This window comes from Amphiura filiformis, chromosome 2, assembly GCF_039555335.1.
Source record: "Amphiura filiformis chromosome 2, Afil_fr2py, whole genome shotgun sequence".
NCBI classification, from domain to species: Eukaryota; Metazoa; Echinodermata; class Ophiuroidea; order Amphilepidida; family Amphiuridae; genus Amphiura; species Amphiura filiformis.
In genome coordinates this window covers 41853734-41921428 of record NC_092629.1, presented here as the reverse complement: position 1 = coordinate 41921428, position 67695 = coordinate 41853734, and the positions used below count along the sequence as shown (strand labels likewise).

The following is a 67695-nucleotide window of genomic DNA, read 5'->3' as shown; positions in this document are numbered from 1 at the left end:
ATTTGACTCAAGCTGTACTTGAAATGTCCTGCCACGTAAATGCTGAAATTGGAGTCTATTCTTCATGGCTCTGAAAAGAGAAAGAAAAGATATTAATCAGTAAAAAGAATTGTTTTAGAAGCATGGATTTGAGGCCAAAAATGTCCACCGCGCGCATTTGATTTATGCTGTGCGTTTGCTTGAGCAAAATGGCAGAAGTTGAATTTGATTTTGTATTTGATTTTACATTTTAAAGAAATTTGGCCGAAAAACAGCTATAAAATCATCGTTCAATTTCAATTTTGTTTCTGATCACCGCAACTCCAAAATTGTAATGCTAGATGTAGCCCGTTTTCCAGCTAAACATAGCCTGAATACTTCCAAGGTCAGAATACCCTAAATTGGCGTTGTTCAATTTACAAAAAATAAAATTAAAAAAACGCATACCGCATTAGATTTCAAACTCCCATGGGACATGAGACAATGGGACATGGTGACCCACTGACCCTACATAAAAGTTCAGGTTGAGGATATATCCCGGGGATATTGGCAATCATGTTAGGGGGATGTCATTTTCTACGGAAGGAGGGTCATGAATATGTCGGTGACCGGAGTCAATTTTTTATGACCTCCTCTATCTTTACTTGAAAATTTAACAACTCCCCCCAATTTGACTCAAGACAAATTATTTAATACTGTGTGAAGAAAGTGCGCAGAGCATATTAAAATTCTAGGTTGACCTGCTTAACATGACATGACATGGTCAAAAGAAAATGCAGTGTATGATATAAGGGGTAGGGTATGAACCTTTGGACAGTATTTATTGTGGGACATTAGAGCACATCAGACATATCGAATTGCATTCTGAATACGAAGAATACAATTAATACACATTTTATGGCAAATGATTACAAATTGATATTTTTGATATTTAACAGTACTCCAAGTAAACTTTATAAATCTGATATGTACTTACAGTGTATGTAGTTGGGATAAAGCCGACGATCAATTGAAAATTTTGACCTTTCGTATTGAAGATATGGATTTTTCCCCCAAAACACACAAAAAAATTAGGTCTTTTTGGGAAAAAAATCCATATTTCAATATGAAAGGTCAAAACTTTCAATTGATCGCCGGCTTTCCCTCCCAGCTACATACACTTTAAGAATACATGTATATTTATAAAATTTACTTCGAGGACTTCTATATATCAAAAATGTGAAAAATATCAAATTTTAATAATTTGTCATAAAATTTGTATTATATTGTGAATTTAGAAAAATGAACATTATTTGATACCAGAAAGACATTCTTTGTATTCAGAATGCAATTCAATATGTGTAGATACTCTGTACTACTATACTGCTCCAAGAAAGTATCCTTACACTTGCAAAAAAATTCACAATATAAAAACTGAACCATATTGGGGTAACTTTGTTTTTTTAATAGATGCACTATTTAATCCGGAACATTTTGACACCCCATTGAATCTAATGTGACTTCAAGAAGCAAAGTTAGAAGCATTTGATTAAACGAAGGTTCAGTTTTAAAGTGACACACTGGCCTATTCAAAACTCCATGGACTAGACACCTGGTTTGAGAGTGGTAAATGGCTAATTTGTGTGTGCCTTTAATTTAAAACAAACGGAATAAAAGAAAACTAAAGCAAAAGTTATGAAAAGTACAGAAAATTAAAAACCGAAGTAAATACTGCTTTAAATAAAGCTTCATTAAAGAAACTGTGTAGTCTCTTTGTTGCGCTTGTTGGAATCTTTTTGCACCTTGCATAGGCCAATTTGTCACTTTTAAAACTGGACCTTCGTCTATTCAATTGCTTGTAACTTTACTTCTTGAGGTCACATTGGATTCAATGTGGTGTCATAATGTGCAGGATTAGATAGTGCATCTGTTACAAAAACAAAGTTACTCCAATATGGTTCAGTTTTGAAATTGTGATTATTTTTCCAAATGTAAGGATACTTTCTTGGCGCAGTATATGTAACAACATGATATGTATTCTGTCAGACCTGGTAGTCAAGCCTACAACACTTGTCAAGCCTACAACACTTGGAATGTACCATGTGAATGTTCACCGGAAATTGACAAACTAGAAATCAAATTCTGCTGAATAGTAAGTAAAATATTGGGGATCATATTTCTCAAATATGAAATTAGGGTTTATTAATTCAATTAACCACTTGTAAAACCATAGGAGTGTGTGAATTACTGAATTTTCACAATCGGTGCTGTTATCATGTTCTGAAATAGCTGAATTACAACTATTAGATTGATGTATTCCTATAGTCCACTTGACATCATTGTTTATCAACAAAGGCAAGGGACTGGTCAATCGATATGCTTGAACGACACAGGGGTGCAAATTGTGATTTCTTCCTCAGGAGCAAGGGTTTTTGGCTCAAGATTTTTTCAATCATACCAGACATAAAAATAGCTTTATTCTGCACTTTGAAAGATGAGAATGGTAACAAAGCATATATTTTTAGACAGACTCTACATGTAAACTCTGTGAACTCTCTTTTGTGACAATGTGCGCGCATATCGCGCAATTGGTATTTTACACTTTTGGGGTGAATTTTGGTGGGACACAGGCTCCTGTTTTTCTGTTGGGGGAGGGGAGCACTATACCCCTTTACAGGGCATTGCTCCATTCCCCCAAGCACCCTTTGAAACTTTGAAGTTTGATAGACTTGTTGACAAAGTCATGGTAGTATTGTGTTTTGTCACCACTCTTTAGTCCAGCATAGCAGAATTCTTTTTCAGCCAGTTGCATAAACGGTGAGCAAGATCATGTGTAAGTAGATTGAATGAATCAGAGAAAATGAAAATACAGGGGAAAATACTGTCCATCAAAGCCTCCTGAGTCCTGCAGCTAGCTCGTCTGATAACTGTTTTTTTGGCATTTGCTCTTTCTTCTTCTGAGTGTTCTTTAACAATATCATTTGAAAGGTACGAATAATGAATTATTTACTTCTAATCATCTGTATATCCCACCTGCATGCAGCATGCCCTTAGTTTTAACTTCCCCAATTTTTCATAGTTCATCATATTTGCATATCAAGTTCAATTATTTTTTATTGATTTGGTCTTTCCTTTTAATTTTCTCAAATCGTGGTGGTCAGTATCTCCATTTCTGTTTACCATGGTTGGTTACTGCTTTCCTCAAGATTTTCCAGCTCGTCCTCTCCTCACTGGCATTAGTATTGTATCAATACACTGAATTCCTTTATGACCCCCCATAAAATCAGCATTGGTGTCTCTGTATAAATTTCCTCAGATATGTGCCATGTTTCCACCTGCCTTCACACAACTTCTTTTTTTCTTGTTTAAATTACATTGAATACCTCCTCTGCTGATGAATTATGCATTTTATCCCCATTTCCACATTCCTCTTTTAAGGCTCGTATTTCAAGAACAATCATGTAAATCCTCAAACTTTTGCACAACCATTGTCTTGAGATTTCCTCTCTTCTTTTCAGTAGCTTCACTGCATCATTCACGGCTCCACCTCGGGCCCCACCTATTAACTTGTTATCTTTGCTGAGATATGTTTCCTTCTACGTCATATTCTACCTCTCTCCTCCTCCTCTTCTTTTTATTTGCTCTTTTTCATTTTCCCTCTTGCTCTCAGATTTTCTTTTTCTTATCCCTCCCTCATTATTTCCTCAATTTTAACTGTCATTTCCTAGGAGCGGTGCTCCCCGCTCCCACGCAATTTGCATCCCTGGAACAAGCCGCTACACTTTTCAATGGTTTTCTTGTACTATATGAAATGTGTTGAGCAATTTAAAAGGCAAATGCCCTGAGCAAATTACGATGCATACGCACACTGAACAATGGAAGGGCAAAGAACAATGGTTGTTGCCTTAATTTGTGCGCATACTGTCTGGAAATGACGCCACATGTCAAGTGGTCTATTGGCACATACTTTTACGCCTAACAGAGCACGAAAACTCAGAAAATGATGGTTGTGAATGTGTTTCCGGTTAATAGTATATAAGCAAAGATTGTAGCTAATCTAGTATAATCATGGGAAATCCTAATCATGTCCATGATGACTACAAATAAAGTTATAGCACAAATTGTAAACTAAATTGGATCGATTGAGCCCATATTTATTGATTGAACTATGAGTTTTAAAATATTTTAAAACTCATGTAGTGAGACCAATAAATATTGGGTGTAAAGCATCTAATTTATCATTATTTTGTTTTGTAAATTAATGTAAAAAGCAAAATTGGACATGCGATGCATTTGAAAATTGATGTTGCAGGTGCTCCTCAGTCGGAAGTGGATATAGTTCTTTGGTAATGTGCCTTTTTGCAGGTTTGGAAATTTATTAGAGATTTCAAAATGATTTTTTGAATTTTTTTACAGGCTAAGGAAGAGATATGTCTCAAGTATAGGAAACGACATTTGGCTCGATTATTATCAGCACACAGCGTCATCATCCCTACATCTTCGTGTCAAAAATGGCTGTGATATTAGTTTGAATCACTTGTTCTTCAACAGCTACGCATGGCAATTTTGTTCGAGATATGCCGAGCGACTTAGGCTAAACACATTACCTGAAAGATATGAAATACTTTCCATTCATTATAGCTGAAATGACACGCTTTTACATGATGACACAATCTGCGCATGCTCATTACCTATTTGACGTTTCCAACACAAGAAAAATCAATTTGTTGTTAGTTTTTTGTTTTCAATTAACTCACTGGAAGTTCAATTAACTGAAATACGATTATCGTGTTCTTACAACACACACATTTAACTGCAATTCCACCGAAAGGGTTTTAAATTGACCGATAATAATGTGATGTATTCAACTGTTTGAGAATTTTATCATATCAAAAGAATCTACACCAGCTTAATACACCATAAGTCTATTTTCATTTATACAAGTAAAAATAAAATCAATTTGATCTCAATTATGAAAGATAGGAATGTGACCTAGTTTATTGTCCCTGATTTTACACACCATTGAAAGATTCGATCTCTACTCGACCGTCAACAATACAGCAACAATAGGAGGTAATAGGTTTAACCTGTATTTATTCATAGCTGCATCGCTACTCTATTAGCGAATAGCCAATGATTGGTTTTTATAACCAACATGAACAATCGCTCACCGAGCGCGTTGTACAAGTATAGCTTAGTTATATTGTAAAATTTAAGCTATGCTCGGTGGCCGGTGGGCAGTTTATAAAGACATGTGCTTTGATGGCTTTGGCACAATAAACTCACACAAAGTTTGATATACACATGTAATATAGGCTACACTCGACCAAATTTAGCTATTTTTAAGAACCTGTCATTATCTGTAATGCGACCCATACACAATCAAAATATTGATCAATATTGGGGACCCTTGATGCAAGAGTGGGAACAAAATCTACATGTAACTTCATTAATAAGAAATTGAAATCCTACTATTACCCGTTATTGAAAATTTTGTTTGATTTATGTCAACCAAAAGAACGCACAAGTCGATTTCAGTTGACCAAAATGGTAGCTCCTGGTCACCTCAGATTCATATCACGCATGGCGTAATGACGTCAAGATATCAAGTGGCTCATTAAATCCACATGGTCACAATCGGTGAATCGGAGTGCTTGGAATTAACGCGACATGCTTGACCTTACAGGGGTCAGAGATATGCATATTCATGTATGAATGGCTGCTGGCTAAACAGCGATGCGGATATAGTATTCATCACCGGGACTGAGAAATGCGACATTTTCGAGGGGAGCGTGGCCTAGCGGTTAAGGCGTTGGACTGTGAATCCGGGGGTCAAGGGTTCGAATCCCGGGTCCGCCTGAGCTCGGCTGGCTCTTGTGTCCTTGAGCAAGGCACTTCACTCTACTTGCTTAGTGCTTCATTTCAGAGGGCACTTTAAGCTGTCGGTCCCGTGTACATGCATATTTTCTCACATTAATGTAGTGTGCACATTAAAGAACGTCACAGGTAGGTATGTTCATAAAATTTTGAAGTTCAATATTTTTAGCTGAAAGTTCTTTCAGTTGAAAGAGAATCAAATTACCTAAACAATAAGGGGTCAATCATGTTTCTAGTGCATATACTTTTGAAGTTACAGGCAAAAATAGTGTCACCAAATTGTCCAAAATTTTGTGTGTGAAATTGTGACAGCAGGCACATGTACAATGTACACTACTGTATGTGACCCCAGATGACCTCCTATTCTTTACTGTAAGAAAGCTGTTTTGGATGGTCTTGATTTACACACAAATTGCTTTTGCGCTTTAGCGAGTGTCCACTTGGTGGAACATATAGATTGCACTATGTGATAGCTTATGAATCCATTATTATGCCAGTACCAACATAAGTCAACATCACTTAGGTTTTGGTGGTCAAAATTAATTTTTAGTAATTTTTTACATTGAGCACCACAGTAAAGCCATTTTTGGACCGTACAGGCACATTCCACTTCCATATGGACGAATAGCGCCACCTATAATGTGTGATATGAGCCTGACTATCACAGGATTTCGAAAAGAGCAGGGGATCATCCCGGTACTGTTGACTGTACTTCAAAAATACACTCATCTACTCTAGGTTCCAGAGTAAAAATAAGTACAGCTTGTCTGTACGTAGTGCGATAATACTCATACATACGACTACGAGGGAGGCACTTAAGAAAGAAGAATTTCAGACACGGAGACTTCTACAAATTCGTCCAAAGGTAACCAAAGGATTGGGGATCGCATTTTTAACTATCACTAAATGTTTCAGAATTGAGGTCGACTAAAAAGTAGACCATTTCGGGGACTGTAATCATGGTAATTGGTGTAATGTCACATTTTGAACAGTGAGTGATAAGTGACCAACCTGGCTTTCAGCACAAGTATTGGGCCTATTGAGGTCAACTAAAAAGTAGACCATTTCCGGGGCTGTTCGGTGTACATGTCACCTTTTGAATAGTGAGTGGAAAGTGAGCATATTCACAAAGTGTTTGGCGTTAGCACACAGCCCACCCCGGGCAGGCCACATGAAAAAATGATGGGCTGTAACGTTAAATTCGTGAATTTAAGCTTACCTGTTTGGCCAACTGAGAGATAGTGAGGCAGCGGTGTCAAATTGGATGCGGGTTCTGATAATAAATTTGCACTCAAGCAAGTGCAACTAGAAGGGCTGTTACTGTGTGTGAACCAAAATATAACCCATTTTAAAACAAACAAACAAGCACGACTTTTATACGATGTCACAAAATTTGTACTGAAATTCAACCCGATTCAACATAATTTTTAATTGGGTGACGAGCTCTGTGCAATGAAGTTGAAATTAAGGGCGCAAGCCACCAAATAATTTACGGTTGCGTGACTTCAGCTTTTTTTTTTTAAATTTCCGGTAGCTTCAGAAATACTAACAAATGACACTTTGGCAAATGAGATTTTAATTTGTCTTTTTGATTTTGAAATTAGTCAAGTTACATAAATTAGTGTAAAAAATGGGCTCGAATTTGATTGCAAAAATGGTTTCTAGAAAAGGGGTAAATTTTATTTAGTTGCAAAAGCCCTTCCACAAAAGGGGCAATATAAAAGAAATAATAAAATAAACAGGAAGACTTGAGAATTGTACGAAACCTATTCTTTTAGTTTTTATTCATGAACACTAGGCCTATATTCCAAATCATAATAAATCAAATCGAACGAGTAATAATTGCAGAATTAAAAAAAAAATGTTTTGGGCTTTTGCAACTAAACTCTTCATAATATGTCTACTAAAAATATTATTTCACCAACGAAGTACCATGTATGCCCACCTTCTTTTACGATATACTCTGTCAATCTCCTCACAAGCTAAAAATAACCAGTGTAGAAAAGCTTAGAAATAGAATTTCCGTCTGCGGGTCTCCAGGCCATTCTCTACGAAGCCTTGCAGACAATTCCTCAAAGGGTGCAGGTGGCACTAGACTATGCCATAGCCGAATTTTGATAAAAAATATATTATTTAATCATGATGAACGCATTCCGGTGTACTCAAAATTACACTGATGTTTATTAAACATGTTAAAATTAAAGTGTTCAATAATAGTAAAATGGTCATAAAGAGTTTATATAATTAGATGATCAGTGACAATAAAAGTTATTGAATGCAAAATATCTTGCATAATTATAATGGCTCACTTCAATACTAAACAATTCTGATTTTGGAATCTACCAGTTTATTGATGGTGAAAGCCCGAGTAACAAATCCGACTATGTACTTTGACTTCTAAGCAGAACTTTACCCCGGGACTTTGGTATCTAAAACACACTGTCAATCATACTTGTTTATCAATCCAATTAACCGCAAGTACTAAGCATGGTAGTATATGACGCGCTAAAATGTATGTCCATGCATTACCGAGAGTTTAACTTTCGCGCCACCACTCAACTTCCATAAATTGTTGTCGTACGATGTAGTTAATGGTAATGGCACATGCCCGGAGGATTTAAACAATAGCGTGATCTGGGCGATCAATCACAAGCCAGATCCATTTAAAGATGCATTACATCAATCTATCATGATCAATTGCACACAAATTGATACAAATCAGTGTTTTATGCTTAAATGTAATAGCCAGAGTACTGCAAAATGGGCAAGTGGACTACGGAGAAGTCTAAGGTAGCACTGGATAAAGTTCAGGCCCATGAGTGCCCAAATTATCCCACAGGTGCTCGACTGGAGAGAGGTGATATGGCTGGCCATGGAAGGCAGTTTATGACAGCGTTCAAGATTTGACTTACGTTTGGCGGACACGCGTGTGAAAAAAATATTTAGGGGTGAAAAGAACCAAAATTCTTGAATGTTTTTATGTTTCCAAGGGTAAAATGTCATCTAGTTTCAGATTTCGGCACTTAAAACTCCCTATTTTTGTTATAGATTTCGAGAAAAAAATCATTTTTTTGTCCGATTTTGGCCTAAAATGGTCATTTTGGGGTGACAAAAATTTTGACTTGCAGATTTCCTGTGAGTATATATGAACATGAAAAGTATCAAATAGTGCCTAATTTTCTATGCTAATCGTGTAACAAGGGTACAATTGTGAAATTAAAAGCATTGAATGCAGGCCCGTACGCAGGATTTCATTTGGGGGGGTGCTGATTTTGAAAAAGTGGACCTTTTTTCCAAATTTTGTGAAAAGTGGACTTTCTTCCTAAAATTTGGACCTTTTTTGTCCGAAAAAGCGTAAAAACCCTGATTTTTTGACTACTGTGCAGCTCATACTGTACGTATTGATGCAAAAAAATAGCATCAAAATATATATACAACCTCAATAAATGGTTTGACTGCAATTGTAATTAATGATACACAGGCCCGTAGCCAGCCCTCCGAGTTAGGGGGTTCTTTTTTTTGTATATTTCTGTGAACTATTATTAACTGATGAGTAATGGCCGCGTAGCGGTCATCGCGCCGCGCAAGCGCGGCGCAGGGGGGTGTCTGAGGGGGGATGTGGTCCCCTCAGGGAGAATTTTGAAAAATGAAGTCCCAATTGAAGGCATTTGGTGCACCATTTTTACATTATCATCAGAAATATATGGTTTCAATTTATTATTGCAAAGAGGCAAATTAGCACGGTTAAAACAAGAAAAAGTTGCAAATCAGACGCCGGGGGTGTCTGAGCTTTTTTAAGGGGATGTGCCCCCTCAGAATTTGATTTATTTAGAAAATTGTAGTCCTAATTAAAGGCGGTGCACCATTTTTACTTTATATATGGTTTCAGTATATTATAGCACTGGAGGCAAAGCGCGGTTAAAGCAAGAAAAAGTTGCAAATCTGGCGCAGGTGTCTGAGGGGGATGTGCCCCCTCAGAATTGGAAGAATTTTGAAAAATTAAGTCCCAATTGAAGGCCTTTGGTGCATCATTTTTACATTATCATCAGGAATATATGGATATTATAGCAAAGAGGCAAATTGGTGCGGTCAAAACAAGACAAAGTTGCAAATCAGGTGCGTTATTTCATCACAAATAATATCAATTATTTTCTTATTTTCCTATGTTATATCACTCCCTTCATCTCTGAACTAAGCTTTCTTGGTTATCGTTTTTTGGCGCACCAAATCATTTTAAATAAATCTTCAAATCTAGATGAGACATAGAGCCAAATAATTACTCTCAATACTCTGCTATATTTATAGCATTAAATTAAGTCATCACTTATATTTTCCACATAAAGGCCCACATAAACTGGGCGTCGGGGGGATTTTTCAAATCGTCCCGCTAATCTGATCCTAAAATTAATGGGAAAAATTTGCGCGAAGCGAGCGAAAAATACCACATTTCACATGTTCTCCTTCTTTGTGTCAAAATTTTAGGGGTTCGATCGAACCCCCCCTGGCTACGGGCCTGATACACATGTACTTATTATGATCCTTGCAATATTTCTTCAAATCTTTGAAATCTGTATTAAGTAGGGTTTCCATCAAACAAAAAGTTGTGGAAAAATGTTGTGAATGTCCCTAATAGTTTTGAACCGAAATCATGTATCACATAAATGTTGTGGGCCCTAATGGTGGGTATGTGACAAATGTGCACCTAAAATGTGATTCTGTACATTTGTTCTTGACTTTGTTTTTTTCTGGTCAACAAAGCGACATGTCTTCTTTTGTGTTGAGGTTAAGTGATATGAATATTATAACTCTTGAATAAATCTAAGTATGCCTAATTTATTATTTCCAATTTTTAAAAGTTCATCAAGATCAAGATATTCATCTAGACACCGAAACACTAGGATCCACAGCATGCTCATCTATCAGGACACAATTCTTTAACCCTAATACATTTGTACATTCATTGAATGGACCTTTGAAAATTTGGGTACAAAAACTTATACTCTGCAAATTGAGGTCAAAATTTGCACTTTGATTGTTTTATTAAGGTTATTGAACTATGCCATTGTGATGAGGCTATTGTGGTCCATAGTGAAACACAGTTTTACCAATGATATCTCAGAGATATGAGAAATTACTTTATTTATAAGATAATTTGAAAGAAATTTCATGACTTCATTTATAGATTTTAAAGAAATATCATACTATTATTAAGTTCATGTCAATTATATGAAGAAACACCGCTTATAATTCTTTTGTGTCAGGGTTAATACACGATTTAGTACATCTATGCGGTTCAAACTTGATATGCGCAAACATGGCAAAAGTGGCCCAACACGTTTTCTGGACGATTTTATAAATTGGACATAACCTTTGAACCCAAGCTAGTAAAGAAATCAACTAAACATCTTCTTTTAGCCAAGATATTACTTGCATATAACATTTGTGCCATATATCTTTTAGTTTTTTCCTGAGAAGTCAAAATGCAATTGTATAAATTTTATTGTTACACCCTGTATGTTTATTTCATAGTATGGATTCCAAGGTCATGACATACATTCACACCAAAATAAATCTGAATTGTATTTGTAGAATTGTTTTTCTTTTGAGTAAGCTGGGCCCAACACACTGCAGGTTTTATTGTTCTGTTGTGTCCGATTACAGCGCTGACATAATGGAAAATGTTGCCAATCAATATGTGACCAGCTCCAACAAAACTCGGAACAAGTTGCCAGGCATGTTTTTGAGTTATAAGCCTTTAAAGATGAAATTCCCATAAAATTAACAAAAAAAATATATCAGATTTTGGAATTCATAATTTCATGGTATTTGGCTGTGGAACTAAGTGGACTTCTAAATCCTTGAAAGTACTTATTAAAACGAGGTTTATTTAATAAATAATTAACAATAATTATTCAACTATGGTAATCCCTATTCAATCCTGTGTAAGGCAGGAAACTAATTAGCCCATTACTCAGAATAGCAATTTATCGGGAATGTAATTATTTTGATTTTCATTTTTTAGTAAATCAACCCCAAATTTTTGAAGATGAATCCATCCACCATGTATTTCCATAGAAATACTACCGGTATCATCTTTATTCACTCCGTACATCACATTGTGTTTCCAAACGATATTTTTTTTCATAAAGCCTCTCTTCCGCAGTGGTTTCAAAAGTTTTAGCAGATCAGCTTTTTTCAAGCAGTAGTATCCACGCAGACTGGTGTTTTTGGCGATGGAACGCAGCTCCTTATAATAACTGTAGGCATCTCTTTATTATCAGATATACCCGTCTTCAAAAATAAAAATCAATTTCCACCGATTCAGAATTTGTAGGCATCTCTTTTGGTTGACATCTCTTTATTTTTGTGATGTCAACCGGCTGTTTTTTTTTGTGGTAAATATCTCTATTTTGAGCGTGTGGGTTGTGTTGCAATGCATGCAAAATCATGCAAATCTAGATTCTTTTCACAAGTTTATAATTTTATGTCATTTTCAAAATGAGCTCCAGCTCTCACATACCTACTCCACACATTAACAGGTATGTATCATAATCATTATGGCAGAAGGCATATTGCGAAATGCAAAGGGGGAGAAAGAATTCATCATTCGGAAGTTAGTCTTATTTGGAGGGGGGAATCTAAAAGGGTTACATTTTTATCCAGAAATTTTTATTTTCCAAAGGAGCAGTGTATATGTGTAAATCCTTGGTAGTCTTGGAATACCTGCATTTCAGTCTTTTCACAGTATATACATTGGTATTTAAGGGTAGATGCGGTATTGTTGGTCGAAGCAGCCAAAAAATCGATTTTTATTGTCTAAATCAATATATTATTGAAAAATAACACTTTGATGTTTTGCAAAAGTTCATTCTACAAATCATATACTTTGAAAACCTGCTTAATTTATTGTTGTTAATGAGTTATGTACATTTTACAAAAGTGTTGTTGTTTCAGCCCTCTTTACAACATAACTCAAGAACCACAGGACCTACAAAAGTATTTCTGTGATATTTGAATTCTTCTACACGCTCGCAAGGAAATGAGCAATGCAATTTGTCCCAAAGCTCATTACCATTTGCAAGATGTTGTGAACTACCAAATCGCAACACTTTAAAATAGTGTATTACCTTAAGGGTTCTCTTTAGTGTAAATCCATTCATGTACAATCTTGTTATTAAACTGAATCCGAGAAACTCTTTTCACAAAATATACATTGCTATGGTTTTTCTTTGGTGTGACATTGCTATGGTTTCTCTTTGGTGTGAATACTTTCATGTACAGTCCTTTGACTTGAAGTTGAGAAACTCTTTTCACAATATTTACATTGGTATGTCTCTCTTTGGTGTGACTCCGCTCATGTACAGTCTTGTTACTTGAAGTTGAGAAAAACTTTTCACAATATTTACATTGGTATGGTTTCTCTTTGGTGTGAGTCCTTTCATGTCTATTCTTGTGACATGCCTGTGAGAAAGTCTTTTCACAATATTTACATTGGTATGGTCTCTCTTTGGTGTGACTCCGCTCATGTACAGTTTTGTGACCTGAAGTTGAGAAACTCTTTTCACAATATTTACATTGATATGGTTTCTCTTTGGTGTGAATCCTTTCTTTCATGTACAGTCTTGTTTCCGGCCCGTAAAAAACTCTTTTCACAATAGTTACATTGGTATGGTCTCTCTTTGGTGTGACTCATTTCATGTACAGTCCTTTGACTTGAAGTTGAGAAACTCTTTTCACAATATTTACATTGATAAGGTTTCTCTTTGGTATGAAACCTTTCATGTTACATTATACATTGGTATTTAAGGGTTCTCTTTAGTGCAAATCCATTCATGTACAATCTTGTTAACTGAATCCGAGAAACTCTTTTCACAAAATATACATTGCTATGGTTTTTCTTTGGTGTGACATTGCTATGGTTTCTCTTTGGTGTGAATACTTTCATGTACAGTCCTTTGACTTGAAGTTGAGAAACTCTTTTCACAATATTTACATTGGTATGGTCTCTTTGGTGTGACTCCGCTCATGTACAGTCTTGTTACTTGAAGTTGAGAAACACTTTTCACAATATTTACATTGGTATGGTTTCTCTTTGGTGTGAGTCCTTTCATGTCTATTCTTGTGACATGCCTGTGAGAAAGTCTTTTCACAATATTTACATTGGTATGGCTTCTCTTTTGTATGGATCCTTTCATGTGTAGTCTTGTGACATGCCTGTGAGAAACTTTGTTCACAATATTTACATTGGTATGGTCTCTCTTTGGTGTGACTCCTTTCATGTACAGTCTTGTGACTTGAAGTTAAGAAACTCTTTTCACAATAGTTACATTGGTATGGCTTCTCTTTGGTGTGAATCCTTTCATGTATAGTCTTTTTACCTGCCTGTGAGAAACTCTTTTCACAATAATATTTACATTGGTATGGTTTCTCTTTGGTGTGAATTCTTTCATGTACAGTCTTTTCTCCAGCCTGTGAGAAACTCTTTTCACAATATTTACATTTGTATGGTCTCTCTTTGGTGTGACTCCGCTCATGTACAGTCTTGTAACTTGAAGTTGAGAAACTCTTTTCACAATATTTACATTGGTATGGTGTCTCTTTGGTGTGACTCCGCTCATGTACAGTCTTGTAACTTGAAGTTGAGAAACTCTTTTCACAATATTTACATTGGTATGGTGTCTCTTTGGTGTGACTCCGCTCATGTACAGTCTTGGGACTTGAAGTTGAGAAACTCTTTTCACAATATTTACATTGATATGGTGTCTCTTTAGTGTGAATTCTTTCATGCACAGTCTTGTGACCTGCCTGTGAGAAAGTCTTTTCACAATATTTACATTGGTATGGTGTCTCTTTGGTGTGACTCCGCTCATGTACAGTCTTGGGACTTGAAGTTGAGAAACTCTTTTCACAATATTTACATTGATATGGTGTCTCTTTAGTGTGAATTCTTTCATGCACAGTCTTGTGACCTGCCTGTAAGAAACTCTTTTCACAATAGTTACATTGGTATGGTCTCTCTTTGGTGTGACTCATTTCATGTACAGTCCTTTGACTTGAAGTTGAGAAACTCTTTTCACAATATTTACATTGGTATGGTGTCTCTTTAGTGTGAATCCTCCTTTCATGTATAATCTGGTTACTTGCACGTGAGAAACTCTTTTCACAGTATTTACATTGGTATGGCTTCTCTTTGGTGTGAATCCTTTCATGTATAGTCTTTTGACCTGCCTGTGAGAAACTCTTTTCACAATATTTACATTGGTATGGCTTTTCTTTTGTATGGATCCTTTCATGCATAGTCTTGTTTCCGGTCTGTGAAAAACTCTTTTCACAATAGTTACATTGGTATGGTCTCTCTTTGCTGTGACTCCTTTCATGTGCAGTCTTGTTACTTGAAATCAAGAAACTCTTTTCACAATATTTACATTTGTATGGTCTCTCTTTGGTGTGACTCCGCTCATGTACAGTCTTGTGACTTGAAGTTGAGAAACTCTTTTCACAATATTTACATTGGTATGGTGTCTCTTTAGTGTGAATCCTTTCATGTACAATCTGGCTACTTGCCTGTGAGAAACTCTTTTTACAATATTTACATTGGTATGGCTTCTCTTTGGTATGGATCCTTTCATGTACAGTCTTGTCTCCAGCCCGTGAGAAACTCTTTTCACAATAGTTACATTGGTATGGCTTCTCTTTGGTGTGAATTCTTTCATGTATAGTTTGTGCACTTGGGTAGGAGAAACACCTGTTGCAATATTTACATTGGTATGGTTTCACTGAAGAAATCCTTTTATGTATAGTCTGTGCTCTGTACCAGTACCTGTTTAATCTTGCTCTATGTCTTATCCCATGTTTCACATAATATGTGAAATTACTGTAAAATCGTCCGCAGTAGATACATTTGTATGGTTGAAAACTGTTTGCATAATTTGACTCAATCTGTACTTGATATGTCCTGCCTCGTAAATGCTGAAATTGGAGTCCATTCTTCATGGCTCTGACAAGATAATGAAAAGATATTAATCAGTAAAAGGAATTGTTTTAGAAATAATTGCATGGATATGAAGCTACTTAAAAAGGGACATGGTGACCCACTAACCCTACATAAAAGTTAAGGTTGAGGTCGATATATCCCCAGGAAATATAATTTTCGCATGTTAGGGGGGATGTCATTTTCTTCGGAAGGGGGGTCATGAATATGTCGGTTACCGGAGTCAATTTTTTATGACCCCCTATCTTGGGTCTAAAATTTAATGACCCCCCTTGCGCCTATACAGAATCAAGACAAATTATTTAATGCGTATTAAAATGTTGATCGTAATATTCATGACCCACCATTCCAAAAAAAAATTGACAGCCCCCTTAAATGGATCTTGTTATCAATAATACCTTCAGACTCCTGCTGGGATTACAAGCACAACTAGATCTAGCTATAGATCTGAACCTAGCCGTAACCGTTAAGCAGATATGACCCCTTACTGACCTTTGACAAAATGACCCCTAAACTTTGACCTTCATGGTCATAAACATGTTTCCCATGTTTAGAATTTCATATAAAGGATCACCCCTATCCAATTTGAGCTCGATTGTACCAATTTTAAAATGTGACCTTTGACCCCTAAACTTTGTCCTTCGGGGTCATAAACATCTTTAACATGTTTAGAATGTCATATGGATCATTCCTTTCCAATTTGAGCTCAATTGGTCCAATATTAAAAATTTGACCTTTGACCCCTAAACTTTGACCTGTGGGGTCATAAATATTTTTAATATATTTAAGATGTCATAAGGATTATTTCTGTGCAAGTGGCATCAGCGTACTATGTTACATGTAGTAGATATGAATTTTTGAAGATTTTTAATAACCGGAAATGACCCCTTAATAACCGGAAATGACCCCTTAATGACCTTTGACCCCAAATCGGAGAAAAACTTTCATGCACCTGTTAAGGTCAATGCATGTGTAAGTACCAACTCTGTACTACATAATTTGTGCGATAAGTAGCATTTTGAAGGTATTTCATAAATGACCAGAAGTGACCCCTAAATGACATTTGATCCCAAATCGGAGAGCAAATTTTGTGTACCTACGAAGGGCAATGCATGTGTGCAAGTCCCAACTCTGAGCCATGAAATTTGTGGAAAGAGTAGCATTTTAAGCTGAAATCACCTTTTTGACCCTTGTGTGACCTTTGACCCGGATCTGGTCTTGTTACATCTTGGACAGTGGTGCTTGTGACCAAGTTTGATATAAAATTGGATCGACTGAGCCCATTTTATTGGTCAAGCTATGAGTTTTAGAATATTGGACGAGACGTAGTGAATGGACACTTGTTTATCCACTACGCAGGTGTCTGAGGGGGGATCCCCTCAGAAGTAAGAAACTTGTGCAAAATGAAGACCTAATTGAAGCGATTTGGTGCACCATACTGGCACTATATTGGTGTGAAAAATTTTAGTTTGAAAAAAAACCGAAAAATTGTAAGATAATTGGTCCACACGTACGAAGTTTTTCGTGGACAAGTTTTCCCTATTATTGTAGGCCTATAAATTGTGTTAAACATAGGGCCTAAATTGGCTAATGTCGAAAGCAGAAGGCCACGCATTTTAAACTCGCCACCCAAAAATGGTGGTTTTGTTACGCTTTTCCAAATCGAGACTTGTTCAAATTGTTATATCTCTGCTTAAACAAAAGATATTGAAGTGTGTTTGGTGTCATTTTGTAGCTAAATGAGTGCCCTAACAGACCTCCAAAGGAGAATTGTTTATCAGCTAAGATAGTGGAGTTAGAGTTGTTTGAGTTCAGAATGACCAAGGTGGTGGATGAGGCGGTGGCGGATGAGGCGGTGGCGGTATGTGCAAAGTCTATGGGAAATAAAGATTTTGTGTGTGCGCGTTGCCACTGATCATATCTTTGCATCCATATGGGCTACAGACATGGTTAAGAGCTCTTTTGAAAGATTATTAATTCTGCTAATTGTTTTTAATCATTTTTAACTCTTTATGATTGGTTTAGTCTATAAAATGCTAACTTTTATAACTGTAGTTTCATTGAAGTAAGACATGCTTATTTTGCTCTGAGCTTATCTTGTTTGCTACTGAGTTCTATTTGAACTTGGCTTCAGTTTTTGACTTGAATTTGTTTTTAAACTACAGCATGTAGTTTTCGTTGTTTGCTTTTATATTTTGTTGTCTGTCCCTGAAGAAGAGCAGTTTATCTGCTCGAAACGTCGGTTGCTTTTTGTCTGTTTGGTTTTGTTTGTCTGCTCCAGGTTATTTTGTACTGTTTTGCTCTGAAATTGGCAATTTTTGGCCATCGAACTTTGCCTGTTTTGGTACCTACATTGGTTGTTTGGTTTACCGAGTGTGCACAGTGATTTACATCATTGATCCTTGTTTGTTTTTGCAGGTTTAGCACTTTTGTGAGCCTTGGAACTGGTAATTTTTGGCTATCGAACTTTGCCTACTTCCCATGCCTACATTTGCTGGTTTTGCCCCCCCCTCTGCATATTGTCTAGTCTGTATTTTACATGTTTCCCCACATCAAGTTGGCGTACCTTGCTCGTTTTCTTTTCTGTTGTTCATATTCAAGGTATCCTCTTGTATCATTTATTAATCCTTGATGTGTTTTGTGTCCTGGTCCGTTGGATTCACCATTACCCACTTTATCCTATCATAGTCAAAGTTTACATTTTCTGAGAGGAAATTTGATGAGGACTCTAAATATGGACTTACTTTTTGTGTATGGGTTAGGGGTAAAATGTTTCAGTTCAAAATATGTTGAATTGTTATAAACTATTTGAACATATTTTGGGACACCCTGTATTCCGAGATTATCAAACAGCTGTGATTTTTTTCTTCCAAAGTCAGTAGGCTCCCCCTAACCTCTAACCAAATCAATGTTGTTTACTTTCAGTTTATAACTGCAAGTTAGTAATATCAGCAATGCATTAAGTGACCCATTTTTTATTTTGATTTTTTTTATTCCACCCTGTATAACTTCAAGGTCACCCTGTACAATGAGTTGAAATGTGTATATTTAAATTGCTTTTGCCTTCAGCTTTCCAAAAATGTATACTTTTGCTAGTTTAGGGTTGATAGTTGTGGAGATATTCTAATTTGAAACTTGATTGGTGTTAAAATTCATAATATTTTGTGATGTAACGCTAAGGGTGGCGAGTTCAAAACACATGGCCAGAAGCAAAAATGGCTAGCCACTTGTTTATCGACTACGCAGGGATGAACGTCCATTTGAAGCCATTTGGTGCATCATTTTTACACTATATTTAAATCATTGCTTTTAAAAAATAAAAGGGGGGCCCAAACTCAATTTGCAAAATTTTAAATGTCACACAGGTCCACTGACACTTTATATAAAAACTTGAGACTCGCATTAAAGCATGGATCAATGTGAGCACGGAGCCCAGGGGGCACTCCCACTTTGGAGGTGACGCGTATGTAGGGCTGTTAAGACCCCCTTTTTCAGCGTCGCTGTCACTCAAAGACCCCATATTTTTTACAAACACATGCTCTGTCACCCGAAGACCCCTTATTTTTCCATTTGATCTATCACCCAAATACCCTTATTTTTCAATTTGTACAGAAAATTTCATTTATCACTGATTTTGTTACTTATTTTGAAAAAACTAAGAAATTTGAAGCCATTTAGAACTAAAAATTTGATGTTCAAGGTTTTTTGGGCACTGTTTCGGCTCTCACCCAAAGGGTTCCATTAAAAAAAAAGGTCATGTTCTCACCCAATGACCCCATATTTTTTACATTTTGCTCTCACTGAATGCCAAAAATCATGCTCTCACCCATTGACCCCATATTTTTTACATTTTGCTCTCACCGAAGCACCTTACTGCGAAAGTGCTAGCCCTACACCTATATCTATTTCATATTGAAGTCCAACCCCCCAACCCCAAGCCTCGAAATAAGCAGATCTGGACCAGGAGCCACACATTTGGGAAAAGCAGCTTCTGGTCCTGTGATTATCTAATGAACCAGGAGAAGAAAAATAGTTACATTTTTTTTTTTCAAATAGAGCCTGGTAGTTAAATCGGTTTTTGTATTTAACATATAATTAAAATTTAATTCAACAACTCCTCTTATACCTTTGTACAGGAGCCAACCAACGCTCTGCAGGGTCTATTGTTCTATTGTTTCCGATTAGAGCGCTGACATATTGGAAAATGTTGCCAATCAATATTCATGAGAGTGTACATTCAACGTCCAGTTTGCGAAATTGGGTGAGTTGTGTTTGGTAGGTGTGAAATACATCTGACTGGGCGTTTTAATTACGTAACGAATAAAGGCATTGACATAGTCGAATGGCTGCCCAGTGCTGTTATGTGTTTAGTTATTATTTAGGCCTAATAATTATTATTAAATGTATTCATCATTCCTTTCTTTTCCCTTCTCTGTACTTATTCTTTCCCAGGCCTACATTTTATCACTCCCTCGCTCTCATTGTCCCCTCTCACCCTCCCTCTCTCATTCCCATCATTTTCCTTATATTTCTATTTATCTACTTGTCTTTATTATATCTTTTTATTTCTCCTTCCTCCAGCCCTCTCTCATTCTCCATATCCCTCCTCCCCTCCAGAGGTGAATCTGCCCTCCCCAACCCCTCCCCTCTTTGGGTACGCCACTATTTCTATACCAATCTCCTTAAATAAAATTAAATGGAAATTTCTTAAAAACAACCTTTATAGGCCTATACTTATACTTACATGTATAGCGATTACCATTATAGTGTAATATAGATATATGGACTGGACATGGCAGCCTTCATACATTCTAATGTGTAATCGATCACCAAGAGGATTCGATTTATTTAAATGAAACACCTATCGTCAGGTGGGTGGTAAAGATGATTGCATCGACAGCTAAAGCCTCCTTATAGTCTTCAGACCCACACAAGCACACATTTGGGATACATGAGTACAATGGTACCACTTTACACATGACTGCCCTTACACATGACTGTAGTGTGGTCACTTATTGATACTCGCCTGTTGTGTAGAGCGTTAATATGATGCCGGATCAGTGACCAATTTAATGGCGGAACCCTTTATTCGAAACAATGGTACCACTTTTATGAATAGCCTGTCGCAACTTCTAATCGGCATCAAACGAACAAAAGATTATATAATCTATTGCGACTCTATTTCTATTTAAAAGCTCTTTGGAGCCAACCGTTGTTAATCCGTGATGAATTCACACTTTTACTATAGCGTATACGCGAACGCGAGCGAGACTACGTGTTACGCGAGAGTGCGTAAAATTCGTCATGTTTGGAAATCGTCGAAGTTTTTGTAAGGCTGAGTGGCAATGGTTAACTGACATTCCTCGTGAAATAATCTGTGAATTATACGATCTTTAGCTTCTTTTCGTTGTTGAAAGGGATTCAATCATGTTTCACCGTTGTTCATCACCGTTTAACAACATGTGTCCGGCGCGTCTGCGTGGTTTACTTCGTTCGGGCAGCTAAAGCTGTCCTCGCGAAGTAAACCTCGCAGACGACGAGGCCGCATCGTTGTTAAAAACGGTGATGAACAACGGTGAAACATGATTGAATCCCTAAATGACTCCTAGCTTTTTAAAAATGGGTGCAATGTAACTATTTCTCTGATCCTCTTCCCTCTTTTCTCTTCTCTCCTCTCATCATTTTTCTTTGTAAAAAAGTGGGGTGCCCATAGGTGCCCCAGGTGCCCCGCTTGCGACGCACCTGCTATGTACTTACTACGTAGCAACATGGTATGTACCTGGGGGTATATGTATGCCTATGGATTCAGTCAGACCTGGTATCATGCAAGCCTACAAAGATATTAAGATAAACACTTGGAATGTACAATGTGAATGTTCAGTTGAAATTGACATACTGGAAACCATACTCTGCTGAATAGTACATGTAAGTAAAATATTGGGGACCCGGGATTGGGGATCACATTTTTCAAATATGGAATTAGGGTTTATTAATTCAGTTAAGGGATCTGGAATGAGCATTTTAAGCATTTCAACAGTATTTTTTATGTGACATGGGAGCACATCAGACATATCGAATTACATTCTAAATACGAGGAATGTCTTTCCGATATCAAATAATTAAAATTTGATATTTGTCACATTTTTGATATATAACAGTCTTCGAAGTAAATTTTATAAATCTAAAGATATATTCTTAAAGTGTATGTAGCTGGGAAGAAAAGCCGATGATCAATTGAAAATTTTGACCTAATTTTTTTTTGGTGTTTTGGGAATACGAAAGTATCTTCAATACGAAAGGTCAAAATTTTCAATCGATTGTCGGCTTTTCATCCCACCTACATACACTTTAAGTACATATCATCAGATTTATAAAGTTTACTTCGAGTACTGTTAAATATCAAAATATCAATTTTAATCATTTGCCATAAAATGTGTATTACATTGCGAATTTCAAAATATCAAAATTATTTGATATCAGAAGGACATTCTTCGTATTCATAATGCAATTCGATATGTCTGATGTGCTTTTATGTCCCACAATAAATACTGTCCAAACGCTCGTACCCCATCCCTTAATCAATAACAAATTTAATTAAACATATTATTAATTACCAGCTATCAAAAATTTTGTTTGATTTCATGGTAACAAATAAATTTATATTTGTGACCCGGCAGCACGAATGAGCCGTAAATTCCCTAAATTGTATTCGGAGTTACGGTGTAAAATGTGTAAGAAGGTCGTATTCATCGGTAACTAAAGCGCGCTTCAGACTCCGAGTATTGTACGTACAATATTGTATGTACTGTATGTACGTTATTTAATCTATTGCCATTCTATTTCCAGTAATGTTTAAGTTCTAACGAATGTTTGATGACGAAAAATCGATAATATGTTACATACAATATCTAGCAGAAATATATTATCGATTTTACGTCATCAAACATTCGTTAGAACTTAAACATTACTGGAAATAGAATGGCAATAGATTAAATAACGTACATATTGTACATACAATATTGTACGTACAATAAAAAGTCTGTATACTGCTTTAAGCTGGCCCGACTTGTATCTCATTTTTATAGTCAAACACTAATCAATAATCCTATTGTTGAAGTGGATAATAAGCTTCTACCTTAGATGGCTATAGAACTTTTAATAGCTCTGGCCTTTGTTTGCTTTGGCTAAATCCTGTTCAAGTGGTGGGTTACCAGGCATTGTATTTTGTATAGGTATGCATAACCTATAGAGCTTTCAATAGTCGTAGAGTAGCAATAGATGATGTAATGCTTTGTTCCTTTGATGCCGATTAGAAATTGCCACAGGCTATTCATAAAAGTGGTACCATTGTTTCGAACAAAGGGGTTCCGCCATTAAATTGGTCACTGATCCGGCATAATATTAACGCAGTAACGCTTTACACAAAAGGCGAGTATAAATAAAGTGACCACAATACAGTCATGTGTAAGGGCAGTCATGTGTAAAGTGGTACCATTGTACCCACGTATCCCAAATGTGCGCTTGTGCGGGCCTGAAGTCTATAAAGGAGGCTTAAGTTGTCGATATAATCTTTTTTGAATGCTCCAGCTGATCGATTACATATCAGAATGTGAAGGCTGCCGGGTGCACATTCTTATAGTACTCTATAATGGTAATCACTGCGTACATGTATACAAGTATAAGTATAGGCCTATAAAGGTTTTTTTTCACAAATGTTTATTTTAAGGAGATTGGCATAGAAATATCGGCGTACCCAAAGGGGGTGGGGGAGGGGCAGCATCTCCCTGTGAGAAGTCTTGCGAGGGGATGAGGGAGGAAGAGGGTAGGAGGGATATGGAGAATGAGGGGGGGTCTACAGGAAGGGAGAAAGAGGAAAATGAAGAGAAAGAAATAACATAATAGAAAGATAAGGACATATTATTGGAATGACAGGAAGAGTGAGAGAGGACAAAAAGAAAGAAAGAGGGGGAAGAAGGGAAAAGGAGAGCGAGGGAGTGTAGGCCTAGTAAAGAATAAGTACAGAGAAAGAAAAGAAAGGAAAATAAATGTAATAATAATTATTATATATAACCTTAAAGGTCAGGTCTATAGCAAAAACAAGTTTATCTCTATTTGAAGAGAATAATTATTACATTACAAGTTGACACTTGTTGCAATTTTTTTGTGTGTATTTCTCCTGAAAAAGAAGAAATTGTGTGGGTAAAGCTCAGCCTCGTACATGTTCTTCCCCCGTTTGAAGCGTACATGTTCTCCCCCGTTTGACTGATGACGTAGATAAATGAAGCGGACACTTTATCGTGCTCTCATCATACAATCACAATCACTTTGACAAGTTTGACATTAGCAACAATGAGTTGTACTATAACTTACCATAACAATGCTACATAACAATATGCACGCTATTGTTCTCTTTCGGGAACAAAGCCCACACAGTAATATTGTTACTATACGTTTGCTTTGTAATATTTCATCCAACTGAAACTATAGCATTGCAATATACAGGGAATCAGATACATGAGTTTGTTGACTAACACGGTTTATATGCTAGTCTCAGATGAAATTCTAAGCTCAAATTATGTATTTATTTTGTAGGCCTAATATTTCTCATGATATTGATATACATATGAATTGTAATATCACAATTGTCTAATACCGGTATATAAAAAAGAAGCGGCTGATTTTATCCATATGTAATAAAAACCATGAAATTTGTAATACTTAATTTGGAATTTTTTCTGTGAACAGCAACAGTATACGTTCTGTCCATTGAGAGCGTTTATAGCCCCTTTTCTCACAGCGGGCACATCTCATTTCATGACGTCACCGGTTTTCTAGGCCAAATCTGTCTCGTTCGAAGGAACTCACCGCTTAAGTTGGTTTTTGCGGAATATCAATTTTAAACGTCTTATTTTCTCAAAAAAGGAGTCATTTTCATTGTCCTCATAATATTAGCTTGCCAATGATATGATGTTGTTTTTGCTATAGACCTGCCCTTTAACACATAACAGCACTAAGCAGCCATTCGATGACATCAATGCCGCTGTGCGTTACGTAATTAAAGAGCCCAGTCAGATGTATTTCGCACCTGCCAAGCACAAGTCACCCAATTTCGAAAACAGGATGTTAAATGTACACTCTCATGAATATTGATTGGCAACTTTTTCCAATATGTCAGTGCTCTAATAATTAGACACAATAGAACAAGGATGTTGCAGCCCGTTGTGCATAACCAACAATTAACAATGAGAGAACTTTCTTAAACCTTGTTGACTTGGGGATGATTTGAAATGACCGCCAATTATGACTGTTTGATATTTATTGCCAGCAATGTGGACAAGGCGGTTCTCGAACCACGAGTCTCGCCTGCTTTCGTGACCGCCTGCTTTTGCGATTACTTTTGGTAGAGGTAAATGAATTTGGCGGTTATCGGCTGGGCATGATTATCTGGTTGATGGTGACTGTACCCGCCAAGTTAAATGCCCATGCATTAGTTTTTACTAATTTGACCTCAGATGACCCCTGGTGGACTCGAAATGACCTTCCGAAAATTTGGCTTTAAATGTTGACTGTACCCACCAAGTGTCATGCCCATCCGACAGTTTTGACTAATTTGACCTCAGATGACCCCTTGTGACCTCGAAATGACCTTCCAAAATTTGGCTTTAAATGTTGACTGTACCTACCAAGTTTCATGCCCATCCAACAGTTTTTACTAATTTGCCCTCAGATGACCTCTGGTGACCTCGATTTGACCTTCCAAAAATTTGGCTTTAAATGTTGACTGTACCCACCAAGTTTCATGCCCATACGACAGTTTTACTAATTTGACCTCAGATGACCCCTGGTGACCTTGGAATGACCTTCCAAAAATTTGGCTTTAAATGTTGACTGTACCCACCAAGTTTCATGCCCATCCAACAGTTTTTACTAATTTGACCTCAGATGACCCTGGTGACCTCGAAATGACCTTCCAAAAATTTGGCTTTAAATGTTGACTGTACCCACCAAGTTTCATGCCCATACGACAGTTTTACTAATTTGACCTCAGATGACCCCTGGTGACCTTGAAATGACCTTCCAAAAATTTAGCTTTAAATGTTGACTGCACCCACCAAATTTCATGCCCATACGACAGTTTTTACTAATTTGGCCTCAGATGACCCCTAGATGACCTCAGTGACCTTGACCCACTAACCAATACAAACCGGTTCTGTCTCGGGTCAAGATGCACCCACCCACCAAGTTTGAGGAACGTGCGACTCCTAGTCTCCAAGAAAATAGGCGGAAGGCAAACTTTAACCAAAACTTTAACCAAATTCCTCACATACACACACACCCCCACACACCCCTACACACACACATACGGAAAAGTGATTATATAGTCTCCTGCCTTATCAGGCGAGACAAAAAAGAGACACACGTAGAAACGAAAAAAGCTATAATTTTGTTGAAGGAGCAAAGTTTAACAAACCATAAGGCTAATGAAAGTCAATTCCCAGTTTCCCGTTACATTATTTTTCATGACTGTGTAGGTGACCATTTCATTATTCATTATTCATTATTTTATACCATTTCATTATTGCATCTGTTACAGGTGTAAACCAATAACTACCCATGTATACATGTGATAAATCACAGTTTGTAGTTTACAGATGTAGTGTACAACCACATGAAGGTGATTCTACAACTATTATCAAAAGTTTCACAATATTTTTTACGGGATGAGATCAGAGCAGATAAAAAAGTGCGGGACAGACAATTGAGTAGGCATTCATTAATAATTCATTATTAACCATATACCATGCTCCTACTGCAAAGAAAATCCCTGAAAATCAACATAAATAGATTTATGATATATTTAAAACCACAATTATTTATTTGTATGTTAAAGTTTGTTAGAAATCAACATTTTATTCAAAATAATGAAATATTTGGCCAGCAAATTGTTTTGAGCGGAGTAGGGTAACGGGAAACTGGGAATCGACTTTCATTAGCCTAACCCCGCTTCTGGATATCGCTTGAAGTCAAATGATATACCATTTTTAAGGTTATGATGTTTATTTTTTAAACATGAAATAAAACAAAATTGACCGGTAGAGGAATTTACGGCTCATTCGCCGTGAACGGTCACATTTAATATTTAAACCACTATATCTAGCATTCAGAAGCAAGTGAGGACAACATCACAAAAAACCCCATCATGCATTGCATGCATATGAGCCAAGAAAAGGGGTCAATTTCATATTCATCATGCCTCATGGCTGGCTGATGGGAATTTGAGCTGAATTAGATGCGTTGTTCTGTGGTTTCCCAATAGTTCATTGCTGTGCTATGGGCTTTTAATAGCACTTTTACGTGTAAAATGTGGTACCCAGTTCAATTATAATTTCTATATTGGAATGCGTATGAAGCAGAATTCATTAACAGGACACAGCGTCATCATCCCTATATCTTTGTATCAAAAATTGCCGCGATAGTACGGCGAATCCTCTCGTTTTTCAATAGCTACGCATGGCGATTGTTCGAGATAGGACGAGCGACTCAGGCTAAGCATACCATTTACACCATACGACTATCATATGAGATACCACCAAGTTTCTATTCTACACATTAAAATTTGCGTATGCTCTACAGCTCTAGTACCCCATATGATGTTGCTATTACAAGAAAATTCGATTTGTTTTCAGGTAAAACCCAGGTTTTGTTTTTAATACACTACCTTGAAATTAAATACACTAATTAGCGGCCATTGCTGTTTGATGTGGATATATTTTACTGCATTTTATAAGTAACGATTTTTAAATCGTAAATAAAAATTGTGATATATTTAATTTTGAGAATTTACAATTATATAAAATGAACACATTTAGCCCATTCACCTAAGATCCAGGTGCTTAGAATATTCAATCATCATGGTCTATAACACAATGCATATACTTTCTTTGTCTGTGTCAATAATAGAGTATTGATTTCAATATAATTGAATACATTTTGAGTTTGTACTTTACCGCTGAGCGATCTAGCGATGATAAGCGATCGATTTCTAGCCAATTAGATAGGACTCCTTTTCTTGCGTTCGGTGAAATACCAATCGCCCGTCGCTCATCAACGGAGTATGGAGCTGTATGGAAAAAATAACCAATGAACCAATCATGCAGTAATTTCTATGTTCATATTGCACTTACAGCCCACATAGGACAACACCGTGACCCTTTAAGGCCTAATCATAGTTAACAGTCCTTAAACTAACATCAATCAATAACTGATATTGACAGACCCAACCATGACAACAGCGCTGACCAATCATCAGTGAAAAAATCAATAATTGGTTAAGTACTTCACTGCTAACTAGCTCTAACTGATGGTGAATATCTGTGCAGAAAGTGAAAAAGTAGCTTTCGGTAAAAGGGGGCCAGCAGCATATTGAAGGCAGTAGGCCTATCCAACGAAATTCAATTTTGGCCAGCAGAGAAAGGGATATAAAATACTGAAGACAACCATCAATGTTTGAAGTGTGTAGCTTCAACGGTTCACCTGTGGCGCTGTTTGAAAGAAGGCAACTCGCACAGTCAGAGGAGAGGAGAAAACTCCATTGAATTTTCATGCAAGTTTGGCAGCTTATAATCTGACATAGTCTCACAAAATCAGTAGCAGCACAATTTTTGGCAATATCGTGTTTCACCACCCGATGACGTCATCAATAAATTTGACCCCCTAAAAAAAAAAAAAAAAGTAATAACATAAAATCATCTTAAATGACCTCGAATGAATGTCAGAAATAAAATTCCTCTTAAAAAGGACAAGTAGGCCTAGCGACCAAAATGATTCATGACCTCGAATGAATGTCAGAAATAAAATTCCTCTTAAAACTGACAAGTACCGGTAGCGACCAAGATGATTCATTAGTCTCTTTAATACTAATCGTGTTTTACCACCCGTCGCCTATACTCGTTGTAGAAAACCTCTGTACAATGGTATAGGGACGGGTGGCCAAACACGATTAGTATATAAGCATCATGCTATCCAAGACACTAAATACTAATCGTGTTTGGCCACCCGTCCCTATACCTTTGTACAGAGGTTTTATACGAGGAGTATAGGCGACGGGTGGCGAAACACGATTAGTATATATAGTGTCTTGGAAAGTTTCAAGCTTCATACTAACCGAATTGTTTTATTTTTTAACGGATTAAAGTCAAAATATATCTATTTTGAAACTTAAACTAGATTAAAGCTGCATTGTGTAATATTTAGATTTATTCCGTTGCATATATTGTCTTGGATAGTATCAAGATTTATACAAAATATTTTTGATCAGATTTAAAACGGATTAAAAAGTCAGAAATTTATTTTAAAATGTATTTAAATGTTTTAATATTTTTAAAATAGGTATATGACATTTTGTCATATTGAGGTTTATTCCGTTATCGAAAATAGACACTTTTTAAATATTGTAAGTATTTAAAATGTTTTATTTCAAGCATGATAGGTCTATATGCCTAACTAAAACACAGGTAATTAAAAATCTGCGAAAAGGTGTAGAATTTTCCCCACCCGTAGATCACTCTTTCCTTCTTGCTTAACATTCTTTCCCAAAAAACTACAGAGCCCCTCTTTTGCTGGTATAAATATCCCCAAAAGAAATCCCCTTTTCTCACCCTCCGGGCGGTTACTAATTAAATTTGTTGATATCCAAGACACTATATACTAATCGTGTTTCACCACCCGTCGCATATACTTGCTGTATAAAACCTCTGTACAAAGGTATAGGGACGGGTGGCCAAACACGATTAGTATATAAGCATGATACTATCCACGGCCCTATTAATTAAAGATTGTTACTATTTCTGATCTTGGATAGTATCAAGCTTTATCCAAATTTCCGAATTTTATGAACGGAATAAACTGAAAACATTGTATTATATTTAGTTTGAAACTTAAAATAGATGAGCAATATTATGTCATGTTTTGGTTTATTCCATTATCGAAAATAGACACGTTTTAAACATTGTTAGTATTTAAAAATGTTTTATTTCAAGCATGATAGGTCTATTATGCCTAACTAAAACAAGGGTGATTAAAAATCTGCGAAAATGTGAAGAATTTTCACCACCCGTAGATCACTCTTTCCTTCTTTAACCTTCTTCCCCCCAAAACTACCGAGCCCCTCTTTTGCTGGTATAATATCCCCAAAGAAATCCCCTTTTCTCACCCTCCGGGCGGTTGCTAATTAAATTTGTTGATATCCAAGACACTATATACTAATCGTGTTTCACCACCCGTCGCCTATACTCGCTGTATAAAACCTCTGTACAAAGGTATAGGGACGGGTGGCCAAACACGATTAGTATATAGGGCCGTGGATAGTATCATGCTTATTATACTAATCGTGTTTGGCCACCCGTCCCTATACCTTTGTACAGGGGTTTTATACAGCGAGTATAGGCGACGGGTGGTGAAACACGATTAGTATATAGTGTCTTGGATATCAACAAATTTAATTAGCAACCGCCCGGAGGGTTAGAAAAGGGGATTTCTTTTGGGGGATATTTATACCAGCAAAAGAGGGGCTCGGTAGTTTTGGGGGGAAGAAGTTTAAGCAAGAAGAAAAGAGTGATCTACGGGTGGGGAAAATTTTACACATTTTCGCAGATATTTTAGCACCCGTAATATTTAATGGCAATGATCTATTGGGGAAAAGGGTATGGACGGAATTGCTGTATTATTAGTGTTTGTTTTTAAGTGTTTATCATTCAACGAATAAATATTGAATAATAATAGATTGAGATTGAACTGAAACTAAATTAAAGCATTTTTTTTATTGTGTGATATTTAGATTTATTCCGTTACATATATCTACTGTAGAAAAGACGTAATAATCCGATTAACTATCACAGCAATAGATTAATACAATTTTGGACTATATCGCCCTGTACTACGACCTTCACATGGTACCTATGCATTGAACCATGTTATGTTGATTACTCGCGCCGCACCTGTAAGATTAGTATCTTTGAAAAGAGTGGCATTGTATTTATTATATGATTAACATGCACAGGTGCAGTGCAATCTGCTTCTAGCGCAGACCGATACAGTTATTGTATTCATCTATAATTGCTATGGTAGTCAATCCGATTTATTATGTCACTTCTACAGCGAATTGTCTTGGATAGTATCTACATTTTGTACAAACTGTCCTTGATCAGATTTAAAACGGATTAAAGTCAGAATTTGATACCAACATTTTATTTTAAGGTTTTTCCCGATTAGTATAATAGCATGATACTATCCACGGCCCTATATACTAATCGTGTTTGGCCACCCGTCCCTATACCTTTGTACAGAGGTTTTATACAGCGAGTATAGGCGACGGGTGGTGAAACACGATTAGTATTAGTGTCTTGGATATCAACAAATTTAATTAGCAACCGCCCGGAGGGTGAGAAAAGGGGATTTCTTTTGGGGGATATTTATACCAGCAAAAGAGGGGCTCGGTAGTTTTGGGGGGAAGAAGGTTAAGCAAGAAGGAACGAGTGATCTACGGGTGGGGAAAATTATAAACATTTTCGCAGATTTTTAGTCACCCGTGTTAAGTTAGGTATATAATAGACCTATGATGCTCGACTTTTATGAACGGAAGAAACTGAAAACATTGTATTATATTTAGTTTGAAACTTAAAATAGATGAGCAATATTTTGTAATATTTTGGTTTATTCCGTTTTGTAAGACGGACATCAATTAAAGATTGTTACTATTTCTGATCTTGGATAGTATCAAGCTTTATACTAATCCATATTTTTGAATTCTATGAACGGAATAAACTGAAAACATTGTATTATATTTAGTTTAAAACTTAAAAGAGATAAGCAATATTTTGTCATATTTTGGTTTATTCCGTTATCGAAAATAGACACGTTTTAAACATTGTTAGTATTTGAAATGTTTTATTTCAAGCATGATAGGTGTATATGCCCAACTAAAACACAGGTGATTAGGTCTATTATTTGCCTAACTAAAAGCCGGGTGATAAAAAATCTGCGAAAATGTGTAGAATTTTCCCCACCCGTAGATCACTCTTTCCTTCTTGCTTAACCTTCTTCCCCCAAAACTATTGAGCCCCTCTTTGCTGGTATAAATATCCCCCAAAAGAAATCCCCTTTTCTCACCCTCCGGGCGGTTGCTAATTAAATTTGTTGATATCCAAGACACTATATACTAATCGTGTTTCACCACCCGTCGCCTATACTCGCTGTATAAAACCTCTGTACAAAGGTATAGGGACGGGTGGCCAAACACGATTAGTATATAGGGCCGTGGATAGTATCATGCTTATACTAATCTATTTTAAGTTTCAAACTAAATATGATACAATGTTTTCAGTTTATTCCGTTCAAAAAATTCGATTAGTATAAAGCTTGATACTATCCAAGATCAGAAATAGTAACAATATTTAATTGATGTCCATCTTACAAAACGGAATAAACCAAAATATGATAGAATATTGCTCAGCTATTTTAAGTTTCAAACTAAATATAATACAATGTTTTCAGTTTATTCCGTTCATAAAATTCGAAAAATTTGATTATTATAAAGCTTGATACTATCCAAAATCAGAAATAGTAACAATCTTTTAATTCATGTCCGTCTTAAAAACGGAATAAATATGACAAAATATTGCTCATCTATTTTTAGTTTCAAACTTGATATCCAAGACACAATTATACTAATCGTGTTTCACCACCCGTCGCCTATACTCGCTGTAGAAAACCTCGATGTACAAAGGTATAGGGTCGGGTGGCCAAACACGATTAGTATATAAGCATGATGCTATCCACGACACTATATTGTTTTGGCTTAAAATCCTTTTAATAATATTATGAAACATGACAAGTTTAGAGCTTGGTACTATCCCAAACACTATTATACTAATCGTGTTTCGCCACCCGTCCCTTATACTCTCTGTGTTAAACCTCTGTACAAAGGTATAGGGACGGGTGGCCAAACACGAGTAGTATATAGGGAGTATTGAATCATCTTTGTTGCCTCATGTCCCTTTTAAAAGGAATTTTATACTATTTATTTCTGTGTGCACCGGATGCGTTCACCCATATCAAATACTATCGATTGACCAAGCACGGAAGTGAAATAATAGAGAGCAGTATTTATTCAGTAAGCTAGGGGGTCAAATGTTTTTGATGACGTCACGGGTGGCGAAACACAATATTGCCCAATTTTTTTAATTACTTTTTTCAAAAAAGAAAATACGGTAGTTTTGGAATCTTTGATAAATTTGCTAGTCAACAGTCAACGTTCATTTTGGCTAGAAGCCTTTAACAAAGAAAATGTCCTACACCTTTAACACAGTGCTAGTACCAGTGGGCTAAATCGAAGCCAAAATGACTTTTTTGGTTATTTCAATTTCTAAACAGTTTTTTTTGTTCTATATAATCTATCTCAACATGAAATGACAAAATTTTTGGCCTGGTGTCCGAGAAAAAAGTGTGCAGCGCCCTCTTGTGTCACCTTACCTTATCATTGTGGAGGGAGTGGATTTGAGTACAAAATCCTTCAAAGTAGTCCTTTTCTGGCATGTTGCTATGATTTTGGTGTCTAAATATATGTAAATGAGCTCAAAGTACGGTACCTAATTTTGGAAGTTGCATGTGGCATTTTCTTAAAAATGGACATTTTGGGTCAAAATTGAGCATGAGGGCGCTTAAATGGCAATTTTAAAGAAAACGGAATGTCCGATTTTCATGAAACTTTCAAAATTGGGTATCTTTAGCTCATTTACATATATATTTAGACACCAAAATCATAGCAATATGCTAGAAAAGGAGTACTATGAAGGATTTTGAACTCAAATCCACTCCTCCACAAAGATAAGGTATGGTGACACAAGAGGGTGCTGCACACTTTTTTCTCAGACCCCAGGCGGTGATGGAAGCGATATCGCCAATTTTGAGGTCGCCATTGGATTAACACATAATCATGAAATAGTCACAAACAATTCTAAATTTGTTATGTGGTGTCAAAGCAAAATTATCTTACTCTAAAACCGTCGGGGTACGACAAAGTACCCCACTGCAAGTATGTTAATTTTCCATTTGCTATAAATGTATTTTGAATGGGGCTGTTAGCCCTGTATCATCGCCAGCCTCGTACGTCACATGTTGCGCTTCCTATGCCGCCTGTCAGACCCCCTGCCAAAAATTTTGTCATTTCATGCTGAGATAGGTTATATAGAACAAAAAAAAAAAAACTGTTTAGAAATTTAAACAAAGTATGAGCCATCTATAGCCCACTCCTAGTGCTAGTTAGTGAGGTCACGCTTCAATCAGAGCGGCTGTGTGTATGCAGTATAGGGAATGTTGCTGATAACTGCAATTGCCAATATGTTGTCCCGGGAATTTTCCGACACACAGTGTGAGTGGGAAGTGAGCATATTCACGACAGCGAAAGTGTTTGGCATTAGTACACAGCCCACATGAAATGGGCTGTACCGCCACGGTTTGCTCGAGAAGTCTAGCCAAGAATTTGCCCACCGATAGCTTCACATTCTAGGCTAGAGACCATTGCATTCAAAATCTAGTCGGATTCACTGAAGCATGACACCGTGTAAAGCAATGGAAGTTGACAAGTAAACACAGCCGATCACATCAAAAATGTTGCTAAAATTACACTTCAACAAAATTTTAGACTGCCCAAAATAGGCAAATCTTGCTCGAAAGATACAGTTGACTCAAGATCGAAATAAATTTCATCCAAATGTCAACATTATCAGAATAAATAACCTCCGGTGCAAAAAACTACACCGCTGTCCGACCGAAAAACCATAGCAAAGCACTCTAGCATTCTCTTGGTCGGGCTGACGTCACAAAGGGGAAATAGCCTTGTAAAACCAGTGTGCGCATGTGCAGCGCATGTGCAGTTCCCCTTTCTCGAGCTGGTTGCTATGCGCGCGCTTGTGCAAAGGGGACAATATTCCCGGATGTCCGACCGAGTGAATCGAATGCGTAACTATCGTGGGCAAATTCGAAGCTAGAGTAAAGCCTCCAGCATACTTTCCTGCCGCTTGCCGCTGCGGCAGGGCGTTTCAACCAATGACAAGCCTTGATTGTGTCCGTTTATCTGCAATACGTGTGCGCCACGCCGCTCAGCGGCAAGCGGCAGGGTAGTATGAAACCAGCATAAGCCACGGTATGATAAAGTTGTTTTCTTTAAACTTCCGTGGTCGTACCTATGCGTATCGCGTACACGAGAGTACACACAGACAAGATAAACAATCACGCTGATTGGCTGATCAACGCACTTGACAATAAGTCGGTTGGCCCATTGGTTGTCTGGTCGGCCCATTGGTTGTCTGGTCGGCGCGTATTAGGCGCCCTTGTCACTTTTACGCGATCGCAATTCACCAGCGCGTACCCCGACCACGGAAGTTTAAAGAAAACAACTTTAATTTATTTTAAATTCGTGAATTTAACATGTTTAAGCTTACCTGTTTACTGTTTGGCCAACTGAGAGATAGTGAGGCGGCAGTGTCAATGCGGTTTCTGACAATAAATAAGCACTCAAGCAAGTGCAACTAGAATGGCTGTTACTGTGTTACACTGTGTGTGAACCAAAATATAACCCATTTAAAACAAACAAACAAACAAGCACGATTAGTCGATTACACGTTGTACCACTCCGGGCAGCCCACATGAAATGGGCTGTAACGCCCCGGCATGATAATTTTTTTAAAATTCGTGAATTTAACATGTTTAAGCTTACCTGTTATTAGTGTTAACTGTTTGGCCAACTGAGAGATAGTGAGGCGGCAGTGTCAATGCGGTTTCTGACAATAAATATGCACTCAAGCAAGTGCAACTAGAATGGCTGTTACTGTGTTACACTGTGTGTGAACCAAAATATAACCCATTTAAAAACAAACAAACACACAAGCACGATTACACGATGTAAAATTTGTACTGCCGAAATTCAACACAATTTTTTTTTAATTGGGTGGCGAGCTCTCTGTGCAATGAAGTTGAAATTATGGGCGCAAGCCACCAAATAACTTACGGTTGCGTGACTTCAGTTTTTAAAAATTAATGATTAATGAAACTAGTAGCTTCGGAAATAAAACTAGAAGGCTATATATTTGTACACAAATACGGCTCTACCCGCATGTTATCGGTGTACCCAAACTTACAGTCCTTATTTGCTGAGGCCTTAAAATAAAGAAATTGTATGTGTAAAAAGTGAAAATCCAAGTCACAAGCTTTAATTGAATGTAGCTGCACTGTCGTAGCACTTAAAATAAATATATTGTAGAAAGTTCCCTCCCAGGGGAGTCGTCTCTCTTATTCTCCATAGGGTGCTGTTGTCAGTCTCTCTTACTCACAGTGAGGCTATGCAATATGATTCAGGGGAAACTATTCCAGAGGAAGTATGTAAATTAAATGGAACAGCCATTTCAGAGGGAGTATGTAAATTAAACGGAACAGCCTTTTTGGGGCCATTTCAGAGGGAGTATGTAAATTAAATGGAACAGCCAATGGGTATGTAATTTAACTGGAACAGCCTTAACGCATCACGCTGGTATTTCCAATTCTATTACCTCCAAGACCCATTATTCAAAATCGCGCACTGTGATTTGTTGAAACGCGTCACGTGAGAGCCCATTATTCTGCAATAATGGGTCGAGCGCCGTAACACATTCTACGCACAGCATCACGCTTGGTTACGCGTGCAATATTTCCGCGATACGCGCTGTCACTTACGCGTACGCGCTCCACCTTGAAGTAAACTTAAAATATTTGTGCCCAAAATCTTAATTATGATATCATACGATCTGTCTGTTTAGTCCTCCGTGTGTGGGGTGGATGGGTGTGTGGGTGTTAGTAACAATATAATTCTCAGGTGCTATCTGAGCCCGGAAGCTGCCTTATTTGATGAGAAACGGCCGCCCTTTGTTTTAACATTTGGGGCCCTGGGGCCCATAATTTTTGACTTATGAGGCCCATGTACATAATTATGTTGAAGTATAATTTCCTAGTGCTATCAGTAGACTCAAGCTGGCCACTGTAGCTACTTTATTTACTGAGTAACGGCCGGCCCTATGTTTTAGCGTTTGGGGCCCTGGGGCCAATATTAAATATGATATATGGGGCTCATATGTACATATAACAATGTAGTTCTCAGGTGCAAACTGTGTACCAACTCTGAGCCATAAAGCTGCTTTATATGATGAGAAACGACCGGCCCTTTGTTTTAACATTTGGGGCCCTGGGGCCCAATATATATGACTTATGGGGCTCATGTACATATGTTGAAGTATGATTCTCAAGTGCTATCAGTAGACTCAAGCTGGGCATTGTAGCTGCTTTATTTACTGAGTAACGACCGGCCCTATGTTTTAGCGTTTGGGGCCCTGGGCCCATATTATGTGACATACGGGGATTATATATATACATATGACAATATAATACTAAAGACCTATCTGTGTACCAAATCTGAACCCTGTTGCTACTTTATTTGTTGAGAAACGGCCGGCCCTTTGTTTATAAATTTGGGTCCCTGGGGCCCCCAGCCTTGTACATCTGGGGCCAAAATGGGCAAAAGGCACATCTCCAACTTAGGGCCCATACATATGCCAGATATGAGCCCTAGTGATCTTGTACTTTTAGAGCTAGGCTTGTCAATCTGTTGCACCATATTTTAACACTTGGGCCCCTGGGGCCCATAATATATAACATATGGGGCTCTTGTATATTTGTAAATATAGAGTACCCCTAGGGCTATCAGTGTACCAATTCAGGGCCCTGATGCTGCTTCATTTGATGAGAAATGGCGTGCTTTGTATTTTCACATTTGGGCCCCTGGGGCCCGTGACCTTTGACCTCTGGGGCCAAGATGGGCAAAAGGCACTTCTACGGGGTAAGGCCTATAAGTGTACCACATATGGGCCCCAGGGCCTTTGTAGTTTTAGCGCTAGCCTTGACAGAATGATGTGTTTGATGGAGAAGGAGGAAAAGGAGGAGGAGGAGGAGGAGGACTAGGAGGAGGAGGAGAACTAGAAGGCTATATATTTGTACACAAATACGGCTATACCCGCATGTTATCGGTGTACCCAAACTTACAGTCCTTTTTTGCTATCAACTTAAAATAAAGAAATTGTATAGGTAAAAAGTGAAAGTCCAAGTCACAAGCTTTAATTGAATGTAGGTTGCACTGTCGTAGCACTTTAAATAAAGAAATTGTAAAAAGTCCCCTCCCAGGGGAGTCGTCTCTCTTACTCTCCATAGGTTGCTGTTGTCAGTCTCTCTTACTCAGGTAGTATGTAAATTAAATGGAACAGCCATTTCAGAGGGAGTATGTAAATTAAATGGAACAGCCTTTTTGGGGCCATTTCAGAGGGAGTATGTAAATTAAATGGAACAGCCAATGGGTATTTAATTTAACTGGAACAGCCTTAACGCTTCACGCTGGTATTTCCAATTATGATATAATACGATCTGTCTGTTTAGTCCTACGTGTGTGGGGTGGAGGGTGCGTGCGTGGGTGTTAGTAACAATATAATTCTCAGGTGCTATCTGTGTACAAATTGCTGAGGACTTAAAATATAGAAATTGTAAAAAGTCGCCCAATTGGGTGGAAAATGTGTAAAAATTGAAAGTCCAAGTCACAAGCTTTAATTTAATGCAGGTTGCACTCTCGTAGCACTTTTAAAGAACTTGTAAAAAGTCCCCTGCCAGGGGGAGTTGTCTCTCCATAGATTGCTGTTGTCAGTTTCTCTTATTCACAGTGAGGCTATGCAATATGATTAGGGGAAAACTATTCCAGAGGGAGTATGTAAATTAAATGGAACAGCCATTTTAGAGGGAGTATGCAAATTAAACGGAACAGCCTATTTTGGGACCATTTCAGGGGAGTATGTAAATTAAATAGAACAGCCAATGGGTATGTAATTTAACTGGAACAGCCTTAACGCTTCACGCTGGTATTTCCAATTATTATATTAATAATTATAATACGGATATGTCTGTTTAGTCCAACGTGTGTACGGTGGGGAGGGGGTATGTGGGTGTTAATAACAATATAATTCTCAGGTGCTACTGTGTACAAATTCTGAGCCCGGAAGCTGCTTTATTTGATGAGAAACGGCCGGCCCTTTGTTTTAACATTTGGGGCCATGGGGCCCATAATATTTGACTTATGAGGCCCATGGACATATGTTGAAGTTTAATTCTCTAGTGCTATCAGTAGACTGAAGCTGGGCACTGTAGCTGCTTTATTTACTGAGTAACGGCCGGCCCTATGTTTTAGCGTTTGGGGCCATGGGGCCCATATAATGTAATATATGGGGCTCACATGTACATATATCAATGTGATTTTCAGGTGCAATCTGTGTACTAACTCTGAGCCCTAAAGCTGCTTTATTTACAGAGTAACGGCCGGCCTTATGTTTTAGCGTTTAGGGCCCTAGGGCCCATATAATGTAATATATGGGGCTCACATGTACATATAACAATATGATTTTCAGGTGCAATCTGTGTACTAACTATAAGCCCTGAAGCTGCTTTATTTACAGAGTAACGACCGGCCCTATGTTTTAGCGTTTGGGGCCCAGGGGCCCATATTATGTGACATATATGGGGTAAATATATACATATGACAATATAATACTGAAAACCTATCTGTGTACCAAATCTGAGCCCTGCAGCTACTTTATTTGCTGAGAAACGGCCGGCCCTTTGTTTTAACATTTGGGCCCCTGGGGCCTCTAGCCTTGTACATCTGGGGCCAAAATGGGCAAAAGGCACATCTACAATTTAGGGCTTATACATGTGCAACATATGAGCCCTAATGCCCTTGTAGCTTTAGAGCTAGGATTGTCAATCTGTTGCCCCATATTTTTAACATTTGGGGACCTAGGGCCCATAATATATAAGATATGGGGCTCATGTATACTTGTATTTATAGAGTACCCCTGGGGCTATCAGTGTACCAACTCAGGGCCCTGAGGCTGCTTCATCTGATGAGAAACGGCATGGTTTGTGTTTTTACATTTGGGCCCCTGGGGCCCGTGACCTTTGGCCTCTGGGGCTAAGATGGGCAAAAGGCACTTCTACGGGGTAGGGCCCATAAGTGTACCACATATGACCCCCAGGGCCTTTGTAGTTTTAGCGCTAGCCTTGACAGAATGATGTGTTTGATGGAGAAGGAGAAGGAGATGGAGAAGGAGAAGGAGACTAGAAGGCTATATATTTGTACACAAATACGGCTATACCCGCATGTACCCAAACTTACAGTCCTTATTTGCTGAGGACTTAAAATAAAGAAATTGTAAAAAGTCGCCCAATTGGGCAGAAAATGTGTAAAAAGTGAAAGTCCAAGTCACAAGCTTTAATTGAATGTAGGTTGCACTGTCGTAGCACTTAAAATAAAGAAATTGTAAAAAGTCCCCTCACAGGGGAGTCGTCTCTCTTATTCTCCATAGTGTGCTGTTGTCAGTCTCTCTTACTCACAGTGAGGCTATGCAATATGATTCAGGGAAACTATTCCAGAGGGAGTATGTAAATTAAATGGAACAGCCATTTCAGAGGGAGTATGTAAATTATACGGAACAGCCTTTTGGGGGCCATTTCAGAGGGAGTATGTAAATTAAATGGAACAGCCAATGGGTATGTAATTTAACTGGAACAGCCTTAACGCTTCACGCTGGTATTTCCAATTATGATAATACGATCTGTCTGTTTAGTCCTACGTGTGTGGGGTGGATGGGCGTGTGGGTGTTAGTAACAATATACTTCTCAGGTGCTATCTGTGTACATATTCTGAGCCCTGAAGCTGCTTTCTTTGATGAGAAACGGCCGGCCCTTTGTTTTAACATTTGGGGCCCTGGGGCCCAATATATATGACTTATGGGGCTCATGTACATATGTTAAAGTATGATTCTCAAGTGCTATCAGTAGACTCAAGCTGGGCATTGTAGCTGCTTTATATACTGAGTAACGGCCGGCCCTATGTTTTAGCGTTTGGGGCCCTGGGGCCCATATTATGTGACATATGGGGATTATATATACATATGACAATATAATACTAAAGACCTATCTGTGTACCAAATCTGAACCCTGTAGCTGCTTTATTTACTGAGTAATGGCTGGCCCTATGTTTTAGCATTTGGGGCCCTGGGGCCCATATTATGTGGTATATGGGGCTCATATGTACATATAACAATGAAATTCTCAGGTGCAATCTGTGTACAAACTCTGAGCCCTAAAGCTGCTTTAACTGATGAGAAACGGCCGGCCCTTTGTTTTAACATGTGGGGCCCTGGGGCCCATATTTTTTTACTTATGAGGCTCATGTACATATGTTGAAGTATAATTCTCAAGTGCTATCAGTAAACTCAAGCTGGGCATTGTAGCTGCTTTATATACTGAGTAACGGCCGGCCCTATGTTTTAGCGTTTGGGGCCCTGGGGCCCATATTATGTGACATATGGGGATTATATATACATATGACAATATAATACTAAAGACCTATCTGTGTACCAAATCTGAACCCTGTAGCTGCTTTATTTACTGAGTAATGGCTGGCCCTATGTTTTAGCATTTGGGGCCCTGGGGCCCATATTATGTGGTATATGGGGCTCATATGTACATATAACAATGAAATTCTCAGGTGCAATCTGTGTACAAACTCTGAGCCCTAAAGCTGCTTTAACTGATGAGAAACGGCCGGCCCTTTGTTTTTAACATGTGGGGCCCTGGGGCCCATATTTTTTTACTTATGAGGCTCATGTACATATGTTGAAGTATAATTCTCAAGTGCTATCAGTAAACTCAAGCTGGGCATTGTAGCTGCTTTATTTACTGAGTAACGGCCGGCCCTATGTTTTAGCGTTTGGGGCCTTGGGGCCCATATTATGTGACATATGGGGGTTATACATACATTTGACAATACAATACTAAAGACCTACCTGTGTACCAAATCTGAACCCTGTAGCTACTTTATTTGCTGAGAAACGGCCGGCCCTTTGTTTTAACATTTTGGCCCCTGGGGCCCCTAGCCTTGTAAATCTGGGGCCAAAACGGGCAAAAGGCACATCTACAACTTAGGGCCCATACATATGCCATGTATGAGCCCTAGTGATCTTGTACTTTTAGAGCTAGGCTTGTCAATCTGTTGCACCATATTGTAACATTTGGGCCCCTGGGGCCCATAATATATAACATATGGGGCTCTTGTATATTTGTAAATATAGAGTGCCCCTAGGGCTATCAGTGTACCAACTGAGGGCCCTGAGGCTGCTTCATTTGATGAGAAACGGCGTGCTTTGTATTTTCACATTTGGGCCCCTGGGGCCCGTGACCTTTGACCTTTGGGGCCAAGATGGGCAAAAGGCACTTCTACGGGGTAGGGCCCATAAGTGTACCACATATGGGCCCCAGGGCCTTTGTAGTTTTAGCGCTAGCCTTGACAGAATGATGTGTTTGATGGAGAAGGAGAAGGAGGAGAAGAAGGAGAACTAGAAGGCTATATATTTGTACACAAATACGGCTATACCCGCATGTACCCAAACTTACAGTCCTTATTTGCTGAGGACTTAAAATAAAGAAATTGTAAAAAGTCGCCCAATTGGGCAGAAAATGTGTAAAAAGTGAAAGTCCAAGTCACAAGCTTTAATTGAATGTAGGTTGCACTGTCGTAGCACTTAAAATAAAGAAATTATAAAAGTCCCCTCACAGGGGAGTCGTCTCTCTTATTCTCCATAGGGTGCTGTTGTCAGTCTCTCTTACTCACAGTGAGGCTTTGCAATATGATTCAGGGGAAACTATTCCAGAGGGAGTATGTAAATTAAATGGAACAGCCATTTCAGAGGGAGTATGTAAATTAAATGGAACAGCCATTTCAGAGGGAGTATGTAAATTATACGGAACAGCCTTTTGGGGGCCATTTCAGAGGGAGTATGTAAATTAAATGGAACAGCCAATGGGTATGTAATTTAACTGGAACAGCCTTAACGCTTCACGCTGGTATTTCCAATTATGATAATACGATCTGTCTGTTTAGTCCTACGTGTGTGGGGTGGATGGGTGTGTGGGTGTTAGTAACAATATACCTCTCAGGTGCTATCTGTGTACATATTCTGAGCCCGGAGCTGCTTTCTTTGATGAGAAACGGCCGGCCCTTTGTTTTAACATTTGGGGCCCTGGGGCCCAATATATATGACTTATGGGGCTCATGTACATATGTTAAAGTATGATTCTCAAGTGCTATCAGTAGACTCAAGCTGGGCATTGTAGCTGCTTTATTTACTGAGTAACGGCCGGCCCTATGTTTTAGCGTTTGGGGCCCTGGGGCCCATATTATGTGACATATGGGGATTATATATACATATGACAATATAATACTAAAGACCTATCTGTGTACCAAATCTGAACCCTGTAGCTGCTTTATTTACTGAGTAATGGCCGGCCCTATGTTTTAGCATTTGGGGCCCATGGGCCCATATTATGTGGTATATGGGGCTCATATGTACATATAACAATGTAATTCTCAGGTGCAATCTGTGTACAAACTCTGAGCCCTAAAGCTGCTTTAATTGATGAGAAACGGCCGGCCCTTTGTTTTAACATGTGGGGCCCTGATGCCCATATTTTTTTACTTATGAGGCTCATGTACATATGTTGAAGTATAATTCTCAAGTGCTATCAGTAAACTCAAGCTGGGTATTGTAGCTTCTTTATTTACTGAGTAACGGCCGGCCCTATGTTTTAGCGTTTGGGGCCTTGGGGCCCATATTATGTGACATATGGGGGTTATACATACATTTGACAATATAATACTAAAGACCTACCTGTGTACCAAATCTGAACCCTGTAGCTACTTTATTTGCTGAGAAACGGCCGGCCCTTTGTTTTAACATTTTGGCCCCTGGGGCCCCTAGCCTTGTAAATCTGGGGCCAAAACGGGCAAAAGGCACATCTACATCTTAGGGCCCATACATATGCCATGTATGAGCCCTAGTGATCTTGTACTTTTAGAGCTAGGCTTGTCAATCTGTTGCACCATATTGTAACATTTGGGCCCCTGGGGCCCATAATATATAACATATGGGGCTCTTGTATATTTGTAAATATAGAGTGCCGCTAGGGCTATCAGTGTACCAACTGAGGGCCCTGAGGCTGCTTCATTTGATGAGAAATGGCGTGCTTTGTATTTTCACATTTGGGCCCCTGGGGCCCGTGACCTTGACCTCTGGGGCCAAGATGGGCAAAAGGCACTTCTACATGGGGTAGGGCCCATAAGTGTACCACATATGGGCCCCAGGGCCTTTGTAGTTTTAGCGCTAGCCTTGTCAGAATGATGTGTTTGATGGAGGAGAAGGAGGAGAAGAAGATGAAACCCAAGGATGGCAATATACCCGTCCATGCTTCGCATGCGGGTATAACTAGAAGGCTATATATTTGTACACAAATACGGCTATACCCGCATGTTATCGGTCTACCCAAACTTACAGTCCTTATTTTGCTGAGGCCTTAAAATAAAGATATTGTAAAAAGTCGCCCAATTGGGCGGAAAATGTGTAAATATGAAAGTCCAAGTCACAAGTTTTAATTTAATGTAGGTTACACTCTCGTAGCACTTAAAATAAAGAAATTGTAAAAAGTCGGTCAACATGCTTTTCCCAGCACCTACCCATGTCCCAAATATTTTAGTAGTATAGATATGTCAAAGTATAATTTTATTTCTTAATATTTATGACTAAAAGAACATGATAGTGTTGTTTGTAACCATTTCCGAGCAATTTTGAACGAAAGTTACCTCATGAACGTTTTCATAAAAAGGGTGCTACATGAACGAATATTTTTTGAATACTGTGTTTTCACCAGATAGAAACAACTGAAAAGAAAATACTTCCAATTTGACAGATATAATTGACAACATTTATTGATCATTCATATATTGATTCATTATTATTAACAATTAAAAGAGAAATAAAACAATTTAAGATATAAAATATATAGTACAAATATTAAAATTAGGTATAATAAAGATCTCTAACAATCGCTTATTTGATCATTGAACGATTTTTCTTGATTTTGACTGACTAACCAAAGATATTTTGAACTAAAATATTATACATATTATATATTTATTTTGTATACAAATACACATTTTTATGAGATTAAGCTATTGTTTTATTGCCTTATATGGTCTAATATTGTTATCAAATAGTTAAATAACATTTAGTATATTATCAGAAAGGCTAACAACTACTTATTCTTATAGTCTTCTAATCTAATTTTTTTCTACTATGACCCATAAATAATTACATATATACTTCTCATCTTCTCTGTTTATACATATCTTTTCTTAAATGTCAAACATATTTATCATTTTTATACATATTATTGATATTGCATATATACGACACCAGATTTTTTGTTTGGGGACTAATTTGTGTAATGCGCACAACAATTTGCAATATTATTTTAATGCTACATGTAAATTAGATCAAAGTGGGATTAATTTTGGTCTAAAAGAAGCTAAAAAGGAAGATGCACATGAGGGTGGTTTTTATTTTTCAAAAGTCTGAAATACCATCCTGGATGAAAAAAATATTGAATATGATTTAGAGCTAGCTCAAGAGCCCTCAAAGTTTACAAAGGTGTATTTTCAAAATAAAGTGTTTCTTGATACTCAGTCTTTGTAATTGCATCAACAATAACTAGTTTAACATACAAATAGCAAAAGATGTCTTGGATTTACTTCCATAAAACAGACCAAAACTGGCAATTCGTGCCACACGTACTGCTAAATACTACTCGTCGGCCTTTTTGAGCAATTATGAGGGCCAGTAGTTTTAAAAAAGAGAATATCATGATGCTCAAACTTTGTAATTGCTTTAACATTAACTGCTTAAACATACAAATAACAAAAAAAATCTTGTATTGTCATTCATTATTGTTTTAAACTCAACCGAATATGGTACTTCGTGACATGAATACCCCTAAAATATTGTGTATCGGCCATTTCGGCCATTTTGACAAGGGTCTATTTTTAAATTACAGTGTCTCTTGGTACTAAATCTTTGTGATTGCATTAAACACATAATATAACACTAGGTGTCTTGTTATTACTTCCATTATTGTTTTATTTTGTTTGTGTTTTTTTTTAAATTTTGGCACTGTACATTAGAATCAATAATTACAATTGTCTTTATATTAATGCGGGTAATATCATCTCAGCTGACATTAATCAAATGTAAGCGAGCAACTTGGAACAAGATAATGAATGTGCCTGAAGATGCGGCTACAGATTCCAAATTCAGATGTAACAGCTGTCACATGAAACAGAAAATAAGCAACACAGAAATATCCATAAATGGAAGTATCACTGTAGAGTCGCGACAAATAGGCCAAAGAGATATTCCTATTTATAATGAGAAACGTTTTTTTGGGGGGAGGGAGGGGGTGCCTTATGATATAAGACTTCTCAATATTACATAACATATTTAGATGGTAAGGCTTTTTCCCATACATTGGCTAGATGTAAATGACTATAGCCTAATGTCATTTCCTAACAATTATATCATAATCTAGATGGTGTAATTGTTTTTGCACACATTGGTTAAGTTTGTTTTTTAATTACATATAATGACTAGCCTAATAGTATAAAAACTTTTCAAAAAATAATTACATAATACAATGTAGATGGTAGTTAAAGGTTGTTTTTCTACACATTGAATAATATTCTTTTAAATCAGATGTATATGACTAGCCTAATGGCATAAAAAAAAACTCCTTAAAATTACATAATGTACATAATATAGATAGTAAGGTTGTCTTTTCACACATTGGATAACCTTCTTAATCAGTACACAAATTGCTAGCCTAATGACATAAAATAGTTTCCAAGTTTACATATAACATAATTTACATGGTAAGTATGTATTTAACATTACAACACATATTTGTGATGGGGATGGTGATGGTCTTTTACCTTTTACACATTGGATAACTGTTAAGGTGACCAAAACAAAAATATACGGGCCAATCAGGTAGGGTCCGTTGCTTGGGCTTTTTTGTTTGTTAGCCAATGTGTTTACTTAATAAAGTAACTTGAAGGTATTTGATATAAAATATACACTATTATTAGTATTATAGTTTGGATGTTTGTATCATCAAAATTGATACAACCAGTAAACACCTAAAATTACAAAAATTTCTACTTTTTGTGGCAATTTTGAACTGAAATGAGTTTTAAAATTACATCTCGTCCAATATTTTAAAACTCACAGTATTGGGCGTAAAGCATCGAATTTTATCATTATGTTTTGGATTCAATATTTTCACACACTTGGATCCACCAAAACATAATAATGGTTGCAATAGCAAATTGTTGACGGACACACACAAACATAATGACACAGACACGACTAGTGATGCCATAAGGTCTTTTCCTTCGGACGATCTAAAAACCTTTTGAAATTGTGCCTGGTAAACTTGTAGTTTATTGGACAGAGAGGAAGATAGAAAAGAGGAACATACTTTTGTATTTATTTTGCTTTTGATGTATTTAATGGGGGTGGTCAGATATTTTTTAATGTCTTGAACTATTCAAGGCATTAACAGCTGTTATCAGTGCCATAGCGCTGATGGGTTGGCGCGCTTGAAGCTTAGTCGATTCTGGTTGGAGGTAATTGAACCAGGTAGAGCATTGCATAACTAAGCTGAGGATGGAAGGAATGATCTTTGGTGGCTGAACAGATTGGATCTTGGAATTCATATTGTGTTTTCTATCTTTATAGATGGATATCATTAAAACAATATGTTTTCAAGTTTTGACCTATATTGCTCGAGTGGTTTTAATATGAGAAGCAAACGTGCATATAACAATGACCCCTAATGATAGTACAGACTCTCAATATGAAAGATTGATGGTCAAGTGAGCTTCAGTCTGTATTACTGGCTTTGGTCAAAGCATTTGAGACAAATCAACAACAGAAATCAAAGGCCAAGGGTTAACCATGTTAACTTAACAATTGGGTAAACATTTTGGTTAAGGGCTCGGATAGCGACGTTTTCACATATTTTTTGTGGGAGCTGAGAGCACATCATAAACACCAATTTGCATTCTGAATACGAGGAATGTCCTTCCGATATCAAATAATTGTGATTTTTAATACAATTTTTATGGCAAATTGTTAAAAATTGACATTTTTGACATTTAACAGTCTTCGAAGTAAATTGTATAAATCTAATGATATGTATGTAGCTGGGAGGAAAAGCCGTATCATGTGAATATTTTTTCCTTTCATATTGATTATATACATTTTTCTCAAAACCTAAAAATATAAGTTTTAATAATTTGCCATAAAATTAGTACTATTATATTGCGAATTTCATAAAATCTGAATTATTTGATATCGTCCTCGTATTCAGAATGCAATTTTGTGTGTCTGATATACTCTCAGGCCTCAGAAAAATACTGTGCAAAGGGGATGAGGTATCAAAATAAACAGAACAAATTTTCTATATATCCACTGCTTTATTTTTTAAATTTAGCTTTAGTGTCTTTAAAAAATGCCTTTTGTTTTAAGTGTTTTTGGATACTTTTTCATGGAGTATAAAAATTTGGTGTTTGTGCAACTTTAAAACCCTTGTTTTTGTGGTACTGAAAATGTCACTAAACTGGCAGTCAAATTTTAACCCACAATGTACATGGTTCTCAGAATGGAAGTCAAAATGACAGCCAAACTGTTACTCATAATGATACTGAAATTTGAAGCCTATTCGCTGCTCAAAATAAGAATCAGGTTGTAGAAAGGTGGTTGTTCTGCATTGTCAAATGATGCAGAAAAATATAAAAGGAGACATTGAATTGAATTAGATAAGTGCGCAGGATATGAACTCGTCATAGGGCAATGATGCAAGATCTTCGTTATCCCTATTGTTGATTTATTCACTTTTTCATACCCATTTTTGATCTTGACCTTTGTTTATCCCTATTTTGATTTATTCATTTTTATACCTATTTGATTTAGAAACCTTTGTTATACCTATTTTTGATTTATTCACTTTTTTATACTTTTGATTTATTTTTGTTTTAAAGACCTTTCTTATCCCTATTTTTAATTTATTCATTTTTGTATACCTATTTCATTCGACCTTTGTTATCCCTATTTTTGATTTATTTACTTTTTTAAACTTATTTTTTATTTGACTTTTTCTACACCCATTTTTGATTTAAATATCTTTCTTGTCCCTATTTTTGATTCATTCACTTTTTCATATCTATTTTTGATTCAGAGACCTTTGTTAGCTCAATTTTTTGATTTATTCACTTTTTTAAACCTATTTTTGATTTAGAGACTTTTGTTATTCCTATTTTGGATCTATTGACTTTTTTATACCCATTTTTGATTTAGAGATCTGTCGATGTCGTATCCCTATTTTTGATTTATTCCCCTTTTGATACCTGTTTTTGATTTAGAGACCTTTGTTAGCTCAATTTTTTGATTTATTCACTTTTTAAACCTATTTTTGATTTAGAGACTTTTGTTATTCCTATTTTTGATTTATTGACTTTTTTATACCCATTTTTGATTCAGAGACCTTTGTCATCCCTATTTTTGATTATTCACTTTTTATACCTATTTTTGATTTAAAGACCTTTCTTATCCCTATTTTTGATTTGATTTATTTACTTTTTATACCTATTTTTGTTTAGAGACCTTTCTTATCCCTATTTTAGATGTATTCACTTTTTTATACCTAAATTTGATTTACAGACCTTTGTTAACCGTTTTTTTTTTATTTATTCACTTTTTACACCTATTTTTGATTTAGACCTTTGTCATCCCTATTTTTGATTTATTCACTTTTTATACATATTTTTGATTTATTGACTTTTTTGATACTATTTTTGATTTCGACTTTTCTTTATCCCTATTTTTGTTTATTCACTTTTTCATACCTATTTTTGATTTAGAGACCTCTGTTATACCTATTTATGGTTTATTCACTTTTTATACCTATTTTTGATCTGACCTTAATGTTAACCTTATTTTGATTTACTCACTTTTTCATACCTATTTTTGATTTAGAGATCTTTATTATACCTATTTTGATTTATTCACTTTTTTATACCTATTTTCGACTTGGAGACCTTTGTTAACCTATTTTTTAATTATTTACTTTTTCATACCTATTTCAAAAGCCCTTTGTTAGCTCTATTTTTGATTTATCACTTTTTTATACCTATTTTTGATTTAGAGATCTTTCTTATTCCTATTTTTGATTTAGTTACTTTTTGATATCTAGATTTAGAGACCTTTGTTATACCTATTTTTGATTTAGAGACCTTAGTTATACATACTTTTGATTTATTCACTTTTTCATACCTATTTTTGATTTAGAGACCTTTCTTATCCCTATTTTTGATTTATTCACTTTTTATACCTATTTTTGATTTAGAGACCTTTGTCATCCCTATTTTTGATTTATTCACTTTTTATACCCTTTTTTTTTTTATTTAGAGACCTTTGTTATACTTATTTTTTATTTATTCACTTTTTATACCTATTTGTGATTTACAGACCTTAATGTTAACCCTATTTCTGATTTATTCACTTTTTATACCTATTTTGATTTAGACCTTTGTTATCCCTATTTTGATTTATTCACTTTTTTATACCTTATTTGATTTAGAGTTCTTATCCCTACTTTGATTTATTCACTCTTTTTTATACCTATTTGATTTAAAGACCTTTCTTATCCCTATTTTAGATTTAGTCACTTTTTCATACCTAGAAGTAGACTTTTGTTATACCTATTTTTGATTTATTCACTTGTTCATACCTATTTTTTGATTTAGAGACCTTTTTTATCCCTATTTTAGATTTATTCAATATTTTATACCTATTTGATTTAAAGACCTTTGTTATACTTATTTTAGATTTATTCACTATTTCATACCTATTTGATTTAAAGACCTTTGTAATCCCTATTTTAATTTATTCACTTTTTATACCTTATTTGATTTAGAGATCTTTCTTATCCCTACTTTTGATTTATTCACTATTTATACCAATTTGATTTAAAGACCTTTGTTATACCTATTTTAGATTTATTCACTTTTTTTATACCTATTTGATGTCGAGACCTTTGTTAACCCTATTTTTGATTTATTCACTTTTTTTATACCTATTTAATTTAGAGACCTTCGTAGTTTTGATTGACTCTTTTATACCCATTTTTGATTTAGAGATCTTTCTTATCCCTATTTTTGATTTAGTCACTTTTTCATACCTAGATTTAGAGACCTTTGTTATACCTATTTTTGATTTATTCACTTTTTCATACCTATTTTTGATTTAGAGACCTTTCTTATCCCTATTTTTGATTTATCCTCTTTTTTATACTTATTTGATGTAGAGACCTTTGTTATCCCTATTTTTGATTTATTCACTTTTTTATACCTATTTTTGATTTATTCACTTTTTTATACCTATTTGTGATTTATTCACTATTTTATACCTATTTTTGATATAAAGACCTTTCCCTATTTTAGATTTATAAACTTTTTTATACCTATTTTTTATTTAGAGACCTTTGCTAACCCTATTTTTGATTTATTCACTTTTTTATACATATTTTTGATAAGAACGACCTTTGTTATTTATATTTTTGATTTATTCACTTTTTATACCTATTTTTGATTTATTCACTTTTTTATACCTATTTTTGATATAAAGACCTTTCTTATCCATTTTTGATAAAACGACCTTCGTTATTCATATTTTTGATTTATTCACTTTTTATACCTATTTTTGATTGAGACCTTTGTTATCCCTATTTTTGATTATTCACTTTTTATACCTATTTTGGATTTAGAGACCTTAATGTTAACCCTATTTTTGATTTATTCACTTTTTATACCTATTTTGATTTAGACCTTTGTTATCTCTGTTTGATTTATTCACTTTTTCATACCTATTTTGACTTGTAGACCATTGTTATACCTATTTTTGATTTATTAATTTTTTCATACTTGTTTTTGATTTAGAGACCTTTGTTACCTCTATTTTTGATTTATTCACTTTTTTATACCTATTTTTGATTTAGAGACCTTTGTTAGCTCTATTTTTGATTTATTCACTTTTTATAGCTATTTTTAATTCAGAGACCTCTGTTATGCCTATTTTTGATTTAGAGATCTTTATTATCCCTATTTTTGATTTAGTCACTTTTTCATATCTAGATTTAGAGACCTTCTTATACCTATTTTTGATTTAGAGATCTGTCTTATCCCTATTTTTTATTTATTCACTTTTTTATACCTATTTTTGATTTACAGACCTTAATGTTAACCCTATTTCTGATTTATTCACTTTTTATCCCTATTTTGATTTATTCACTTTTTTATACCTTATTTGATTTAGAGATCTTTCTTATCCCTACTTTTGATTTATTCACTTTTTTTATACCTAATTTGATTTAGAGATCTTTCTTATCCCTACTTTTGATTTATTCACTATTTTATACCTATTTGATTTAAAGACCTTTATTATCCCTATTTTAGATTTATTTACTTTTTTATACCTATTTGATTTAGAGATCTTTCTTATCCCTATTTTTGATTTAGTCACTTTTTTCATACCTAGAAGTAGACTTTTGTTATCCCTACTTTTGATTTATTCACTTTTTTTTATACCTTATTTGATTTAGAGATCTTTCTTATCCCTACTTTTGATATCATCACTATTTTATACCTATTTTTTATTTAGAGACCTTTCTTATCCCTATTTTAGATGTATTCACTTTTTTTATACCTAAATTTGATTTACAGACCTTTGTTAACCGTTTTTTTATTTATTCGCTTTTTATACCTATTTTTGATTTAGACCTTTGTCATCCCTATTTTTGATTTATTCACTTTTTATACCTATTTTTGAGTACATGAGTACAATGCCTATTCAGTGATTTGCTCATCTGAAGGACCGTAAATTTTTTCAAAATTTAAGATTTTGGTACCTTTGTTAGTGTCATAGATGTGTTAACATAGCCTGCTAGTGGTTAAGTCAAAGGCTGTGGTATTAAAGACAAAATAAGACATTTTACATGAATCTGTAATTTCTGTACTTCAAAAGAGAAATTATGTATTTGAATAGGGCTTCAACATTGTCAATACTGCTGTTTTCTTTGTTTTTTAACCAAATGTTTCATTTGAAAAATGTTAATTACAATTTTGTTGACTTATATATCTTTCACTTTTAGGCAATTTATATACAATTTCGATTTTTTTTACACTTTCACTGGGATCACTGAATGAGCCTTTAAGTAAAATTTGTCACCAAAAACGTTTTAGATGGTGCACAAAAACATGGTTATATAGTGGCAAATATAACTGGAAGTATATACTATCTTATGGGGTATTGTTGTACGTTTTTGCTTCCCATATTTTAACTGCTGGAGTGAATAATTTGATTGTTTTAATTATAGACAATATAAGACAGGAAACACAATATGGAACAAGGCGGTTCTCGAATCACGAGTCTTGTCTGCTTTTACGACCACCTGCTTTCGTGATTACTTTTTGGTAGAGTTTAAACCATAACACACAACTAAAATTGTTCACTTATATGAGCTTCGGACACAACGTTTTTCAAACTGATGGAATTGATTTTATTGATCTGGATTGTCACATGACGCGATGTCATGTGACAGAACAGGTTCGTAAATCGGTGGTAGTGGTTACTTTGGGTAGCAAAAGTAAAAAATAGGCACAGCGGTCCCAAATAAATCGTCCGAAGATAACCAAAACATTAACCAAAATGTCACCTATACAACCACACACACACCCCGCCACACATACATTCAGCTATATGAAAAAGTGATTACATAGTCTCTTACTTTATCAGGCGAAACAAAAATGGAAACACTCAACTGAAAAATAGGATTGCAAGTTGTTTGATTGACACAATAACAGCAATAAGCGCTCCTGGTAAGCGAAATGAACAAGTAGTGTTGAAGTCTTAATTAATAATTTTCAACAATAATAAATATTTGTAGGGTAAATTTGGGTTATTTTGCTCTGTCAAGTAATTTTGCTCCAATTCATTAATTTGCAATTAATTTGATAAATTTATATATATATATCGATATTAATAAGTTTTTGATTTTTAAAAATTTTGTATATCATGATGTACTACATTCTTAGAGGGTAGGAAATAAAAATCATGAAGAACTTCAGGAAAACTCCTGCTATTTGCAAGCGCCTCTAAGGTACTGACGAAATTTTCTCCCATGAAAATGAAACATTTTTGTTTTTGGCTCTATCAGGGCTCATTAAAAAAATGAATGTTCTATTATACCTTAATGTGAACCTGTAATGCTAATGAACGATGCAAACATGCTTATACACACTTTGTATTATACACTTCATATTGTCAAGGCACTAGCAGAGGTGACTTCTGACTTCTAACAGCATATGTCTGCTGGTACAATTATACCTGTATTAGAAATAAATGATTTTCACTTATACTTCCTTACTCTGTGCTGCATCCTGAATAATTCCTCATTTTTGTTCCAGTAGTTGTTGATCATGATGTTAAGTGGTAAGAAAGTTGACTGGGTGCAGATATAGAAGGCAATACGTAGACTCTTTTGAAGCAGTGTCACAATTGGATACATGTAGTCACGCATGACCATGGTGTAAATGACAAAGTCGACGACTGGCTTGATGACCTTACCACTGATGATGACAGTGTTGATGGTACGGAAGCATTACTAGGTGCCGCACTGGACAAGGGTATCGTAACGAAGGTCCTGTATCAGGAATATAAGAAGAGTATAATGCGTATGCAATTTTGCACTTGTGGTACATTTACTTCTAAAGTATTTCCTATGGACTAAAGTACCATAGACTTTATAGTGGAATAGAGAGTAAAATTTAATTCTCTATATTTTGTTTCTATTTAAGTAAATTGTTTTAAACAACTCAATGTTCAAGTGTAAACCTATCAAGCCGACAGTATATGCCTAATGGTATATGCCTAATGGTGAGACAATGGTGAGACCTCCTAATGACATGGTTTAAAAACCTATATTTCACAAACATTGATCAAAATTTGATTTCACCTTGTAAAGAATGAGTTATTAGTACCCAAGACATGCACAGATCAGTCTATGATTGTACATACCTATTGGGGTTTTGGAACTTTGTCTTTGCATATACTACTGAAAATATAGTTACTAATTTCTTGACATCCTCAACTTTATCATGTTCATTATTCTGGCCACTCTCATTGTACAATGGGCATTTGATTGCTCTTGATGAGATTATTGTAACAAGCTTCTATCTTATTAGTTCACCTTTCAACTGAAGGCTCTATCAGTTTTAGATGCGATTATCTTAACAGTTTGACCTTTGAACTGTAAAGTTGACTTTTAAACTTACTTGATCAGGTTAACCTTGGGCTCATTATTCTGGCAACTCTCGTAGTACAATGGGTATGTGATGGCTCTTTCATACATACAGCTCATGGGTGGACTTGTTGTTACGTTTGTGGAGGGTGTAGACAAACTGGCTGAAGAGTTGTGGAGTCTCCATCTGGATCTTCTTAAGGGATCCCTTGACGTGGTTTTGCAGAGTCTTGATGGTGTAGGTTGGTTCGCTCTCTCATTTTTTTATTTCTCATGCTCAAAGTGGAGACATGTGACACATTGGGATGCTGTGAAATGAGCAATAATTTTTAAGTAATTAAAAATTGTCTCAAGGTTATTGCACTTTCGTTACTGATAACTCGATATTTACTTGTCACCCATCATGGATAATTTAGTCACAGTTGTAAACATTTTGTTTGTTAGTTTATATGAATTATTCTTTGATTTAAGTACCTCTAAATCGAACTCCCAATTCTCACCAGTCATCAAATACTGTAGATAGCTAAAGAACAGCTTATTTTGTAATTTAAAACCAGTTTGAATATTATATGTTAAATATAAATTATACATTGATATTCATTACAAGTCTGTTTTTTAATTGAAATGAATAGGCAGTTAGGTAAAACGATTAAAAACACTGATGGACTTCTAAAAGCATTTCTGCAGCTTGGATCAGTGATGATACCAAAGTTGAAGTTACCCCCTAAAAAGTATGTAAAATTTTTGAATTTGGTTTTTAAAAAAGTTTACATTATATTTTCTGATCCTCAGCAACATTAAAACTGCTAACAACTCCATTTTGCCAAAAATACGACTTGGGAATTTCAGCAGCTTAGGGCTTCAATTAGGCAACTTATTTTACCTGGTTTACTAACCTGTAGTCTTGTTAGGAGTGGTATTAGAGTCAACTTTGTGCTAACGTCACATTGCAGATTTGTAGTGGTGTTACTTCGCAGGGTTCTTGTTCCAATACACAAATTCAAACTTTATCCAATGAAGATCTATATGAATAAATAAATGGTTACGAATCGCAATGGTAAAGAAAGATTGAATTTTAAAAGGCTCAAATTGCTCAAATTGCAATAAATATTAAAATGGTTACGAATTGCAATGGTATAGAGATTAAAAGGTTAATTACTCAAAATGCAAGTTCTGACATACATTTGTATAGACCACTTTTTAGCTGTACATCATAGAAACATGTTTTTATTTAATCAAAGTATTATAAATAGGAAAGCATAAAATGCTCCTAAATTTCCTTATTTCGGAGCATTAGTAACTACTTTTCTGTCATTAGACGTGTGTGTAGTGAAATAAAAGTACCATAATATTGGTACCTATTGTGAGCACCGAGGTGTTTTTTGTTTTGTTTGCAAAAGTTAAGTCTGACTTAATGGCTAAATTAAGTTTGATTAGGGCATAAGCTGGCATTATATACCAAAATGGTGCATATTTTAGGCAAAATGCTACGCAATTTTGTAGTATTTTGAATGCAAAAAAAAAAAGTTGCTACATAAATTTTGAAATGTGTTGGTTTAAATTATGTCCTGAGTTTGTGTGTTTTCAGGCTGCGCATTATTTCCTTTTTGGGAGTAGTTTTACTGCATTTGGTTTTGTTATTTGAGAAATCCAGAAAAATATATTTATAAACAAAAAAATGTTCAAAAGATATATTTCATGAATACATTTTATTTACAAGCAATATGAAATCACTTAATGTCAGGACTGCAAAAAAATGAATCTATAATTGTTCAAAGAGGAAACAACATGTTTTTTGTAGCGGAGCCATATACATTTTGCTGTTATCATTGGTTATATATTATTGAAAGAAATACCATTCAATTATTCACACATACCTCTGCTTGCCATCTTGGTGTGCTTGTTACCAGTTCAACATGTCATTAGGTTCAACATTTTTACCAGTGAGAAGGTACAACAGGATGGTCGTTCATTTACATGCAAATGCCATGTCATGTCATGAGTAGAAAGCTAAAACGTTTTTAAAATTTTTGATGGGTTATCTTGGAGAAACAGCAAATTTACATTCATGAGTAGATATGATGCTGTTACATGCAATGATAAGTTTAGAAATATGTGTGAGATCTTAAAATCAGTCAATTTTATAAAGCTAAAATGCTTCAATTTTCTTGGGTTGTCTTGGAGCAATGATAAGTTTAGAAATATGTGTGAGACCTTAAAATCAGTCAATTTTATAAAGCTAAAATGCTTCAAATTTCGTGGGTTGTCCTGGAGCAATGATAAGTTTAGAAATTTGTGTGAGATCTTAAAATCAGTCAATTTTAGAAAGCTAAAATGCTTCAATTTTCTTGGGTTGTCTTGGAGCAATGATACGTTTAGAAATATGTGTGAGATCGTAAAATCAGTCAATTTTAGAAAGCTAAAATGCTTCAATTTTCTTGGGTTGTCTTGGAGCAATGATAAGTTTAGAAATATGTGTGAGATCTTAAAATCAGTCAATTTTAGAAAGCTAAAATGCTTCACTTTTCTTGGGTTGTCTTGGAGTAATGATAAGTTTAGAAATATGTACGAGATCTTAAAATCAGTCAATTTTAGAAAGCTAAATGCTTCAATTTTCTTGGGTTGTCTTGGAGTAACAGCACTTTTTCTTTTATTTTTTGTAGAAGATGGAAATTTTATAACTTCTCTCTAAATTTTTATGGCAACAGCAGTAGGTTCATGATAGCTATAATATGAGGATAATACATATGCTTTGTAGTGCTGTGGAGTTGGCTTAATATAGATATGGTCTAGTAGAGTGCCTTTGGCTGTGGTAGGCATATTGATCAGTTGGTTATATTGCTGAAGTGGTCGAATTGGAGCATTCTGTTTGAGATCATGATTGAAGTCTCCTAGGATGACAGTATAGTCAACATCTAGAATTGCAATTTGTGTGCATATGTTGGCAATAACTTCACTGAATGCAGCAGCATTTGTATTGATCGGCTTGTACACTGTTATAGCAAGTATTGATGGAGAACCAGCGGTTCTTACTGCTAAGACATCACATTCATTGACTTCGAGTGGTACTTGGTAGTATGTAATAGAGCTTCTGACATACATAGCAACACCTCGGCCTCTTGCTAAATCATGTGGTTTTGCAATGGCAACAAGGTGATAATTCGGGAGGTGATAGTTCACCAGATTGTGACTTGTATTGAGCCAAGTTTCTGAAAGACAGATTATGTCCGCTTTGTGGAATTCAAAGTTGCTTTGGAGGTCTTCATAATGCTTCGACAGGCTTTGAATATTGTGATGAGCAATTATGAAGTGCTTCTTCTGGTCTATGTGAAGTAGTGGGTTTGATTGAGACATATCACATGCAGACATTGTAGCTATATGCTGTGCAATTGTTTCATCACAAAAGATTTTTTGTGGATTATAGTCTTCGAGGAAGAGCCCACTGAGACTAGTAACACGGCTAAGTGCCACATAACCCATAGCTGCTCTTGTATTTTTGAGTGAAATGACTGCTTGTTCAGTAGTTTGACCTTGGACCTTGTGTATTGTTATGGCCCAGGCAAGTTTGAGAGGATATTGTTGGCGAATTACAGTAGAATTTGAACCGTATGGTACAAATGTAACCTTATGTGGCTTTATGGCAACACATTCATTGTGTGGTGGTGGTAGAGGGTTCTTTTGTCTTGCATTTGATCCAACCTTCACATGGTGAAAGTGGACATATACAGCAGTAGGTTGATTGTTTGCATCATTTGGTTGAATGGCTTTGATAGTGCCAGTGACTCCATTACAGAGACCATCAGACACATTCAAATTGGCAGTGAGCATGACTTTAGCTCCAACAGCAAGTTGTAATTCAGGCACCAAACTGGTATCTTCCGATTTGTATGGTTCTTTCTTGCGGTAACTTTGACCAGCTGCTTGTACAATATCTAGAGCCGTGACTGTTATTGCTGCATTTGGCAAAGATTCTAGCATGGATAAATTGTGCTTGTCCACATCTACATTGTATGCATACAAGTGCAAGGCTTCTGATGGTGGTTTGACATTGGCATCTGCATTAATAATGCGAGATTTCAGAATTTCATGATCTGTCTGATCTATTGGATCCTCTCGTTTGTGTACACGGAGGCGATTTAGAAGCTGCGCAAACGTGAGGTCATCACGCTGACGCATAATTTCTGTGAGTTCCCAATGTTGGAAGTTTGTATTCCAAAGCTCTTGTAGAGGGTTCTTATCTGGCACACATAAAGGATTGCCTGCTTTCACAGGAGGAATTTGATAAAAATCCCCAACTGCTAGTACAGATACATTCCCAAAGTATGAGCTATTTGAGGCACGTTTTATTTGCTGTAGTCTACCATGGATGTACCTGAGTTGTTTCTTACTGACCATTGAGATCTCATCAATGATGAGAATTTGAACGTGTTGAAGTTTAGATCTTAGTGTGTTTAGTGTGTCTTCGCACAGAGGTCTGTAGTTATTTGGAGCTTGTGTACTGTAATTGAATGTTGAACATATTGTTTGTCCTTCTATGTTGAAGGCAGCAGTGCCCATGTGTGCGACAACTAGCACTGTTGTATCATCAGGTGATTCAGTGAGTGGTGCAAAAGCTTTTTGAGCATGATATCTTATACATTTGATGACGTGTGATTTGCCAGTACCTGCTCCTCCGGAGAGGAATATACGAAAAGGTTCTGGATTTTCGCCGTTTGCTTTCTTGATACACCACTGGTGTACATGTTTGAACAATTGCTGCTGTTTGTCATTGAGAGTTCTAAGCATGGCTGTGATTTGATCATTTGTGAGCCCTGGAATACAGGTCTCCACAGACATTGGGTATGTGGCTTGATTTGAAGCATGTGCTATGTTTGGCTGCAATTCTGGAATTTCTATTTGATCAAACTCATCATCAGAATCTAGGCGATTCTTGTTTTGGAGGTCATCAAGACGTTGTTGTTCTGCTTGTGGTGCCAAAGCAGCCCATGCATCTTGCAAGTTTCCTGCTTCTTGCATGGCTTGCCAGGCTTCATCGAGTTGCTCATTTGCAGTTTCATATTGTGCCATGTTTTCAGTGACAATTTCACGGACAGATTTTCTGCCATTCTTTGTATCTATGCTACCAGTCATGTAATATGACTGATAGGTCTCAAACTGAGCAGGCTTGAGCCTGATATCACGGTGTGGCAAGTATAGTCTTATGATATTCATATAGTACCTCTCTGGGTCCTTTTTCAATTGTACCTTTGGATAGCGAATAATGGCAGGTCTCTGCTTGCGTTCCTTAAGAACACCTAGATCATCCTGTAATTCATATTCGTTTGTGCTGTCATTATTATCATCTTTCTTTGATTGCATATGATATCTGGAAGCAAATGTTGCCAAGCAAACATCACTGAATTTGGATGTTTGAGGTCTTGCGTAGTATTTGTCAAGCATATTTGGCATCCATACTTGGTCATTTTCAGACATATTTTTCAGACTTTCCAGTGGGAGTGAGATTCTTTGTCCATTTGGATCTGTTTGGATAAATATGACTTTTCTTGTGGATTTTTTCAGAGGCATACTACAGACTCTGTAGATGCATTCCATGACTGGTACTTCTCGATGTGTCAAGTACATACTTCCGAGCTTTCGAAGTTCAGTGATTGCCTCACTGTTTCCTTCTCTAGCCTCTTTTGATGCATTTTTGAGCAGATCGCCCATTTCACGTTCTGCTTTGCTAATATAAGACACAATGTACATTGTGCAACTGTAAGCATCAAAACATATTGGATATCCATATTGCCATTCCACGCACGCAATAAATGTGGGTTATAGTTGTTAATCCAGACATCATTAGGCTTTCGTTTTAGGTATACAGTTGTTGATTTAGAAAGTAACTCAAGAGATTCTTCCAGTTCTTTCTGTGAGATATTTGCTGCATTGAGAAGTTGAGTAGTGCTGTCAAATTCAGTTTCAGGGTCTGAAAGAACATTCCAGACTTCCTTGAGTTTTTCTTTGGCTGTTTCTACAGCATTTTGGGATTCATCAGGAAGATTTGGTCTGCAAATCAATGTGCGTTCAGTTGGTGGCTTGGGAAAGTTAAATCGGCATATTTTGCCAGTTTTCCTGCATGATTTAGTGTGATTTTTGCTATGAGTTTGTACACTGGTTACAATTTCATGAAGCTCTGGATCACTTTCAGGAGGCAAATTACATGCGACCGTATTCGTCGATGAATTCTACCAGTTTTTCATCATTATCTTGGTCTAATTTCGGAGCATCCTCCACCCACGCAAGCATGTGGATGTGAGGCCAGCCTCTCTGTTGGAATTCAGTACGGTAGAAATAATCTACTACTTTGCCAATTGGTTTAGCTTCAGATTGGATTACTTGTGTGATCAGGTTTAGGACTCTTTGCTGAAACATCCTGGTAGCACATACAGGATCTTTCATTATGTTTTCGCAGTGTTCATCCCAGGTCATATTGTTGTGTTCTTCAGGTGTCATTGGTGGTTTGCCGTGTAATTCACGGATGGCATTGTCAATTTCGCACCACCTTCGATCGGCAGCACTGAAAGTGACAAACCAAGTTGGTATTCCAAGTTGGCGTATCATTGCGAATAGATCTTTGAGGGTTCTCTCCCAGTAAGCTGGGGTGCCCCTTATTTGAGCCATATATCGATAGCCGTCATCTCTGTGTAATAATTGCTTCACTTGTGCTGGGTTTGTCAGCATAGGTGGTGTGATATCTTTGCCATTGGCAGTCTTTGTGTGTCCTTGTCTCATTGCTATGGATATTTTAGACATTATCTGATTCAGTTCTGTTGCGTATTGAGCAAAGAATATATATTGTGGATCACTTGCAAAGCGGTTATCGCTAGAAAACAGCCTTGCATTGAAGTATCTACAAGGTGAAACTTTTGGCATTCTTTCTTCATTGTAAGTGTTTTTTCCGTTTGGAAATTGTACGGGAAACGATTCAGCTTCCATATTCAGTACTCCAAGAGGTCTATTGCCTTCTGCAGGCGCAAGACACAGTATTGAGTCATCAGTGTGATCTGCAATGTATTGAGCAAAATCAACTGGTTGCAAGAATGAGTCAAGTGGTGCAGATGTGTTAGTGATATCATCATTTGGAACAGTTTCATTACTGTCTTCAGTGTCTGTTTCAGGTTCTGTATCAGCATTATATGCAGATTCTGAGTCAGATGAGTCTTCCTCACTGTCTGCAAGTAATTCATTGATTGCATTAGTTGCTACTATTGGATCATTAGTTCTTTCTAGTTCATCATTATGATCAATTTCTATCTCCTCAAAGATAGGATTGATGTCTTTAAGGATATTGAGTGCTGATCTTACTTTGGCAGGAGTAACATGTTGATACAAGTGGTGGCCTTTGTAATCCAATTTGCGCTTCAATTTGACTCTTATCAGAGATTCATCATTAGGAAGTCTTGGAAGTGATTTGGCTGTTTTGTCAATGTCAGCTTTCACACATACAACTTGACCATGGATCCTTCTGACATCCCTTAATCAAAGGGATTAATTTCATGAAGGGAATCACAGGAGATATTAAGTGTCTTTCCAGTGTATTTAATTGAGATAGTTCTGGAGGTTGTGGTGCCAGTGCTAGCTTGTTTGCTTCTGCTAAACGTGGCAGAATACCTTTCTTGATGTTCTCATTACATGTTTTACAAATCCACGCATCTTCAGGCAATTCTGAAAATGTAGTATTGGGTAGCATTGCTTGAAGCAGACTTTCTCTTGGATATTTAGTTTTCATGAAGGGCAAAACCTGAGTTCTAAACCACAGGCGTTTGCATATAATGCAAGTGTAAGTGGGTTTTTGTGTCATACATTGGCGTTTGAAATTTCTGATAACTTGATGGATATTTGCTCTTGCTGCAGATCTCTTCTCCATTACATTAGTGATTTTTTTCGATTTATTTGCTGGTTTTTTATAATTCTGACGCATACTGTCAAGTTTTTGTGCTCTTGTCTCAAGATTTTGATATTCAGATTGCTTTTTCTGCAGAATCTTCTTGCGTGTTTCTGGTTTTTGATAGTCAGACTGCTTTTTCTGCAGAATCTTCTTGCGTGTTTCTGGTTTTTGATAGTCAGACTGCTTTTTCTGCAGAATCTTCTTGCGTGTTTCTGGTTTTTGATAGTCAGACTGCTTTTCTGCAGAATCTTCTTGCGTGTTTCTGGTTTTTGATAGTCAGACTGCATTTTCTGCAGTATCTTCTTGCGTGTTTCTGGTTTTTGATAGTCAGACTGCTTTTTCTGCAGTATCTTCTTGCGTGTTTCTGGTTTTTGATAGTCAGACTGTTTTTTCTGCAGTATCTTCTTGCGTTGTTCTGGTTTTTGATAGTCAGACTGCTTTTTCTGCAGAATTTTCTTGCGTGTTTCTGGTTTTTGATAGTCAGACTGCTTTTTCTGCAGAATCTTCTTGCATGTTTCTGGATTTTGATACTTGGACCGTATTTGTTGCAGCTTCTTCATCCTTGTTTTTGGTTTTTGATAGTCAGACTGCTTTTTCTGCAGAATCTTAGATTTATTGCTTCTATAGTACTGTCGTTGTGATGCCTGTTTTTTTGTTTCGTTGACTCAGGCAAAGTTGCATACCACTTTTGGAATCGGGTTTGTTCTTTTTCTTGGCAGAAATGTGTATCATTGGACCATGAAGAGCAACCAGGCTGTTCCATTTGAGCAGTATCTTGGTTACTTGTTTTACTACAATTTTGAGTATCACATAAAGTGATATGAGTAGTATCTTGACTATCATTTTCTGTCACATTTTGATAGACATTCTGAGTAGCACATAGGCTAGTATTTTGGGAGTCTTCAGTAGCATCAGGGTTAGAAATATGGGTAGCATGAATGCTAGAGTCATGGGTAGCACAAAGGCTAGAAGTATGAGTAGCACAAAGGCTAGAAGTATGGCTAGCACAAAGGCTAGAAGTATGGGTAGCACGAAGGCTAGAAGTATGGGTAGCACGAAGGCTAGAGTCATGGGTAGCACAAAGGCTAGAGTCATTGGTAGCACAAAGGCTAGAGTCATTGGTAGCACAAAGGCTAGAAGTATGAGTAGCACAAAGGCTAGAAGTATGGCTAGCACAAAGGCTAGAAGTATGGGTAGCACGAAGGCTAGAGTCAAGGGTAGCACAAAGGCTAGAGTCATTGGTAGCACAAAGGCTGGAGTCATGGGTAGCACAAAGGCTAGAAGTATGAGTAGCACAAAGGCTAGAAGTATGGCTAGCACAAAGGCTAGAAGTAGGGGTAGCACGAAGGCTAGAGTCATGGGTAGCACAAAGGCTAGATTCATTTCAAAGGCTTGAGTCATTAGCACAAAGGCTAGAGTCATTGGTAGCACAAAGGCTAGAGTCATTGGTAGCACAAAGGCTAGAGTCATTGGTAGCACAAAGGCTAGAGTCATTGGTAGCACAAAGGCTAGAGTCATTGGTAGCACAAAGGCTAGAGTCATTGGTAGCACAAAGGCTAGAGTCATTGGTAGCACAAAGGCTAGAGTCATTGGTAGCACAAAGGCTAGAGTCATTGGTAGCACAAAGGCTAGAGTCATGAGTAGCACTTAGGCTAGAGTCATTGGTAGCATGAAAGCTTAAGTCATTGGTAGCACAAAGGCTAGTATGATGGGTAGCACGAAGGCTAGAGTTATTGGAAGCACAAAGGCTAGTATGATGGGTAGCACAAAGGCTAGTATTTGGAGACTCCTGTCTTTTCTTGTCCAACACTTTCTGCCTCTTCTCCTTCTGTCTCTTCTCCTCCTGTCTCTTCTCTCTTCTCTGCTCTTTTCTCTTTCGATTTTTTGAAGGCATTATCTTTTCAAATGGAAAAATAAAGAAAATAAACCAAATTTGCATTGCTGCCGTACTGTATAATATAGCCTTAGCTTGTCATTTATTTGAAAGTAACATTCATATGACCAAGACGTTTGGAAAAACTGCAGATTTGAATTCCTCACATGCTGTCACAACTTTCTATATTATATCTGGCATTTGTTGTAATGGCATTCAACAGATGATCACGTACTTGCCTGTCATTTTGTGCTTTTTAATTTAAAACTTGCGCTTAATTTGAAATAAATATTACACAATGTGTTTTTACATGTTAACATCATCTACATTTGAATAAAATGACATATTGCACAAAATACCATCATGACAACATTTAATTTAAATGCAATGTTTTTCTCTTCTAACAAATTTACCGTCACTGTAAATGTAGATTTTCACTCAAAATATTAGTATTTTTGTGTTAGTTATACACCATTCAAAAAGTGGTCCTGGGCAAAAGAATGATTCTTTGTGGGTTTTAGATATGCAAAATAAGGTAACCTTATAGATAATTATGGGGGGTACTTTTAGATAGTCAGATTAATTGCTATTACTTATGCCTATTCTTGTTATTCAGTGTTCAAACTGTACACATTCTATTTTTTTTTTGTGAATTTTAAATTAAAGCAATAATGTGTGATTTGCATAAAGAATGGATTAAAATGTTAGTTTTCACTGATAGCTACTGATCACGTTGCCCCCTTTTAATTTCGAGCCAAACAAATGAGGTAAAACGAAGAAAATTGCTATTTCATTTCAGCGCCTACAATGCATGTATCAGTTCGCCGAACGCAATATATTGTCGTGAATATTGGCGTAGTTTTACACAGCTAGGACGAACAAAGAACACATAAGACGAATTTCGATATGCACACAGATTATACGTCAAGTCAAGACAGACAGCTTTTACAATATGTGTATAAAATCGCCAATTGTATGATTATCATGATTATTGGCCACACCACTCCACGCCATACATAAATTCTGGCAGTCACATTTCCCCAATATGAAATTTTTTTAAAGTAAAATTTTAATTTTAATTTTACTTCTTTAAACTTTGGCGGAGGCGGGGTTCGAACTTACGGCGCACTACTTTGGACACACTATGAACCCAGCGCCTTAGACCACTCGGCCACTTTTCTTGTTGCAATCCATTTGAAACTTATTTGAAGATATAATCGCAACTTCAACATAGGCCTACCACATGACAAGCAAAGGCAGAAAACGTACCATATTTTGGAATTTTATTTACCTAAAAACATTAATGTGTATTATTAGCGCTCAATTTTTGTTAACTGATGCGTGTTCTATAGGCCTATACAAAAAAATCCAACAATAAACATGATAAATGGGCATCTATATGGACAATACATTATATCGATTTTGACACGTGCTCATGTGTCAGTACATTTCCATGGTCAGTAAAATACTATAGAGGAACCTACCATTTTTCTTGTATAAACGTTCGATGTTTTGATCAAGTATGTGAATAATCGACATTAGACCCTGAATGTTTTTTCAGGAAATAAAAGATTAGATTACCATAAAAACGAAACAGTAATCTTTGGTTGGGTCTAATGTAATATTCACATAGAATTTTCAACGTTTTTTCTATCCTTATTCTTGCTCAATTAAAAAAATATTTTGGCGTATATAAAATTGAAATAAAATTCTCTGCCTCTTAAACGACATCAAATGTGCTACAATTGGGTATCACGAATCGTTATATATGATGTGCAGTTAATATTCATATTTTCTTTTATACAGAGGATGCTTCAGTTTTGACAGGAAAAATATTTTCTTGAAAACCCTCTCACTCGGTTATTTTAAAATGGTTACCACGCTTCAATAAGTTAGCATTAACATTTTTCTTATTCTAACAGCAAGCGTTTCTAGAATGCAGTATGGCGAAATGTGGTGTAATTATTGGCAAAACTACACGCAGCTAATGTGACGTACGAACAAGACGTAAGACAGTAGCGATAAGCATACAGTGTATACGGTATGTCACTGATCCATGATTCACACACGCACGCGATGTGTTTATTCAGCACTTGATCAGTGAGCTCAGAATAATACCGAAGAGACCCGCTTTTATTATAAATGTTAAATTTTACTGTAATTAAAGCACATCAGGCTTAGTCTTTAGTCTTACAACACTTGTACAATGGTGCAAAAAGTAGAAATTCAAAAAATATTGAGGGCGTTGTTGTGGAGCAAATCACACATTATGATCATCAAACAACAAGATAATTAGGCGTGTAAATAAAAAATCAAGCCTAGCTTACAGTGTACATGTTTGTAATAAGTCCAAAAATTACAAGCCCCATCAATTCCCCGAGATTGGGGTGTAGAAGTACTTGAATTGTGCAAAAGACCAATTAATTTCTTCCTGGCCATTTCTGTCAGGTTAAGTAAATGCAAATGATTTTTGATTTAAATATTACTTTGTCTTTACAGCCTACAGGTAAATTAATTGTAGCTACATCATTCCATAACACTGGTGTATATTAAATCAAAAAGTAACACAAAATGTAAAAGTCTTCAAAGTTTAAATGTACATATCCACGTACACCTATTCAGGCAGGGGAACAAAAATTAAGG

At 36.4% G+C, this 67695-nt stretch overlaps 1 protein-coding gene and 1 long non-coding RNA gene across 2 annotated transcripts in view; both read right to left on the bottom strand.

Moving 5' to 3' along the window:
- Positions 1 to 12683: 12683 nt before the first annotated feature.
- LOC140146235 (uncharacterized) lies at positions 12684 to 35427 on the bottom strand. The gene is made up of 2 exons (XM_072168017.1): positions 35326 to 35427; positions 12684 to 15832 (listed from the first exon to the last, which is right to left on the bottom strand). Exon 2 carries the CDS (start codon positions 15826 to 15828, stop codon positions 13825 to 13827), a length of 2004 nt encoding a protein of 667 aa, XP_072024118.1. The 5' UTR covers positions 15829 to 15832; positions 35326 to 35427; the 3' UTR covers positions 12684 to 13824.
- A 14918-nt stretch (positions 35428 to 50345) lies between these two features.
- Positions 50346 to 67695, bottom strand: part of LOC140146234 (uncharacterized) — a 25308-nt gene continuing 7958 nt past the window's right edge. Inside the window, exons 2-4 of the long non-coding RNA XR_011858211.1 lie at positions 56149 to 56274; positions 55287 to 55560; positions 50346 to 54655 (exon numbers count right to left, since the gene is read on the bottom strand). This is a non-coding gene — a long non-coding RNA (uncharacterized lncRNA). The remainder of the gene's footprint in view (positions 54656 to 55286; positions 55561 to 56148; positions 56275 to 67695) is intronic.

What these genes read in the sequence shown, in the direction of transcription:
- LOC140146235 (XM_072168017.1), bottom strand. Translation starts at nt 15,828, where the DNA reads ATGAAGAATGGACTCCAATTTCAGCATTTACGAGGCAGGACATATCAA.